Here is a 72,089-nt window from a genome sequence, read left to right on the forward strand (position 1 = left end):
GCCACAGCTGAATATATGTTCAGACTATAAGACGCACCCCCCACTTTCCTCCAAAATTTTGGAGTAAAAATTGCATCTTATAGTCCAAAAAATACGGCAGCTTGTTTCACTCAGGAAGCCTCTTCCTTGTTCTGTTCTTGTCACCAATTTTTTGGGTGGTGAGTATAGTGATAATTGTGACAATAATTATGCTAAAAATACCATTGTACTGTTATATTGTATTATTTTCATTTTCTTCTATAGCTTCTATTTAGCTGTATACAGTTGAATCTCACTGCAAAAAAAATAGAAACTGAGATGTGGCTTGTTGTATGTATTTCGGTAGTAACACAAGAAATTTGATATTTTTATTGTGGACGAGTCCTGTATACAGTTGAATCTAAGCACCAAAAAATTAGGAGTAACAGAAGAAATTTTATTTTTTTTACTATGGACGAGCCTTGAAAACAGCTGAATCTCACCGCAAAAAGAAATAGAAGCTGAGATGTGGCCTGCTGTATGTATCCTGGAAGTAACAGAAAAAAAATAGATTTTTTACTGTGGAGCCCTGGATACAGCTGAATCTGTTGCACAGCTTCTGGATACCCACAGTTGCAGTAGAAACTTCACAGAGCAGATTACATGGGATAACAAGCTTTTAGTTCTCAGAATATGAGGTAAAGGAAAAAACGCACAGTCACACAGTACTGCTCCATGAAGTAAGAACAAAACAGAAAATACAAGAGTGATTTTTTTCTTTTTACAATACAGTAAACAAGGAAACTTTACACGACATCGCCATCTACTGTCAGATCAGCATAAAGTCCTCCTTCACACAAAGAAGTCCACAACTGTTGCATATACCAACACCCTTTCTCAACAGTAAGGACTTATTCAGTCAAACCCAATTTCTTCATTAGTCTCTGATGTTTTTCAGCATTCAATGCCTTTGTGAAAATGTCTGCTGTCATATCTTCAGTTGGACAGTATTCTAATTTCAGGATTCCTTGTTCCTGATGGTCCCTCAAGAAATGATACTTCACATCAATGTGCTTGGTTCTTGGGTTAACTCTTTCCATCTGAACAAGAACAAGACATCCCTGATTGTCCTCATTTATTTTGTTGGTTCCAACTGTGCTTGTCCTAGGTCTGTTAGCAATTGTCTTAACCATGGAACTTCTTGACTCGCATGTGCTGCTGCAACATATTCTGCTTCTGTTGATGGCAGCGTTACTATTGATTGCTTTTTACTAGTCCAACTAACTGGTCCATCTGAGAGAAAGATAGCACTGGTAGATTTTCTGTCAGTTGGATCTCCAGCCCAATCTGCATCAATGTATCAAGTTAAAATGCATTTATCACTTGTAGGCAGTTTCAGTTTAACATTGCTGGTTCCTTTCAAATAACGTATTACTCTCTTCACAGCATTCCAATCCGCTTTATTTGGCTTGGACACTTTTTTACTAAGAATTCCTACTGCTGCTGCAATGTCTGGCCTTGTAACAGTCGCTAGATACAGTAATTTTCCTATCGCCATTCTGTACTCTTCATTATTTGGTAACGCATTTTTCTCACTACTCATCTTTTTAAGATAATTAGTTTCCATTGGAGACTTTGCTGGTTTTGCATCCTTCAATCCAAGTGTTTCGGTTATGTCTTGAATCATGTGATTTTGATTAAGTAGGAAACTTCCACCTTATTCTCTTTCTATCTGTATTCCTAAGTACTGTTTCACATTTCCCAAGTCTTTGATCTCGAAATGTTGATTCAAGATTTTTAATTTGTCCTCTTTATCCCTTTCTTTTTCAAAACAAACTAAAATGTCATCAACATATATGAGTACATAGATCCATCTGTCCATTAGTCTTTTTGTGTACAGGCAAGGATCAGCCTTGCTTCTTTTAAATTTTTCATTTGTGAGCACCTCCGTGATTTTATCATTCCACGCTTTAGCAGCTTGTTTTAAACCGTATATACTTTTCTGTAATTTGCAAACCATGTTTGGGTTACTTTCATCTTTGAATTCAGGAGGTTGTTCCATGTAAATATCTTCTGTTAAACTTCCATTCAAAAATGCTGTCTTTACATCCAGATGTTGCAGTTCCATTTGTTTCATTGCTGTAACTGCAAACAAAGTTTTTATTGTAGTATGTTTGACAACTGGAGCAAATGTTTCATCATAGTCTTCTCCATATTTTTGAGAATAAGCTTTAGCTACAAGTCTTGCTCGGTATCGTTCAGCTGTGCCATCTGTTCGGTACTTTACTTTAAAAACCCATCTACATCCTATAGCTTTTCTTCCTTCTGATCATTCTGTTAGTGTCCATGTTTTTGAGTCATTCATGGATTTTATTTCTATTTCTGTTGCCTCTATCCATTTATTGGCTTCGTCTTCAGGAAGTCGAGATATGTCTTCCCAAGAGGTAGGCTCATAAATTTTACTTGTACTTGCCTTGCATGAAAGGCATATTGGTGGTTTTCCTTTGTTTTCTCGTATTGAATGTCTTGGTTCTGTGTCTGTTTGTTTGTAGTTGTTTCTCTTCACTTTCAGTATTCTGTTTTTTATTAATTTCAACTTATTTTTCAACAGATATTCCTTCAGCTATATCATTGCTGTTTTTCTCATTTTTTGTTTCCAGTGAAATCATTGTGTCTTCATTTAGATCCTCAATGAATGTCACACTGTTACTCATCATAACTCTGTCTGTTTTGGGATCTAGGATTATATATTCTTTGCAATGTTTCACTATATCCAACAAATATTCCTTCCATGGACCTATTTTGAAGTTTGGAACGTTTTTCTGTTGGAATGAATACAAAAACTTTACAACCAAAAACTCTTAAATGATTTACACTTGGTTTCATACCTTGCCACACTTCATATGTTTTTTCTTTCAGTTTTCTAGAAAAAAGTCAGTTCTGTAGATATGTAGCTGTCATTGCTGTGTCACCCCAATATTTCTCTGATAGTTTGGAATCTGTCTGCATACACCTTATCATTTCAGTCAGAGTTCTGTTTTTCCTTTCTGCTACTCCATTTTGTTCAGGTGTGTAAGGAACAGTCTTTTGATGCTCTATACCATTTTTTCTTAAGTAGTTTTCTATTTGGTGTCCTGTGAATTCACCTCCATTATCAGTTCTAATGACAATTGGCTTCCTCTGAAATTTGTTATTCGACTTTGTCACGTAGTCTACTAGTTTATTGAAAACTTCGCTTTTGTTCTTGATCAAGTATGTGACTGTGTATCTTGAGTAGTCATCTATAAAAGTCACCATATATCTATTTCCTCCTGATGTAGTCACTTTCATGGGTCCACAAACGTCAGAGATCTGATAAAAAAAAGACTATCAGATTAATAGGGATGTATGATCAGCATATTTCCGGAACATATAACATCATGCGGAAATTCTGGCCCTTATTGAGAGCGGATCCCGATACCAGAGACGTGATAAGTGAACGACCTAGTATCACCTATAGACGAGGGAAGAATTTAGGTGACTATCTGACGCATAGTCACTTCCAGACTGGAAGTGCTCCTTTTTCTCTTAGCAAGACAAGCATGGGGGGTTCAAAGCCCTGTGGCACATGTAGTTTCTGTAAATACTTACCAAATATGAGAGAGTTTACAAATCCATCGGACCAGAGGGTGTACATGATTCGAGATAGTATAGATTGTAAGACCAAAGGAATAGTGTATATACAGTTATATGAAAAAGTTTGGGCGCCCCTATTAATCTTAAGCTTAATGTTTTATAAAAATTGGTGTTTTTGCAACAGCTATTTCAGTTTGAGATATGTAATAACTGTTGGACACAGTAATGTTTCTGCCTTGAAATGAGGTTTATTGTACTAACAGAAAATGTGCAATCTGCATTCAAACAAAATTTCCACTGTGAGGAAATTGTCTTGCAGAGGTGATTTTCCTTTTACAGCAGGTTGCCAAGAACGCCAGCTCCGGCCAGCAGCGAGTGCTCCAGAAAGAGATCCGGGCACTGATGCGACAGCAACAGATAGAACTCTCCGGTGGTGAGATTGGTAGCGTAAGAATGTGTGACCCTTTTCCTATTGCCATGCCCCCAAAAAGTGAAATGATGATTTGGTGCCGGGCAGCTATTGGTCTGAGAGGTAGAGATTACCAGGCAATGGTAGAACCAGTTTACTCAGACAGTAGGCCCACCATTTTGACAGCACGGGGGGTGGTCAATGTACGCCATGGGAGGGTGCCCGTTCGCATAATAAATATCGGGAAGAGGGAAGTGTACCTGCCCCGGTATGCCACGCTAGCCAAATTGTATACCATCAATCAAAATTCCATACAGTCCGTAGAACCCTTGCCTCCATCTTCCCCGGAGGAAAGTAACGGCTCTAAGGAAACAATGGAGGACTGGTGTCAGCAACTACATTTGGGTACTGACTCCACTCCCTCACACCAGAGACAGGGAGTCTATCGGGTGGTTCAAGAGTACGAGAGAGTGTTTAGTAAACACCCGTTAGACTTCGGGCGAGTCAAGGGGGTAGAACACCACATCCCCACGGGAGACCATCTTCCCATAAAAGAGAGGTATCGACCCGTACCCCCTGCACACTACCAACACGCCAAGGGGATGCTTAGGGACATGAAGGAGGCTGGGGTGATCAGGGATAGCTGTAGCCCCTGGGCAGCTCCACTAGTCTTAGTCAAAAAGAAAGACAACACCATGAGGATGTGTGTAGATTACCGGAAAATCAACCGTATCACACACAAGGATGCGTACCCCTTACCAAGGATAGAGGAGTCTTTGGCTGCTTTAAGATCTGCTAACTTCTTCTCTACCTTGGATCTCACTAGCGGGTACTGGCAGGTTCCTGTAGCAGAGGCGGACCGGGAGAAGACCGCATTCACCACCCCGATGGGACTTAGCGAGTTCACCTGCATGCCGTTCGGACTCTGTAACGCACCAGGAACCTTCAACGATTAATGGAGTGCTGTCTGGGCCACAAAAACTTTGAGACGGTCCTGTTGTACCTGGACGATGTCATCGTATATTCCAAGACTTATGAGGACCACCTGAAACACCTGGCGGAAGTGTTCGAAGCTCTGGCAAACTACGGCCTAAAGGTAAAACCCTCCAAGTGTCACCTCCTAAAACCAAAGGTGCAGTACCTGGGACACGTGGTGAGTGCTGACGGAGTGGCTCCCGACCCTGATAAGATCACCGCAATTAAGGAATGGCCAAGTCCCTCCAGTGTAAAGGAAGTGCGGCAGTTCCTCGGGTTGGTAGGCTATTACCGCAGATTCATCCCCGGTTTCACCAAAAAGGCAGCTCCTATGCAGGACCTCCTGATAGGCCAGTCCCGGAAGGCCAAGAACCAGAAGCCGCCCTTCAAATGGGAGAAGTTAGAAGAAGAGTCCTTCCGCCAGCTGAAGATGGCCCTCACGGGGGATGAAATCCTGGCGTACCCTGATTACAGCCAGCCCTTTATCCTCTACACCGACGCAAGTAACATCGGGCTAGGATCCGTACTGTCCCAGATCCAGCAGGGGAAAGAACGAGTAATCGCTTACGCCAGTCGAAAACTGCGACCCACCGAAAGAAACCCTGAGAATTACAGCTCATTTAAGCTAGAGTTCCTGGCAGTGGTGTGGGCAGTCACCGAACGCTTTAAGCACTACCTCGCTTCTTCCCGGTTCACCATGTACACGGATAACAACCCGTTGACACACCTGGACACGGCAAGACTCGGTGCCCTAGAGCAGAGATGGATGGCCCGTCTGTCCAACTACGAGTTCACAATCAAATACCGGGCAGGACGCTCCAATACCAACGCGGACGCCCTGTCCAGGATGCCAAACCTACCGGACGTAGGAGAAGATCCAGAGGGACTGGAAGAAGTCGAACTCCCCGCGTTCCACCGTCATGGGACTATCCAGTATTCCCATCGGGTAAGGAGTAAGCAAGCCGCTACGGTTAACCCCTTGCCTCACTACAACTGGGAGGAAACGCAAGACAGTGACCCTGCCGTCCGACTGGTGAAGGAGATGCTGACTCGGCCAGAGGCTCGCCTTGACCCAGACGCTCCGGAGGAAGCCAAACAACTGTGGGCTGAGAAGAGTCGACTGTTCCTTTACAAGGGGAAGTTGTGCCGCAGAATGGTTAACTCCCGGACGCATGAACTAATCTGGCAAGTAGTGGTGCCACGAAGAGACGCAGCCATGGTGATGGAGGCATACCACGACGGGGCTGGACACTTCGGATGGAAGAAGCTGGAGTTCCTGCTGCGCGGGCGGTTCCACTGGGTAGGCATGAGGGGAACCATCGAGAGGTGGTGCAGAGACTGTGGCCCGTGCAACCTAAGAAGGAAGGACCGTGCCAGCCAGAAGACCCCCCTTCAGTCCATCGTCACCAAGCAGCCGTTGGAACTGGTAGCCTTGGATCATGTAAAACTGACCCCAAGCAGAAGTGGCTACGTCTACGCGTTAACCATTGTGGATCATTACTCCCGGTTCTTGGTTGTCGTCCCCGTTAAGGACTTAACAGCTCAAACAGCAGCTAGAGCCTTCCAGCAGCACTTCTGCCGTCCACACGGGTACCCGGACCAAGTGCTGACGGACCAGGGACCTGCCTTTGAAGCGGAGGTCTTCCAGGAATTCTGCAATCTGTATGGCTGCCGGAAGATAAGGACGACACCCTATCATCCGCAAACTAATGGACTCTGTGAGAAAATGAACCAGGTGGTAATGGATCTTCTGAAAACGTTGCCCCTGGAAGAACGCAGTCTGTGGCCTGAGAAGCTGCCCGACCTGGTGGACCTGTACAACTACATCCCTGTAGGTTCCACCAACTGTACCCCGGCTTACCTAATGAGGGCAAGGCCTGGTAAGCTACCTGTTGACCTGGAGATGGGAGTCCTGACACCCGAGGACACTTCACCGGAAGCAGACTGGGACACAGAGAGGCAGCAGCAGTACCGGAAAGTACAGGAGAGCGTGGAGCGAAGTCTCTGTCTCGCTAGGGAAAGACAAGAGAAAACTTACAACCAGTATGCTCCCACTGTTCCCCTGGTACCCGGAGAGCAGGTCTTGAAGAGGAAGAGACGGCTCCACAAGTTGCACGACCAGTGGGAGAAGGACCCGTACACCGTACTGCCCTCAAGCCACGACAACCCAAAGGTCTGTACCATCAGTAAAGACGGAGGGGAAACCACAGCCATTGTATCCCGGGATCACCTGAAGAAGTGTCCCGAACAGCTACGGAACCCAGAAGGAGAGCAAGAAGACCCTCGACCCGTAGAGGAAAGGGAAGATATGGTTAGTACTGTGCTCGGAGACTTCCCTCGGTCCTGGACTCAAGTCAATGGTGCAGTTGTGGTACCCGTCCTCACGTTCCTCCAACCAGCATCCCAAGTGCCTACGGAGCAACAGGTAGAGCTGGAAGAGCAGCCGGTCCAGGAGGCAGCAGACTCCACACACGCAGAACAGGAGGATCAACCCTCTGCTCATAGTGAGCCTGCCGTACCCCTAGTGAACCAAAGAGCCCGTAGACAGCTGCCCAGTTTACCCTTGACAGCTCCTACACCCTGTAGTTCAGGGCCAGACAGTCAGCTCCGTAGGTCCACTAGGGCCACTAGAGGCCAGTTACCCGCACGTTGGAGGATTTGAAGTGTTTAAATTGTTTTATTTGTGGTCACCTGTCTGTTACTTGTAAATAATTATGTGTTTCTAGTTATTTTTAGGAGTCCTTGGTGGATTTACCGGGAATCCTTGTACAATTGGTTGGAGCGTAACCTAGGAATGGACTAAAGACTGTTAAGGACTCGGGGCAGGACAGACCCCTACCTGGTTACGTCTCCCTGTTTTGGTGAAATGGACACCTTGCTTTTCTTCAAAACTGCACCCGCTTGCGGACACGCCGTAACCATCTTTATGTGTTTTTCTTATTGTATTATTATTGTTTATACCTTGTTATGTTTTTCTAAAAAATATGTTTAGTCCCGGAGTACTAAATTTCACTAGGGGGGAATGTGACACCCCAGGGGTCTGGTTGCCACAGTGATAGAGATATTACGTCTGAGAGCAGGTGGGAGGTCTCTTGGTCAGGGATCCTATGCATGCCACACCTCCTGCCCAGTCCTGGGAGGGGAAGAACTTCCCCTATATAAACCTAGGGCTGAGGCAGGGTTAGTGTGTAGAGAAGAAGTAGAGACAGAGAAGAGAAGCAGATATAGGAAAAGAACATCAGGAGCTCTGTGGGAGCAGTGCTATAAGGAGTCAGGGGCTGGCAGCTGCAGAGCTCGCCCTGACTGAGAAGCTATCACCGGACCCGGAGTCCGAGGCTGTGGGGACTAATCTTTACCCAGCAGCAGAAACCGCCCGGCAGGGGATTTCAGGTCCTCTGGCCAAGAAACCCGAAGGCACGGTCACACGCGTGGGACCAGCACCGCCGTCGTGGAGCGGACGCCACTAGAAGGCCCCGAGTCACCGGCCATACGGGTGAGCACCACACGGTACACTCAGGGACGTGGGCTACTTATACCCGCCTCTAGCAAGGTAGCCAGAAGAGTACAGTCAGTTTGGGAGGCCTACAACTCCGCCTGGCCAGGGGAGATCCCATCTGCTCAAGGACTGACCAGGCCCCAATCGCTAGCCAGTACTCCGGGAGGGTCTATCTTTATCACCAGTAAAGACCCTGAACTACACCGCATCGTCTCTGAGTGATTCCTGCTACCCCCATCATCCACGTCGGCTGCCCTGAGGCCATACTCCTCCCGTTGGGGGTGATACTATCACACTGCACAATCCTACCACCGGCCTCAGCGGTCTGCCCTGCAGCGGCAGCTCCTTCGCTGCATTCAACGGGTGGCGTAGTCGTCCAACATCTACCGCTAATACAACGCCACTTAGTCTGACTCCCTGGGCACGGACCGGGTCACCGCCACGAGACTACAACCCTCAACAGATCCGGCTCCGGGTAAGCTCCTGCATGCGCAACGCTGTGCGACACAGGTCCAGGGGTGCGTCACATGCGCAGATAGACATCTCTAGTGCTAGCACAGGACCTGGCATACGTGTCATGCTCTGATTGGCGGTACAAGAGTACTGACGTATAAGCTTCTAGTTGGTAAACAACGCGCAGACGTGGAAACGTCATATCGATCTCGTAACCGGATTGGTCCTTTTTCTGGCACGCATGCACAGTAATAAAACTCTATTGTTTTCCATCCGCTGATAGGACTCAAGGTGAGCTATTCTGATAGGTATATTGAAAGAGGTGTGAATGTAACCTTAAGCACGCCGATACACCTCCTAAAACTTCTACCAATAAAAATGAATTATATATATGAATGATAGTTGCTATTTCCAATCGGAAAAAGGGGAGGTGTCATCAGAATAAGCTAACGTGACTGATAGGTAGCGGGAGTGATTTATCCCTACATCTCCTATTGGTATTTGGTTAGAAGGACTCATATTGGATATGAAGCTACAACAGAGTTGATAAAAGCCTCCGTGTGGCGTTTTTGGGTGCCATTAAGCCTCTGTCCCCTGATGACGCCAGTTAGGCGAAACATGTCGGGGAGGCTTTAATTTTGGATTTTATGATAAGGCATAGGCAGTGTTAACATGCGATAGGTGGTCCGCGGCCACAAATACATGATAATGAGAATTGGTTGGATTACCACATAGTGGAAAAGCAAAATTGCAGATTATAATATCCAACCCTACTCTGCTGCCTGTACTTATATAATTATTTTAATATTTACTATCCTCAGGAGTGTTATATACTATAATAAAAGTTATGTTTTAAGGGCTTTAGTTTGGGGTTTTAGTTGCCAACCAGGCAAAATGTTGATAAAGTTATTACCCCTACGCTGTCTTTAGGTTGAACAGAGTTGGTTAGTTAAGTATATATGGAGTCAATGGTTAACTCTATATAATTGTTCTATTGATATGGCTGGCTTCCTATCACATAAGTTGGATATAGATAATTGGAAGTTGGAGGCATCACAGGTTTTTTCAACTACAGAGTCCAACTTTAAATCGGGTGACATTTTTACTACCTTCAAAAATTTAACTAAAACTTTAAAACAACAAGTAAGAGCGTGGTGGGAGATAGCTAGTCTTGAAACCTATCTGCAGAAACGCATAGTGTACAGAGGCTTAAGGATTTCATTAACTCCTAATGCCCATAGGGAAGACCCGATATTTGTCAGGGGCTGGGAGGATCTTCTAACAGATAGTTCCTTGAGGTTAATGAACTACATTCTAGATTATGAGAAACAGCATCTCCGCAAAATTAATGAGCAGCTAGAAAAGGAGTTTCAGGACGTACAGCAATTTGCAGCGCAACCAGACTTTGTCAGATTAGAGTGTGATTTACAAAAAAATATTGAAACTCTAAAGAGAGAAATAAAAGAACGAAAACATCGTAAATATATCAGAGACCTTGGAGATTTCGAAACAGGGCAAATCTACAAACCAAGAGGCACTAATTTCAGACAGAATAGATCAAGAACAGCTGAATACGCAGAAACAGATTTTTCTGAATCTGACTGTTCAGTGGATAAACAGACGATTAGTGGAGGAACTAAACGAAAAAGTGGGCTAAGAAGGAATTATAGACAACGTAAACACTCCTTCCCTAAATCATGGAGTGGTCCCAAAGGCAACAATATACAGACAGGAACAAATTTATCCACTATATCAGCGCCTGTATCCTCATCTGCCTCTGTCTTGCCTCCTGTGATAAGAGTAGAGTCTCTGCAGCCAACAATTCCAGCAATGTTTGGCAATATAAACCCATCTCAAATACAGGCATCACCAATGATCAATCCAAATGTTATACTATCACGTCCTCAGGGACAGCCCAATATGGGACAACAAGGACATCCAGGACCTGTTTTGCAGGGTACAAATATGACATCAAGTTTACCAACTACATCACAGTTTGGTGTATCCACCTATTTTTTAGGGGTGAATTGGCCAGTCTAATAGGAAGGGAAGATGAAAAGAACAACTTCCAAATCTTCAATATATCATCATACTCTCTGAATGATAACCAGATTTTGCTTCTTAAAAAGGGCTTATCCTTTACGCCTACTCCCAAATATGATGCATTTATGTGGACAAAAGATCTAAATTTATTTGCTAGGAAGTTGGCACTTCATAAATATCACACCATAAAAAGTCGGGATCCCCTAATAAATTTAAGAGCAGAAAATTAAGCAATTCAAACATTAGAGACTTTGGAGAATAACAATGAGACTGGCCTTGTATCAATTGCCCCACCTTTCTCGTCCCTAAAACCTAGAAGTAAGAATACTCCTGCCTTCTCTCAATACCATAACATAGATGCGTTTGTCAATATGGCCCAGATGGAATTAAAAAAGCTGTCCAAAAGTAGATCAAATAAAAATACTAATTTAAATAAAGATGAACAAAAGGCCATTAAGGAACTGCAAACCGATAACGATGTTGTAATAAAACCCTCCGACAAGGGGAATAACATCGTTATTATGGATGTAATGGATTACAAGAGAATGGTTTTGGACTTACTGAATGATAAGAGGACGTATAAGTTGTTATCTGTGGATCCTACCTTGGATTTTGTCCAAGAACTAAAATTAATTCTAAAGGAAGCTCTGACTGATGGCCAGATCACTGATGATGAATATAAAGTTCTGTTCAATCCCACCCCTACCATAGCTACCTTCTATGCACTACCTAAGATGCATAAGAGAGTTAAACCAATACCGGGGAGACCAATTGTCTCAGGCAATAATTGCCTTACAGAGGGTATTAGTCAGTACGTCGATCAGTTACTTTTCCCCTTTGTTCAATCTCTTCCCTCTTACGTCAAAGACACTAAAGATATGGTCTCTAAGTTACGTAATGTCACTGTCTCTGCACAAACAATACTTATCTGCCTTGATGTTGAGGCTTTATATAGTAACATTTCTCATGATTTAGGTGTCACAGCGGTGTCTTATTTTTTGTCTACCAAAGCTAAGCACTTCAAATCACATAATGAATTTGTATTGTCCTTACTATTGTTCATTCCTACACATAACTACTTTACCTTTGACGGTGCCTTCTATCAGCAGGTAAGAGGCACCGCCATGGGCACGTCTTGTGCACCAAATTTTGAAAATCTCTTTTTAGGTTGGTGGGAGGACACTTTAGTCTTTAATGAAGACCTAAGCTTTTCACTAGTCACATTTTATTTTGGTGAAGGTATATCGATGGCGTGCTGATACTATGGGAGGGGGACCTCAAAATATTCGAGGACTTTGTGTCCATATTGAATCAGAATAAAATAGGTATGTTCTTCACTCATGAAGTGGGTTTGAACAGAATTAATTTCCTTGATCTGACCATCTCTATAGACACAGAGGGCAATCTCCATACAGACATATATAGGAAGCCCACGGCTACGAATAATCTTCTCCATTGGAAGAGCTGGCATCCATCCTCCCTGATGGCCAGTATTCCGGTAGGCCAGTACTTAAGACCAGACGTAACTGCTCAAATGATGAGGCCTTTTTCAATGAAAGTAGGAAACTGTTCAGGAAATTTATTTCCAGAGGATATCCAAAAAAAGTTCTGTATAGGGCCTTTAATAGGACGAAGTGGAGTGATAGGGATGCCCTATTGATGTCGGGCCCAAAGAGATCTGATAAAGAAAAGACTATCAGATTAATAGGGATGTATGATAAGCATATTTCCGGAACATATAACATCATGCGGAAATTCTGGCCCTTATTGAGAGCGGATCCCGATATCAGAGACGTGATCGAAGTCGGGAAGGGGGAAGTAAGCGCCGGTACTCACCTGCTCTCCAGCCTCCAGCGATGTCTGCGGCGGCTCCCGGATGTTGTCATGACGACCCGGTGTCGTCATGACAACATCCGGGTCACCAGGAGGCAGGACATTACTTTGGTCATGCGCAGTGCTGCTAACAGTGAAAGTTCCCTAGGTGGGACAATGTGCAAAAGTAAAAAAAAGTGTAGTAAAGTGAAAAAAAAAAAAAACAATTGTAAAAATATGAAAAAAAAAATGAAAAAAATAATCCCCAAAAAATAAAAATATATTGTACCCATAATATTTATTTATTATGAAAAAAAAAATAAACCAATAAAAGTACACATATTTGGTATTGCCGCATCCGGAACGACCTGGCCTATAAAGCTGTTACACTAGTTAACCCCTTTAGTGAACACAGTAAAAAAAATAAATAAAAAACAAAGCAAAAAACAATGCTTTATCATCATACCGCCAAACAAAAAATGGAATAACACGCGATCAAAAGACGAATGTAAATAAAAATGGTACCGCTGAAAACGCCATCTTGTCCTGCAAAAAACAAGCTGCCAAACAGCTCCATCATCTGAAAAATAAAAAAGTTATAGCTCTCAGAATAAAGCGATACAAAAAAATTAATTGTTCTAGAAAATTGTTTTTATTGTGTAAAAGTGCCAAAACATAAAAAACGGTATAAATGCGGTAACCACTGTAAACGTACTGACCCAAATAATAAAGCTGCCTTATCAATTTTGCCACGCACGGAGCGGCATAAAAAAAAAAAAAAAAATCAATTCCGAAGTTGCTGTTTTTTGTTTATTCTGCCTCCCAAAAATCGGAATAGAAAGCGATCAAAAAATGTCACATGCCCGAAAATGGTACCAATAAAAATGTCAACTGGTCCAGCAAAAAACAAGCCATCACATGACTCTGTCGGACAAAATATGGAAAAATTATAGCTCTCAAAATATGGCGATGCAAAAACTAGTCTTTGCAAAAAAAAAGCATCTTTTAGTGTGTGACAGCTTTCAGTCATAAAAACCCGATAGGAATCTGGTATCGTTGTAATCGCACAAACCCGAAGAATAAAGTCGTCTAATCACTTATACCACACGAGGAACTGTGTAAAAAAATAAACTCTGGGGTTAGGGTTGTATTAGGGTTGTGCCAGGGTTAGGGTTGTGCTAGGGTTAGGGTTGGGCTAGGGTTGTGCTAGGGTTAGGGTTGGGCTTGGGTTGGGCTAGGGTTAGGGTTGGGGTAAGGGTTGCGCTAGGGTTAGGGTTGGGCTAGGGTTGGGCTAGGGTTAGGGTTGGGGTTAGGGTTGGGCTAGGGTTAGATTTCAGAAGTGAGAGTTGGAAGCTGTTAATTGGCAGGTGGGACAGAACTTGCAATACCTTAGAATTTCCCGCTTACATCTGGGCCAATAGAACCTCCGAGTGACCCGTTCTTGGGTTTTGTCCACATGCAGATGGTCACCTAGGACATAGGAATGGGCCATGTCCAACACCCTCCATCTATGGGGCCCTGGTATTCACAACTGCTACTCTATTTCCTCTCTAACCTTAGTAATCCCCTCTTATCATAAAATAGAGAAATCTGGTGTCAGCCCCCAGTTCCACCACTATGGCATTTATAACGGTTACATTATTGAACTCCTCTTTTAGAGTTAGGTCTCTTTGTTGGACAGACTAAAAAATTTTCTCCGGTGACTCCTATCTCAAGAATGTCAGGCTCAAGGGATGCTAACTCTTCATCCTCCACGATTTCACAGAAGGGAAACCTTTCAGACTCTGGCTGTGGTGAGACTTCTTTAGGGGCAACCTTTCTCTTATCCGAGTAACTGATGACTCTACCCTTCCCCCACAAGTCCCAAAACAACACAGTCCCAGCCTATGATAATTGGGTTCAATAAATCCTGAACCACACTGACCTCATGGGACTCAGTACTTCAGGCATCTCAATGACCACCCATGCCACTGGATAGTCTTTAGCATCCCCGTGCCCACCTTCTTCCCACCGATCAGTTGGAGAGGGAGTGTGGCCTTTACGATGATCACAAAAAACCCTGAGTCTAGCAATGCAGTCATTTTCAGAACATTAATTTTTACAGGACAAGCTTGTGACCCCTCTCTAGGTGGACAGTCCGCACTGCAGGCCGGATATGCGTAGTATGAACACCGGCGTCCCATGTTACAGTCCATTTTCTGGGTGGTCAGGGGACAACAGGTGGCTATGTGACCTGGGCCGTGACATTTACAGCAAATACATCCCCTGATCAGACCTTCAGCATGATGGGACCCCCAGTATGGAGTGGGTTGCCTCCCCAATGAACCGCCGATCCCCTGATACCTTTCAACCAGTCTGATCAGGTGATCAGCGTTCTGTGGATCTCCCTGTGCAACCCAAGTCTACATCGGCCTCGGAAGGGAATGCACGAACCAGTCCATTACAATTCACTCTACCATCTGTGCTGGGGTAGATGACTCCAGCTGTAACCTATTTTGGATGAAGTGCAGCAGGTCAAACATTTGGGAGCGAGGGGGTTTGTCACAGTGATATGCCCAGCGGTGGACCCGTTGTGCCTTGACAGTTATTGTCACCACCAAGCGCTCCAATAATTTCGGTTTTCAATTTCACATACCATATATACTCGAGTATAAGCAGACCCGAATGTGAGCCGAGGCACCTAATTTTACAACAAACTGGGAAACCTTATTGACTTGAGTATAAGCCTAGGATGGGAAATGCAGCAGCTACTAGTACATTTCCCCATCCTGGCAAGCATTGCCCACTCATCACCAATCCTGGTATGCATGGCCCCTTCATCCCCAATCCTGGTATGCATGGCCCCCTCATCCCAAATTCTGGTATGCATAGACCCATCATCCCCAATCCTGGTATGCATGGCCCCCTCATCCGCAATGTTGATATGCATGGCCCCCTCATCCCCAATCCTGGTATGCATGGCCCCCTCATCACCAATCCTGGTATGCATGGCCCCCTCATCCCAAATTCTGGTATGCATAGACCCATCATCCCCAATCCTGGTATGCATGGCCCCCTCATCCGCAATGTTGATATGCATGGCCCCTCATCCCCAATCCTGGTATGCATGGCCCCCTCATCACCAATCCTGGCATGCATGGCCCCCTCAACCCCAATCCTGGTATACATGCACACATGAAAAAAATAAACAATTCTACTCACCTTCCTTCCCTCTGCTCCAGCTCTGCATCCTGTTCTGCCAGCAGCTGATCTCAGCATGCGAGCAGCGCATGATGTCACTGCCATGCGCCCTCACAGTCTGATGTCAGCTGCCAGGATATTCACTCCTCCACACACTGTCAATCGCGGCTGCTGGCTCCCTGCTGCGGCTCAGTGACCCTGTGTGCCTGCTACTAAAGAGAATGAATATTCACTTCTCTCCACTCCTATGGACGTGAACAGGAGTGAATATTTTTTACAGATGGTGTTATGTTTGCATCAAGAATTTGTTGAAATTTCATTGAATTCATTTTTCCCTGTACCCGTGAAATGTTCCCCTTGCCATTGGCTGCAACACATCCCTAAAGCATGATTGATCCACCCCCATGCTTAATGGTTGTTGATATGTCCTTCTCCTGAAATTCTGTGCCTTTTTTCTCCACACATACCTTTGACCATTGTGACCCAGGAATTCTATTTTAACCTCACCGGTCCACAGGACTTGTTTCCAAAATGCATCAGGCTTGTTTAGATGTTCATTTGCATATTTCTGATGCTGAATTTTATGGTGAGGACGCAGGAGAGGTTTTCTTCTGATGATGATTCCATGAAGGCGATATTTGTGCGTGTGTCTCTGAACAGTAGAACAATGTACCACAATTCCAGAGTCTGCTAAATCTTTCTGAAGGTCTTTTGTAGTCAAGCGGGGGTTCAGATTTGCCTCTCTACCAATCCTATGGGTAGCTCAACCTATGGCTGCTGTTTTTTTGTCACAAGGTTAGAGGAGGCTGGGTTTTTATAAAGCTAGGAAATTCGCATCACATGGCCTTTCCTAACGATGATAGTGAACAAGCCTTAACCCTAACAGGCTAATTAAGGTCTGAAACCTTGTTCAAAGTTAACTGAGCGCACAAATCTCCAAGGGTGCCCTAACATTTGCATCAGCCCATTTTTCTTTTTGTCATTTTTAGAATGTATAAAATGACAATATACTGTGGGGAAAATAAGTATTTGATACACTACTGATTTTGCAAGTTTTCCCAACTACAAAGAATAGAGAGGTCTGTAATTTTTATCGTAGGTACATTTCTACAACGAGAGACAGAGTCTAAAAAAAATCCAGAAAATTTCGTTGTATGATTTTTACATAATTAATTTGCATTTTGTTGCACAAAATAAGTATTTAATACAATAGAAAACCAGAACTTAATATTTGGTACAGAAAACTTTGTTTGTAATTACAGAGGTCAGACATTTCAGATTTCAGGCTGTCACTGGGCAACATTGAGTTTTAACTCCCTCCGAAGATTTTCTATTGAGTTCAGGTCTGGAGACTGGCTAGGCCACTCCAGGATCATGAAATGCTTCTTACGGAGCCACTCCTTAGTTTCCCTGACTGTGTGTTTTGGGTCATTGTCATACTGGAAGACCCAGCCACTATCCATCTTCAATGCTCTTACTTAGGGAAGGAGGTTGTTGGCCAAAATCTTGCAATAAATGACCCCATCCATCCTCCCTTCAATATGGTGCAGTCGCTCTGTCCCCTTTGCAGAAAAGCACCCCCAAAGTATGATGTTTCCCCCACCATGCTTCATAGTTGAGACAGTGTTCTTGGGGTTTTACTCATCCTTCTTCTTTCTCCAAACAAGTCGAGTGGACTTGATACCAAGAAGTTCTATTTTGTTTTCATCTGACCATATGACCTTCTCCCATACCTCCTCTGGGTGATCCAGATGGTCACTGGCAAACATCAAACAGGCCTGGACATGTGCTGGCATTAGCAGGGGGACCTTGCATGCTCTGCAAGATTTTCATCCATGATGGCGTAGTGTGCTACTTACTCTTCAGTTCATTGACCAGGTCCTCTTGTGTAATTCTTGGCTGATTCCTGACCTTTCTCAGATGTTGCCTTCTCAACAAGCTGCTTGCTTATTGTCCTGAAGCCCATCCCAGCCTCATGAAGGTCTACAATTTTGTCCCTGGTGTCCTTAGACAGCATTTTGGTCTTGGCCATAGTGGAGAGGTTGGAGTGTAATTGATTATGGGAAAGGTGTCTTTTATACCGATAATGAGTTCAAACAGGTGCAATTAATACAGGTAATGAGTGTAGAGTAGGAGGGCTTCTTAAAGAAAAACTAACAGGTCTGTGAGAGCCAGAATTCTTGCTGGTTGGTAGGTGATCAAATACTTATTTCAAGTAATAAAATGCAATTTAATTATTTAAAAATCATACAATGGGATTTTCTGTTTTTTATTTTTAGATTTTGTCTCTCATAGTTGAAGTGTACCTACAATAAAAATTACAGACCTCTCCATTCTTTGTATTTGTGAAAACTTTCAAAATCGGCAGTGTATCAAATACTTATTTTCCCCACTGTATACATTTTTTTTGCCTAAAATACACAGGAAATGTGTCATCTTTAACTTTATCCCTCTTAGAGGTCATTTCATCCTCTACTTGCTTAACTGTTCACAATAACAATAATTTTGAGCAGGAGTGCCCAAACGTTTACATGCCTCTGTATATACAGGCAGATACCATATATACAAGCACATACATACATATACTAAACTGCTCAGAAAAATAAAGGGAACACTTAAACAACAGAATATAACTCCAAGTAAATCAAACTTCTGTGAAATCAAACTGTCCACTTAGGAAGCAACACTGATTGACAATCAATTTCACATGCTGTTGTGCAAATGGAATAGACAATAGATGGAAACAGTAATTTTGAGCAGGAGTGCCCAAACGTTTACATGCCTCTGTATATACAGGCAGATACAATATATTCAAGCACATACATACATATACTAAACTGCTCAGAAAAATAAAGGGAACACTTAAACAACAGAATATAACTCCAAGTAAATCAAACTTCTCTGAAATCAAACTGTCCACTTAGGAAGCAACACTGATTGACAATCAATTTCACATGCTGCTGTGCAAATGGAATAGACAATAGATGGAAATTATTGGCAATTATCAAGACACTCAATAAAGGAGTGGTTCTGCAGGTGGGGACACATCTCAGTACCAATGCTTTCTGGCTGATGTTTTGGTCACTTTGTTGGTTGTGCTTTCACACTCGTGGTAGGATGAGACGGACTCTACAACCCAAAGAAGTTCCTTAGGTAGGGCAGCTCATCCAAGATGGCACATCAATGTGAGCTGTGGCAAGAAGGTTTGCTTTGTCTGTCAGCATAGTGTTCAGAGGCTGGAGGCGCTACCAGGAGACAGGCCAGTACACCAGGAGACGTGGAGGGGGCTGTAGGAGGGCAACAACCCAGCAGCAGGACCGCTACCTCTGCCTTTGTGCAAGGAGGAACTATTAAAATAATGGTTCAGCTTCAAATCATTGCCTTTAAGAAGACTTGTTTTTCAGTCAGATAATCCTTATTTAGCAATACTTTTGTTTGTTCTGTTTTCTTGTAGTGTTCTCATGACCTTTATAAGGATTGGCTCATTGGTTTATAATTATCATACTTGTCCTATGTCTGTACACAAAATAAAGTCCCAATATATCACCACCAGGAAACTCCCTAAGTTCACCATGACCTGTACTGTATTCAGTATTATCAGTGAGAAAGGATGTTGGGAGTATCATACATCATGAATATCCTGCAGATGTATTGACAAGCACCTGTTATTTAATTATTTTACGCCAAGGATAACATATTATTTACATAATCTCATACGCATGTATCAAAGCACAACCCATGTTGATTGGGGTATATAATTACATTACATCTTAAAATAAACAGAATCATTCTCTTGAGACAGTCTGTAGTGAGTGTCTTATTTGAAGTGTCATTCCTATAGGAAATCTTTATAGGTAATCTAATTCGTCTACCTGAGAAGAAGCGAGATCCCCTCCCGTCTTTAACAGCTGGAGGCCCCAGCGAGATCTCTTTCCTTTTTTTTCCTTTTAATTTCATCTGAGACTGAACAACAGCTTTACCCCTATCCCGAACAGAAACAAACCCCGGCCGGGTAAGTGAGTGGCCTTAACACTCTGAGCAAATTTCTCTCCGGGAAAGGTGGGGTCAATCTAGGTCAGTCTCCGGGGATCTTGAACGGGAAACCCTCAGGTAGCAATTTTATTATCATTATTATTATTAATTTCTTTTAATATATATATTATTACTAACAATTTCACATAACTGGAAAAATTACTAATTCAAATACTGTATTGTATTTCTGCACTTTTGCATGCATTAACTATTTCATATAATATATATATAGTGCTTCTACCTCAGCTAATCCCCAATCATTGCTGCTTCCAACTTAACTAACGTTCATACTAAGTGTAACTGTGTTAAGTTCATGCTTATTATAGCAAAAATGTACGAGATATAAGTGATTAGATGACGTGTGCTGAATGCGTGTGTAGTACTCTGGTTAGCAAATACAACAATGGAGCTGTCACGCATTTTAGGAAGCTGCGAGATTAGTGTGGGATCTGAAGGTTGGGGGCTACGGGAGGAAGATAATACATTCCTTACGTTAGTATATGTGAATATTAACAGTCATTGTTTTGTTGAACCTTATACCATTTATGAATATTGTGATATTGATTCAGCTAGAGCAATAAATAGAATCCAGGATTCACAGGATATAAAGTTATTTTGCCCTGTTGCCCTAGAAAATTTTAATAGGAATTGGAGTACGAGAAGTGCTGTGGTGGAGAATGAGGAGGTGTTAATGATTGAAGTGGTGATTAAGAGAAATGAATAATTGATAGGCTGGAAAAGCATACATGACTTGTGAAAAGTGTTTGTGCTCGGTTAAAGTAGTGAGAAAGCGAAAGCCTCATCGTAGGGATACTGCTTCGTTTCTGGAAAGAATACATTTGTACCCTGTATGTGCACACCAGTATAGGAGAAGTAACGTTACATACTGAGTTTTCCCTGCCATATTGTTCCACATCCACACACTATAGGTAAAGAGTGGCAGTATATTATAGAAAGCAGATGGTATATGCCTGTGTGACAGGATATTATTACTCATAATAATTATCTTGCCAATATTGGCACGGACTCAGGAATAGACGTAGGATATTTTTCAAGTGAGGACTCTGACCCAGATGTATGAAGAATATATAGCGATTGCTTTTGGAACGGTTTTGTTTATAATACTCTACATTTATTTGTTTAGACGAACTTGTCTCAGCATCAGAGCAGAGCAAAGAGTTGCAGTTCAGCTTAAGGCCCTCGAATCAGGGGTAACTGGCTAACGTACTTGACCAGTTGATCCAGCTGATTGAATCAGGGGTAACCAGCTAACGTATCTGACTGGTTGACCCAGCTGATTATATAGCAGGATACTGAAGATAGGGATCGCAACCCTTGACAAATCTTGTTATGGGTGCTCAAGTCTCCAGATCAAGGAATAAGGATCCGAGGTGCACCATGTGTGATCTTGTGAGAAGGGAGCACGGCAGGGCAGCTGTAAAAGATGCAACAAAGATATTGAAAAGGGCTGGTATGCCAGCCAAGGGATGCCTAGATGCTGAGAGATGGAAACGGTTCAGTCAGGAACATTCGCAATGGATTGATAAGCATGATTACGGAGCACAGGTTGCAGCCTGGTTGAGAACTAGTGAGAGACATCATCCCCTTTTAATTCCCGATGATGACGATGAAACTGATCAGGTAGTGATCAGAAGCAGATCTCATGTCATACAACCCCCGACACCTAGTCGGGAACAAGGTCCAATCCAGGCTGCGCCCTCCGCTCCTTCAGAGAATAGATTAGAGCCAAGTGATAGATCAGAGTCAAATGTAAGTGTTGAGAAAGAAAAATCACTGTCCGAGGTTTCTACCTCCCCAACAACCATACATAGTGCCAGCACTATGCCATATATGGACGAATCAATTAATCAGGTTCTCCAATCTCCTTCCCCATCACTCACGATGTATCCGATCATATCATCACAGCCACAACACTCACCTCATTACACCTATGCCCAACAACCCGTTCTGATGCCACAGCACCAGACACCCGTCCTGATGCCAAAGCAACAGGGCTATCAGTATTCTCACGTTTTGTATCCGCCACTCCCAGTCAGTCCAGGTACACCTGAGAACCCCCCCGCCTACGCTATAGGAAACCATTTTCCAGGGATCCCATCTGGGTCTACTGATAGTTTCTCCACCCCAACAAAGAGGAAACAAACAAAGTCCTCCCGAGAAAGACACCTATCAATTCTCTCCCCCGCATAGTACTACATCTACTACAGATAGTGACCGATCCCTTCACCTGCATATGACACCATCCCCATCCATGACTCCACGTGAGACAATAATTTTAAAACTAAAAGTAGGCAAGGATGGGACTTGGGGGGGTAGAGGATAAAGAGAGAGAAAGGGAAAATCTGGCTATCAGCTCAGTTGCCAGTGAGGAGGACGGTGGAGAGGAGAACGCAGGCACACACATGCAGTCCACAGCCCCTCCCCGCACTCAGCAGCTAAGAGGAACAATAGCACTACGCTCTAAAACATGGATCTGCCCAGGATGTCAGGATAGTAATACAATATTTCAGTGTGAAAACTGTAATCTCGACAAAAGAAAACCAGAGACGGCTGCGTTCCCAGTCATTACACAAACAACCAGGGGTACACAGGGGGATGCAGGACAACAGGTAAAACGGATACCACCACTTGGTATAAACCATGGTCTACGTCAGAGCAATTGTCAATGGCAAATAGTTTTCCAGACATGTATAAAAATCCGATAGGATATTATAAGGTCGGTGAAAGGGGTAGCTGAGAACTATGACGCTACGTGGAGTGATCTGGTACTGCTCTGTAGTCTCAATGGTGGAGTGCCGCTTGTGGAAAAAGTAAAACAAGTCCATGAAGGAAATGGTATACAAGCGCTACCAGATGACACTAAAACTCTAGACTCGGGGAAACAGTTTATTCTCCGGTTGAATGCAGTTACGAAAACAATGGCAGAAAGCCTTATCTCAGGGCCGCCAGAGATATTCCAAGAACACGAGGAAGCTGTAGACAAATTCCATGCTAGGTGCGTAGCTGTGTTTAAATATCATGATTATAATTTGAATAATACAAGGGAATTGGGGTTTCTGAGAATTATGTTTATCACTGGTCTCAGAGAAGACCTCAGGGCACAGGTGTTTAAGCTGCACCCAGAATGCTTATATGCCCCTTGGAGCAGTCAATATCCACATTCAGAGGATTAGAACAGGCCATAAATAAGAGAAAAAGAAAGATAAGGTCACCACAATTATGGTAAATATACACCCAGATGCCTTTCAGGACACTATTAAGGACACAGTGAAGTCAGCCACTCGAACTACTTTAGGCGGAAGAGTAGACGAAAAAAAAAAATGGACCCAGAGGATTGTAAACAAAGGGTTTCTGTTTTGGGTACGGTGAGAAGGGTCACATCTAAAGGAAACTGAACCTGTAAATGCTAAAGATAGCACATGCTATTGACTTATGTACCCATCTACTTGTCTCAGATAAATATCCTAGAAATTTAATACGTGCAGACATTCTTAATGCAATGAATGCGATCATTAAATTTGGAAAGAAAGGTGTTACCATTGCAGGTCCATTATCTGAAACAACAATATCAACAATGATGTCAATAATTCAACTTGAAAAGGAGGTGGATACAGGTCTCGATGACGACATACAGGAGATGCCTGGTAACGTACCAACCGTACTATGGGTACAAGATAAAACGGATGTTGGACTGTTAAAAATAACCCCAGTAACAATTAGGTTGAAGCCTCGTGTTGCACCGGTACGTATGAGACAATATCCCCTGAGCAAGGAGCAAACAGAAGCAATTGCACTACAGGTGAATAAATACCTAGAAAAAGGTATAATCAAGGAATGCATGGTCCATGATTTGAGAGAGATTAATAAATTAATGGTTGTAGACACGCCCATAGTACCAAATCCATATACCGTATTAAATCAAATTCCATCTAATGCAACATTTTTCACAGTGATTGACCTCAGTAATGCTTTCTTCTCAGTGCCAATAGATGATAAGAGCCAGCTGCTGTTTGCCTTCATCCATGGAGGAAAGCAGTATTGCTGGACCCGGTTGCCTCAGGGGGGAGCAACTTCTCCCTCCATCTTCTCAGAGGCAATGGCAGGAGTACTTCTCTCTTGGCATCCTGAGAATCAAGACATTCAGCTACTTCAGTATGTGGATGATCTACTGTTGTGTACCCCAAGTAAGGATGTATGTTTAAAAGAGACATTATCTTTACTAATCTTCTTGTACCACGAAGGTTGCAAGGTATCCAAGGAAAAACTGCAAATTGCAAAGGAAAGAGTAGTGTTCTTAGGACATTGTATCTCCTTCCCACTCAAACATATCACTCCAGAAAGGAAAAAAAAACAAAAAAAAAAAACAATCAGTCAGGCTGTAGAACCAACAACTTCCAGCACATTAAGAACGTTCCTGGGGCTGGTCAGCTACTGTAGAGAGTGGATTCCTTCTGCATCTGCCATTATGCAGCCCCTATTTGACGTGCTTTCTGCATGCAATAAGGGCCAGCTTTATTTGCTGACCCTAGAAGAAAAACAGGGGTTTCAAATGTTCAAGGATGCCATTCTCTCAGCACCAGCACTAGAAATCCCCAACTACGGCCTACCATTTTTCCTTTTCTGTCATAAATCAGGGGGGCATGCTAAAGGTGTGCTCACCCAAAAACATGGAGGTAGACATCGTCCTCTAGGATACTACTCTGCTCAGCTCGATATTGTTGCAAAGGGGGCAACCTCATGCATCAGAGAGGTAGCCGCCTGTGTAATGTTGAAAGAAAAGGTGGCTGATATAGTGCTAGACAATGCACTAGAAATTCAAGCTCCCCATTCAGTACAGGAGCTTCTGCTCCAGGCCAGGACAAAACACCTTTCCATGAGCAGATTGACCAAGTACGAGGTGGCATTATTGACACCCCCAAATGTAACTATCAGAAGGTGTATGACTCTTAACCCTGCCATACTAATACCTGAACCAATTGATGATGAAACATTACACTTTGAGCATAACTGCTTTGAGTTAATGGACACAGAAACTAAACCACTGGCCAATGTACAAGAAACACCAATGTCCGAGGCGGATCTAGAGCTATATGTAGATGGCTCCCGATACTACCTAGATGGGAAGCCCCATACAGGCTATGCTATAGTCAGTCAAAATGAAGTATTGAAGGGTGAAGCACTGTCCCCTAGAATGTCTGCCCAGGAAGCTGAGTTAAAAGCACTCGTTGAAGCATGTATAATTGCAGAAAACAGAATTGCGAATGTTTTTACAGACACTCGCTATGCATTTGGCATTTGCCATGATTATGGTCCCATATGGAAAAGCAGAAAGTTTATTGGTACTTCTGGTAAACCCTTAAAGAATGCAGAAGCAGTAGCACAACTCCTCAGAGCATTGGAGTTGCCAAAACAGGTTGCTATTGTAAAGGTACAAGCTCACACCAAAGAGTGCACAAAAGAGGCGGAGGGAAACAGGAGGGCGGATGCAGCTGCAAAATCTGCAGCCCTGTTACCCCTCCCAGTAGAAACATACACTGTGGAAGTGTCTGGGAGTGTGGACCTGGATCTCTTTCAGAGCCTACAGGATCAGGCCTCTGCACCAGAAAAGGAAGAATGGACTAAACGCTCAGCTAAACAGGGAAAGGATGGACTGTGGAGAGCAGATGGCAAATACTGTCTGCCAAGATCCCAGTACTCTATGATGTGCACTCTTTCTCATGGACCAACCCATCAGTCCAAGGATGCAATGGTAAGTCAGGTAAAAATCTATTGGGTAGCACCAGGATTCCACTATGCTGCTGTTAAATTCATACAGGGATGCATAATCTGTGCATGTCACAATGTGGGAAAAACAGTGAAAGTGCCACCAAAGTGCACTGTGAGACTATTATACCCGTTTCAGCGACTTCAGATAGATTTCATTCAGCTCCCGAAGGTAGGCATTTATGAGTATGTGCTTGTCTGTATCGACATATTCTCATCATGGCCAGAGGCCTGGCCAGTTGCAAAAGCTAATGCTAAAACAGTAGCCAAGAAACTACTCTCTGAAGTAGTGTAACCTACAAAAGACAAAAAATATATCTCATACCCTACCATCATTATATATAAATGTAAAGCAAAGTTGCATAATAAATATAGGGTACTTAGTGAACTATTTTTGATCAAAAAAAGTATACAAGCCGTCCCACCAGCGGCAAGGTGACCCTAAATTGGGACAGTACCTATACTGTCTATATTAAAAACCTTACTGTATATCAAAGTTGAAGTAATGCATATAAAAGGGTAGACAAATAGGACCGGGTCCCAACTCCAGACCACCTAGGCCCGTGGTAAGCTACATATATACTAATCAGCTCAACAAAGGGGATGCCACACCCTTAAATTGCACAGAATGCAAACAAGACAAAAATCCAAGCAATGTGAACTGAGGTCTAAGATGGTAGACATGCAAGAAATAGGAGCATGTTCACACTAGCAAAAAGAAGCAAAACCTACAAAAGACAAAAAATATATCTCATACCCTACCATCATTATATATAAATGTAAAGCAAAGTTGCATAATAAATATAGGGTACTTAGTGAACTATTTTTGATCAAAAAAAGTATACAAGCTGTCCCACCAGCGGCAAGGTGACCCTAAATTGGGACGGTACCTATACTGTCTATATTAAAAACCTTACTGTGTATCAAAGTTGAAGTAATGCATATAAAAGGGTAGACAAATAGGACCGGGTCCCAACTCCAGACCACCTAGGCCCGTGGTAAGCTACATATATACTAATCAGCTCAACAAAGGGGATGCCACACCCTTAAATTGCACAGAATGCAAACAAGACAAAAAACCAAGCAATGTGAACTGAGGTCTAAGATGGTAGACATGCAAGTAGTGTGCAGATATGGAGTCCCTGAGGTGATAGAAAGTGACAGAGGCAGCCATTTCACTTCTCCATTATTTAGGGAAAATACCTGATCAACAATTGAAGCTCAGCTTCGCAGCAAAACACCCTGTTTCTTATGATGTTAGTAAAGGTGGTCAGCAATGTAAACCAACTTGCCTGGAAAGACATATCCATAGAAATTCGAAAAAGGAACACCTCTTTGCCTTAAGAGATACCCACCAGTGTACAGAAAAGGGAGTTATACATGTAGATGAAGAGACAAGGGAAGGCCAATTGGGAGATGGAGCATCCGAAATGTCCATAAGTATTAACACCCAACCCCAATGTTTGGTTCTCCAATACTATAGAGCAGTTACTACCGACTTAGAGGATTCTTGGTGTTTATACCCACAAACAGTACGCTTGGTAACTATTGTTATGGCCTTCCTAAATGAGTTTCAATTTCAGTTACCAAAGGGCGTATATACAGTATGTGGAGACAAGGCCTACAGATGGATACCCAAAGGTGCAGAAGGCACCTGTACATTGGCTAGATTAGAGCCTGCCACATGGGTTTGGGAAGATGAAGACTTCCCCTATAAGAATGTGCCCAGCCATATGCTTGCAAAAAGGAGTATAACTCCCCCCCCCCCCAAGAAAACATCTCATGGGAACACCCTGGTATCTCAAGGCAGGAATGGTGTTAACTGGTCCCTTGGGGGTAACCTTTGGCACAATGAGAAATGCCTAGATGATAGAGGAGCTGGGGGACGTTTTTGATAATATAACTGATTATTTATTTGATGCAATTAATGTGGAATCCGCCTACATGAAACAACTGATAATGATCACTAATCAACACTCTATGGTGCTAGACTACCTTACTGCCTCGTAACGAGGTTTTTGCCAGGTTGTAGGTCCAGCATGTTGCCATTTTATAAATCCCACTGGTTTAATGCAAGTCACACATGATATAGAACAAGCACAACGGATCAAAAAAGGTGTGCGGAAGGCAAATGCCTTAGATAATTTACCACTACCAGAATGGCTCGCTTGGATGAATCCTTTAAACTTATTTAGGGGAGTTGGAGGGTGGATAAGTGGTGTCATACATTTCTTGATCCAGGCTGTGTTTATAATAGTGGTGGTTGCAATAATCATAAAACTTTTTGTGATGATGATAAAGAAAATTCTTGCTTCTAATTGTAAATGTTTTCCAGGTAAATCTCAACATAAAATTGATACAGACACTGAAGTGAAACAAACCCAAGTCCTTACTACAATAATAACCACAGCACAGCGAGAATGCATCTTCTGCAACAAGATGACTGCAGCAGACTTATCGGATTGTATGTTCTGCGCAAAGCCATTGGTCTGAAAAGCAAATCCTACCAGCAGAGGATGGAACCTGATAGATGCTGAACTCTCAGCTACTATTTACTCGAAGATACCGAAACATATAATCTATAGTTATTATATATATACAGCAATCTATTATATTTAAACAGACATATACAAAATATTCCCTCTATACATATAGTAACTATACTCAGAAATTAGTAGGGAAAGTAAGGGACAGTGGGTCTGATAACAAATTAATTTGAACGGATGCGCAGCAGGACTGGCATCCCACTACATACGGAGGGTTAGCACCGTGATGTCGTGAAGTAGGGTTAATTTGCAGGCCTAGAATTTAGGTAGGGACATGAGGGACAGACAGTATGACAAGATGATAAAAAGAGGGGAATTGTTAAAATAATGGTTCAGCTTCAAATCATTGCCTATAAGAAGACTTGTTTTTCAGTCAGATAATCCTTATTTAGCAATACTTTTGTTTGTTCTGTTTTCTTGTAGTGTTCTCATGACCTTTATAAGGATTGGCTCATTGGTTTATAATTATCATACTTGTCCTGTGTCTGTACACAAAATAAAGTCCCAATATATCACCACCAGGAAACTCCCTAAGTTCACCATGACCTGGACTGTATTCAGTATTATCAGTGAGAAAGGATGTTGGGAGTATCATACATCATGAATATCCTGCAGATGTATTGACAAGCACCTGTTATTTAATTATTTTACGCCAAGGATAACATATTATTTACATAATCTCATACGCATGTATCAAAGCACAACCCACGTTGATTGGGGTATATAATTACATTACATCTTAAAATAAACAGAATCATTCTCTTGAGACAGTCTGTAGTGAGTGTCTTATTTGAAGCGTCATTCCTATAGGAAATCTTTATAGGTAATCTAATTCGTCTACCTGAGAAGAAGCGAGATCCCCTCCCGTCTTTAACAGGAACAGGAGGAGCACTGCCAGAGCCCTGCAAAATGACCTCCAGCAGGCCACAAATGTGCATGTGTCTGCACAAACGATTAGAAACCGACTCCATGAGGGTGGTATGAGGGCCCGACGTCCTCAGATGGGGGTTGTGCTCACAGCCCAACACCTTGCAGGACGCTTGGCATTTGCCACAGAACACCAGGATTGGCAAAGTCGCCACTGGCGCCCTGTGCTCTTCACAGACGAAAGCAGGTTCACACTAAGCACATGTGACAGATGTGACAGAGTCTGGATACGCCATGGAGAGCGATCTGCTGCCTGCAACATCCTTCAGCATGACCGGTTTGGCAGTGGGTCAGTAATGGTGTGGGGTGGCATTTCTTTGGAGGGCCGCACAGCCCTCCATGTGCTCGCCAGAGGTAGCCTGACTGCCATTAAGTACGGAGATGAGATCCTCAGACCCCTTGTGAGACCATATGCTGGTGCGATAGGCCCTGGGTTCCTCCTAATGCAGGACAATGCCAGACCTCATGTGGCTGGAGTGTGTCAGCAGTTCCTGCAAGATGAAGGCATTGAAGCTATGGACTGGCCCGCCCGTTCCTCAGACCTGAATCCGAATGAGCACATCTGGGACATCATGTCCCGCTCCATTCACCAACGTCACGTTACACCACAGACTGGCCAGGAGTTGGCGGATGCTTTAGTCCAGGTCTGGGAGGAGATCCCACAGGAGACCATCTGCAACCTCATCAGGAGCATGCCCAAGCATTGTAGGGAGGTCATACAGGCACGTGGAGGCCACACACAATGCTGAGCCTCATTTTGACTTGTTTTAAGGACATTACATCAAAGTTGGATCAGCCTGTAGTGTGTTTTTCCACTTTAATTTTGGGGGTGACTCCAAATCCAGGCCTCCATTGGTTAATAAATTTGATTTCCATTGATGATTTTTGTGTGATTTTGTTGTCAGTACATTCAACTTTGTACAGAACAAAGTATTCAATGAGAATATTTCATTCATTCAGATCTAGGATGTGTTATTTGAGTATTCCCTTTATTTTTTTGAGCAGTGTATATATACACAGGCGCATATATTTGATCATAAACTGCAATATCTTTGTGTGATCACTAGATGGTGATGCACCCAATATTATCCTATTTATGTCTATTGATATGTATTGCAAGTGGCATTGTTTTTCCCATAACCTCTATGGCATCTTCATAGGTGATTTGATTTAAAAGGAAAATTTATTTAGAATAAAGCTTACAATTAAAAGAGTTAATGATAAGATATAAAAGGTAAATACGGGACCACTATGAATATGAGAGAGGGATCTACCCCCTATATAAATAAAAATTCTGGCTCACCACAATGATGTTTCCACATACGCTCAGACAGAATAATTAAATAATTAAAGTAAACATAACAATTATTAGTTATCAAAGATAAATCTGATGAAGGAGCTTCCAGAAGACTTCATGTTTCTGAGAGAATATTTTATCTATAGAAAAACGTTTTACAGAACATTCTAACAAAATCTGCAGGCCCAGCCTTGGTTTCTTGTAGTTGAAAAGAAACTTGATTTTATACGGCTGATATAGAACAAATAATTAATAATAATAACACATTGGGATATTCTGGATTAAAACAGCTATATTGGTAATTATCTTTATCAGTGTACAGGTAGTATACCGTGATAACTTGAGATTAACGACTCTGGTCTGGACATGTCCAGTAGCTGAAGAAAGATGCCAGTAATGGTGTCTTTCACAAGTAAATGGGGATTTATTGCATACACCATATATTTGTTAATTTTTTTATGAGAAAATTATTATTGTAAAATATCAAACCGATCCAGAGTGGATGTGATCCTTCTTCTCTATCTTGTGCTTTTTGTGCTACAGCAATGTTGATTTTAGTCAATCTGACCTAATTGAATCAAGAATTATTTGGATTTGCAAACTTTGAAAAATGTTCAAAAATTCATGAAAATTGATTGAATAATTGATTCACTCATTTTTAATGTGAATTATTTAGGAATTGATGAGGTTCATCAACAAAATTAACTGGTTTACATTTTCTGACTGAAAAATAGCTTGATCACTTTACCATTTGCACTTGGGAAAAATGCCATTTGTTGTTACTAACATTAGCACCCGAACTTGTGCCTTCCTCACATCATTGGCGTCATCCTTGGAGAAATATATTCCCTTTGTAAAAATAACTAGGAAAGTATAAAAGCTCTGTGGGAAATTAGTCCTTTTAATGCAAAATCTGTCTCCTCGATATCCTTGAAGGTAAAGTCAATTTAGATCTTTACATATATTAAATACAGATGAAGTTGCAGTTGCACATAGATCTTAAGGGTGTTTTCCCATCTTATACATTTATGGCATATTGAAAGGAAATTTGATAAATGTGTAGTAGATCTCACTAATGGGAACCATATCCACTTTGAGAACGGGGTTCCATTATTCTGTTCTGTCATTGTAGTCATAAATAAATAAATACATAGGAATTCCGACCACCTCTCCATTGACAGCAGCAACGCGTTTCACATTTACTGTAAATGTCCGACACACTATTTTATGAGAAACTGATTTAAAATAATAAAAGACAGAGATGTATTTCAATTAATTTAATTTCTAATGCACAATTATTAATAAAAGGAGGATTCTTATAGTGGTGCTGTCATTAATACAGTTCTTGTGATTGTGTTTATACCTGATGAAGGTCCTTGTCTGGGACTTAACATGTGATTTTAACATTTTTAATTATTCATTGAATAAAAAAATGATTTTTAAACAATTCACTCACAAGATCTTTGTTGATGACAGCACCACTTGGGGAACACATCTTTTTATTTCTAGTCACACAAGTTTCATACCAGTTGTGGAGCAGAACAGGGGCAGAGGACAGAGAAGTAATTAGATGCTAAGCCTACGTTCCCACAATCAGTATTTGGTGAGTTTTTGATGTTGCAGATTTTGTGCATCATTTTTCAACCTATTAGATAAATTAGATTTCTTGCAATTTTTACATGCGTTTTTATTCCATTTTTAATTCTGCAGTTTTTATTTCTTCTTGGTATGTCATGTCTTAAATGAAGCTACTTTGTTTTGATACTTACTGTACTGGTATTTGACTTTGACAAAACTTTATTGATACGTGCATGTGCGGATTGCATATACATATAGTCCGTTTTTGAAGCAGAAAAGCACTAAAAATGCATGCACATTTTTTATCTGCAGATTTTCCACATCTGGTGCAATTCTAAGGGGGAAATGCACACATAATACTCAGCGCACCCGCAAGAGAAATTGACATGTTTCAGAATTCAAACCCGCACTGCAGGTCAGATTACGTAGCATTTAAAAAAATACATAGTGACAGTGATATTTCTATAAATCTCATCCGCTTTGCTGCAACTGTAAGACGCTGCACAGCAAATATATGCAAAAACTCATTGTGGAAACTTAACCTAACATAGTTGTTATGCCTTATAACATAGCACTCAGGGTGTGCTGTGCACTTTCTTCATGTAAGGAAAATGTTATATAAAAATAGTCCTATCAATAAAACAGCTTTTGTATTCTTTTTTCTCCTTAAGACATTTAGAATAAGATACACACTACTCCACTGAATCAAAGCTACTATTGTTAGTGATTAGTGTTGAGCGAGCACTAAAATGCTCGGGTGCTCGAAGCTCGGGCCGAGCTCGCCGTGATACTCGGGTGCTCGACCCGAGCAACGAGCCCAATGTTAGTCTATGGGAGACTCGAGCATTTTTGCGGTGGCACCCCCGGCAGTCTTTTAAAAGCCTAACAAGTGCCCAAAACGATAGTGACAGTGCTCAAATGACATGGGGACAGCATGGGGATCGCCCCAGGAAGCATTTCTGAACCCGAGGTCACTGCTGTCAACAACGTGGTCAGAGGTATTAAGCCACTTTTACGGGCTCACAATAAAACGTTCAAAAACGAAAGTGAAACTTTTTTCCTGTGAAATATGTTAAGGAACATCCTTTCCAGGGAAAAGACTTGTGTATAAGTTAAAATAAATGACCAAAAACAAAAATACTCCTCCACACCTTCGGCTATGTTCACAAGTAGCATTTTTTATGCGTTTTTGCACTTTTGTATTGCTTTCAACTATGACAAATGCATTCACCGGGAAATGTCATTTTAGCATTTTACAACCTTATCTGGCCATGTGCTGTGTGACACATGCATAAAGTGCTGAAAAGACATGGGAACAGCATGGAAAAGACCCCTGGAAGCATCTATGACTCCCAAGTCACTGTCTAAAAGTGTGCCCATCATAAGTGATCCTTGCCGCATCAGAAGATGCAGACTTGCAACTATCCCCATGCAAGTTCTAGTCCCAGGGCAGTGTTCAATTGTACCTCCCCCATTCCTTGCAATACAAGCGCAAGTATGCAGCCTGCCACCCACCCACCCCCAGGCTGCAATACCATACTGCTTGCTTGCTTGAACTTGAAATTGGGCCTTTTAGGCATGTGGAGGCGGAATCTGGCCTCCACGTCATGGCTGTGTTGGCGGCCTGGAATCCATACTCAGTCCCCAGCCGCCCGGCGGCCAGGTGTCCATAATCGGTCCCCAGCCGCCCCGCGGTCGGGTGTCCACACACGGTCCCCAGCCGCCTGGGGGCAGCCGGGTGTCCATAAACGGTCCCCAGCCGCCCCTATTTCTCCTTGGAACATCCCCCCACACACTTTTCTTAGCCCGGCCTGCTTTAGGACTAGCCCACCAGAGAACCAGACTCCTCCGGTGGGCCCTGACTTCTCCATCAGTGGAGTTGAGAGTGCCAAGGTGAGGAGCATGATGATGATGACAGAAGTTTGCATCTGCTATGTTTTCTTTTAATGCAAGTGTAAGTGTGCAGCCTGCCACCCACCCACCCCCAGACTGCAATTCCATACTGCTAGCTTGCACTTGAAATGGGGCCTTTTAGTTGGAGGAGGCCGAAGCTGGCCACTACCTCATGGCTGCTTCGGCAGCGAGGTATCCATACTCAGTCCCCAGCTGCCCTTATTTGTCCTGATGTGCCTTATACATAAGATTAAGCGCGTATACCAAAACATTACCTGTTCCCTTCCCAGTGCATTTAGTGGGAAGGAGAGCCTATTCCGCTGTAGTGTGTGCATGCCAAACCCCTGTTCATGGTACATGCGAAGATGCCTCGCACCTTGCACCTGTCGTTGCAGACTTGCAACTATCCCCATTCAAGTCCTTGTCCCAGGGCAGTGTTCAATTGTACCTCTCCCATTCCTTGCAATGCAAGCGCAAGTATGCAGCCTGCCACCCACCCACCCCCAGGCTGCAATACCATACTGCTTGCTTGCTTGCACTTTAAATTGGGCCTTTTAGGCATGTGGAGGCGGAATCTGGCCACCACGCCATGGCTGTGTCGGCGGCCTGGTATCCATACTCAGTCCCCAGCCGCCTGGTGGTCGGGTGTCCCCGCTTGCTCCCCAGCCTCCAGGGGGTGGCCGGGTGTCCATACTCAGTTCCCAGCCACCCCTATTTGTCCCGGTAACCTTTCCCACACTTTTCTTAGCCTGGCCTGCTTTAGGGCAGCATTGGCCGAGCCCACCGGACTATCAGACTCCTCCGGTGGGCCCTGGCTTCTCCATCAGGGGAGTTGAGAGTGCCAAGGTGAGGAGCATGATGAGGATGATAGAAGTTAGCATCTGCTTTGTTTTGTTGTAATGCAAGCGCATGTATGTAGTAGCGGCTAGGCCTGAGGTGGTCAGCGTTTTGGCGCATATCCTACCTCCTCCGAGGATTGCTGGATGTTTTCCTGCTACTATCCAAGTTCTATGACTCCCGTTAAAACAAAGCTTCAGGTGATAAATGATGGATGAGGTAGTGGCAAAGGCGAAAGAGCAGGAGGAACAGGGACCATTCACATCAATATCAGGCCAGTCAACCAGATATGTCTTGTAGGATATGTTTCAGTAACAAAAGGAGCAGTTCGGCTACACAGTTATAGGGCATACAGTGAGTGCAATGCCTACCAAAAATTTCGAGGCACTCCAATGCCCCTTGGAAATGACATGGAGGTCAGAGGGTGTAAATTAAACCTTTTTTTCCATTTATAGCAACTGGGTCTCCTGTGCACTGTTGGCCTAAGCAGTGAATGGAAGGCTTTCCAAAAATTATGAGGAACTGCAATGCCCCTTACAAGAGCCATGTGTGGCACCCCAGGGGTCTGGTCACCACAGTAATAGAGATATTACGTCGGAGAGCAAGTGGGAGGTTTCCTGGTCAGGATCCCTTAAACATGCAACATCCTCCTGCCCCAGTCCTGGAAGGGGAGAATTCTGCCCTTATAAACTGGATCTGGGGCGGGGTTGAGTGAGTCAGAGAACAGAGAACAGTCAGAGTCAGAGTGAAAGCAAGGGAAAGTAACAGAAAGGAGCTCTGAGGGAGCTAGGAGCTAAAGACCAGGGGCTGGAAGCTGAGCAGAGCTCGCCCTGACAGAAGACAATAGGAACCGGACACAGGAGTCCGAGGCTGTGAGGACTTATATATCCAGCAGCAGAAACCAGCCGGCAGGGGATTTCAGGTCCTCTGAGCCTCCAGGCTTATATGGCCAGTCACAAGCAAGGGACCAGCACCGCCGTCGTGGAGCGGAGGCTAACAGAAGGCCCCAAGTCACCAGCCATACGGGTGAGCACTACACGGTACACTCAGCGACGTGGGCTACTTCTACCCGCTTACAGCAAGGTAGCCAGGAAGAGTGCAGACAGACGGGGAGGCCTACAACTCCACCTGGCCAGGGGAACTCCTGCTTGCTCACAGACTGACCAGGCCTCTTATGCTAGCCAGTACTCCCGGGAGGGTCTACCTTATAATCATCAGTAAAGACCCTGAACTGCACTGCAAAGACTCTGAGTCGTTCCTGCTGCGCTCGTGCACCATCACCCCATCATCCACACTCACTGCCCTGAGGCTATACTCCTCCCGTGGGGAGTTATCCCATTCTCTGCTGCGCACACAACACCAGCCTCAGAGGTCTGCCTCGCAGCGGTGGTACTCTCTGACCGCAATCCACGGGTGGCGCAGTCGGACAATTAACCTCAAAACCAAAGAAAGACTGCCACTGGTTTGACCAGCCTGAGCCACGGGACCGGGTCACCGCCACGGAGACTACAGACCCCGGAGACCCGGCACCGGGTATCCCACACACATGTACACACGGCCCAGGGGGCGCGTCACATGCAGTACAGCATATTATTGGGGAGTGGGTCTCCCATAGTATTTGCTTATGGCTTGCAAGCAAAAGCTGACAAAAATTAGGACGGAGCAACTTGCAATGCCCCTTACAAGAGCCATGCAGTACAGCATATTACAAACATAAGTCCCATTATTGGGGAGTGGGTCTACCATAGTATTTGCTTATGCTTTCCAAGCAAAAGCTGCCAAAAATTAGGACGGAGCAACTTGCAATGCCCCTTACAAGAGCCATGCAGTACAGCCTATTACAAACAAAAGTTCCATTATTGGGGAGTGGGTGTCCCATAGTATTTGCTTATGCCTTGCAAGCAAAAGCTGCCAAAAATAAGGACGGAGGAACTTGCAATGCTGGCACCCTGGTGGTATAGTGGTGGTGGAGGCTGAGGATAAGGAGAAGAAGATAAAACAGCCGAAACGAGGAAGCGTATACACATGTGTGGGTGTGAATACACCTCCCAAAATAACACAGTGGATTTGACTTTATGTTACTCTGCTGTCATTTGGTGGTGATGAGAAGTCTGGCCCAATCCAGCCCTTGTTCATTTTGATGAGGGTCAGCTTGTCAGCATTGTCAGTTGACAGGCGAGTGCGCTTATCAGTTAAAATTCCCCCAGCGGCACTAAAAACACGCTCCGATAACACGCTAGCAGGAGGGCAGGCCAGGACCTCCAAGGCGTACAGAGCGAGTTCATTCCAAGTGTCCAGCTTGGATACCCAATAATTAAAAGGCACAGAGGAATCACGGAGGACGCTGGTACGGTCGGCAAGGTACTCCCTCACCATCTTTTGAAACTTTCCACTCCTTGTGAGAGTACCCCGCGCCTCAGGGCCTGTAAGCTGGGCGGGTGTCAGAAAACTGTCCCAGAACGTTGACAGTGTTCCCCTGCCTCTGCTGGATTGGAGTTGCATCTCTCTCGCCTGTACGCCTTGGTTGGGCAACGAACTGTGACGTCTGCCGCTAGCGTGTTCAGATGGGAATTTTTTTAAGAGTTCTGCAGCAAGGGCCTTCTGGTACTGCCCCATTTTTGTAGACCTCTCCACCTCAGGAATAAGAGAGTGAAATTTCTCCTTGTAGCGGGGGTCTACAAGTGTCAACAAACAGTAATGACTGTCACCCAACATTTTGACAACGCGAGGGTCACGGTTAAGGCAGCGTAACATAAAGTCAGCCATGCATGCCAGACTGGTAACGGGCAAGATTTCCGTGTCCTCACCAAGATGACGACTGACCATGCTCTCCTCCTCCTCCTCCTCTTCCTCCTCCCCCCTGTCCTCAGGCCACCCACGCTGAACCGACGGTATGACACTTGTACAGGTACTACCGTCTACAACGCATGATAGCAGCTCCTGTTCTTCCTCCTCCTCCTCCTCCTCTCCCTCATTGTCCCCCAATGCACGTTGGGATGAGATGAGGCTGGGCTGTGTGTAATCACCCGCTACGGCTTCTTGATCCCTCTCATCATACTCTGGCTGCAATGCCTCCTCTTTAATTCTCTGCAGAGAGCGTTGCAAAAGACAGACAAGTGGGATGCTGACACTAATGATGGCGTCATCGCCACTCACCATCTTGGTGGACTCCTCAAAGTTTGTCAGGATGGTACATATGTCAGACATCCAGGTCCACTCCTGAGGTCTTATGTGTGGTGTTTGACCTGAATATCGACGGCCTTGTTGCAGCTGGTACTCCACAACTGCTCTCTTCTGCTCACAAATCCTTTGCAACATGTGGAGGGTAGAGTTACAACGTGTGGGGACATCACACACCAGTCGGTGTGCCGGAAGCTGGAAACGCTGCTGCAACACAGCAAGGGCGGCGGAAGCGGTAGCCGACTTGCGAAAATGAGCTGACAGGCGGAGTACTTTCACGAGCAGATCTGGCAACTCGGGGTACGATTTAAGAAACCGCTGAACCACGAGGTTAAGCACATGAGCCAGGCATGGTACGTGTGTGATCTCACCTCGCCTCACAGCCGCCACCAGGTCACTGCCATTGTCACACATGACCATGCCGGGATGTAGGTCCAGCGGTCTCAGCCACAGATCTGCCTGCTCTTTCACAGCTGTCCACAACTCACAAGCAGTGTGAGGTTTATCACCTAAGCTTATGAGTTTCAGCACAGCCTGTTGCCGCTTGGCGGAGGCAGTACTGCAATGCTTCCAGCTTGTAACTGATGTGGTGATATCTGAGATGGAGGCTGAACATGAGGAGGAGGAGGAGGATGACCAGGAGCTGTACACTGTTGGGGCAACTCTGACTGACATAGGGCCCGCAATCCTCGGTGTGGGGAGGATGTGTTCTGTCCCAAGGTCCAACTGGGTCCCGGCTTCCACTATGTTTACCCAGTGTGCCGTTAGAGAGATGTACCGTCCCTGGCCACAAGCACTTGTCCACGTGTCCGTTGTCAGGTGGACTCTACCTGTAACTGCGTTGTTGAGGGCACGGCAGATGCTTTGGGACACGTGCTTGTGTAGTGCGAGGATGGCACACCGGGCAAAATAGTGTCGGCTGGGGACCGAGTACCGAGGGACGGCCACCGCCATAAGATTGCGGAAGGATTCCGTCTCCAACAGCCTAAAAGGCAGCATTTCCAACGCAAGCAGTCGTGAAATGTGCAAATTTAGGACTGTGGCCTGTGGGGCGTTAGCTGCGAATTTCCGCTTTCGTTCAAAGGTCTGGAATATGGACAATTGAACGCTGCGGTGGGACGTGGACGTGGACGTTGATGCTGTTTCTTGAGAAACTGCCATAACAAGTGAAGACTGAGAGGAGGGGGCATCTTTACATGCAGTATGGACAGGGGATTGCCTTGCACACACAACAGGGGGTTCTATTGCACGCACAACAGTGGAAGAAACAGTGGTGACACCCGCTGACACTGGTCGTGGACCCTGGGTTTCGCCCCACAAAGTCGGGTGCTTTGCTGCCATGTGCCTGATCATGCTGGTGGTGGTCAGGCTGGTAGTTTTGTCACCCCTGCTGATGCTGGCATGGCGGGTGGAACATATGGCCTTTTTGGGGTTATCAGCAGAGTCTTTAAAAAAATTCCAGACTCTGGAAGACCTACCACTTGTACTGGCAACGTCCCTCGTCTTGGTGTTACGGGGAACGGTTGCCTGCCTTCTGTCTGCGGCTACCACACTGCTTCCTCCTGCCTGTTGGGGTACTCTGCCTCCCTCCCCCTGTGTGCTGCTGGACTCACTCTGTATGTCCTCCTTCCACATTGGGTCAGTTACTAGATCATCCACCACCTACTCCTCTTCCACTTGCGCACCACGATCCTCCTCCTCAATTCCTGGCAATTGTGTCTCGTCATCGTCCACCTCTTGTGACAGATTGCCAACGTCGACTTCCTGTGGCCGTGGCTGTTCAAATATTTGGGCATCGCAACATGGGATCTCCTCTTCCACCACTTCAAGCATATCAGGTGAGGGGCCCAAATATGGAAATGGACCAGTGAACAGCTCTTCAGAGTGTCCAAGTGTGGGATCACTTGCTGTCAGACGACACTCGGCATGGTGGGAGGAAGGAGCATCAGGGTGAGGAGGAGTATGCGGTCGAGACTCACGGCTACTAAGAGTTGACCGTGTGGAAGAAAGACCGGAGGTGGTGGTGCCCAGGTAACTGGAAGTATTATCTGCTATCCAATTAATAACCTGTTCACACTGATCAGTTCTCAATACTGTTGTTGTTCTGTGCTTCCCTAGTAATTCGGTCAAGAAGTGGGAGCGAGAAGATGTGGCTGTTGGTTGTAGCACATTTTCACCTTGGCCACGGCCCCGTCCTCTGCACGAACGATCACCAGAACGTCCACTTCCACGTCCCTTGCCACGCGCCTTGCCCATTGTAAATGAAGTAAAATAGCTTACACTTGCACTATCAATGGAAAAAGGGTAATAAAGAGTAGATTTGAACCGTGGAAGAGGAAAACCACAGTTATTGTTTACTGGGGTATACCACACTTTTTTAAATAGAGATATTTGCGGCTGAACAGTGAGCGACACACTCAAACTGCTTTTTTTTTAGGTACCAAAGGCCCAAAACTGGATAGTACAGCGATTTGACCCGTGGAACTGCTAAACCATACTGGAATGTCGGGTCTACACAAGACTATTTTCAACAGATATATTTTTGTGTCACAAAAGTCAGGAGACACTATGGTTTTTCTTTACGGAAAAAACTACCAAAAGCTGAATAATAGAGATTTTTACCGTGGGATGGCAAAACCACAGTTATTGTTTACTGGGGTATACCACACTTTTTTAAATAGAGATATTTGTGGCTGAACAGTGAGTGACACACTCAAACTGCTTTTTTTTTAGATACCAAAGGCCCAAAACTGGATAGTACAGTGATTTGACCCGTGGAACTGCTAAACCACACTGGAATGTCGGGCCTACACAAGACTATTTTCAACAGATATATTTTTGTGTCACAAAAGTCAGGAGACACTACAGTTTTTCTTTACCGAAAAAACTACCAAAAGCTGAATAATAGAGATTTTTTACCATGGGATGGCAAAACCACTGTTATTGTTTACTGGGGTATACCACACTTTTTTAAATAGAGATATTTGCGGCTGAACAGTGAGTGACACACTCAAACTGCTTTTTTTTAGATACCAAAGGCCCAAAACTGGATAGTACAGCGATTTGACCCGTGGAACTGCGAAACCACACTGGGATGTCAGGCCTACACAAGACTATTTTCAACAGATATATTTTTGTGTCACAACAGTCAGGAGACACTACTGTTTTTCTTTACGGAAAAAACTACCAAAAGCTGAATAATAGAGATTTTTTACCGTGGGATGGCAAAACCACAGTTATTGTTTACTGGGGTATACCACACTTTTTTAAATAGAGATATTTGCGGCTGAACAGTGAGCGACACACTCAAACTGCTTTTTTTAGATACCAAAGGCCCAATACTGGATAGTACAGCAATTTGACCCGTGGAACTGCGAAACCACACTGGGATGTCGGGCCTACACAAGACTATTTTCAACAGATATATTTTTGTGTCACAACAGTCAGGAGACACTACTGTTTTTCTTTACGGAAAATATACCAAAACCTGAATAATAGAGATTTTTTACCGTGGGATGGCAAAACCACAGTTATTGTTTACTGGGGTATACCACACTTTTTTAAATATAGATATTTGCGGCTGAATAGTGAGCGACACACTCAAACTGCATTTTTTTTAGATATCAAAGGCCCAAAACTGGATAGTACAGTGATTTGACCTGTGGAACTGCGAAACCACACTGGGATGTCGGGCCTACACAAGACTTTTTTCAACAGATATATTTTTGTGTCACAACAGTCAGGAGACACTACTGTTTTTCTTTACGGAAAATATACCAAAACCTGAATAATAGAGATTTTTTACCGTAGGATGGCAAAACCACAGTTATTGTTTACTGAGGAATACCACACTTTTTTTAAATAGAGATATTTGCAGCTGAACAGTGAGTGACACACTCAAACTGCTTTTTTTTTAGATACCAAAGGCCCAAAACTGGATAGTACAGCAATTTGACCCGTGGAACTGCGAAACCACACTGGGATGTCGGGCCTACACAAGACTATTTTCAACAGATATATTTTTGTGTCACAACAGTCAGGAGACACTACTGTTTTTCTTTACGGAAAATATACCAAAACCTGAATAATAGAGATTTTTTACCGTGGGATGGCAAAACCACAGTTATTGTTTACTGGTGTATACCACACTTTTTTAAATATAGATATTTGCGGCTGAACAGTGAGCGACACACTCAAACTGCATTTTTTTTAGATATCAAAGGCCCAAAACTGGATAGTACAGCGATTTGACCCGTGGAACTGCGAAACCACACTGGGATGTCGGGCCTACACAAGACTATTTTCAACAGATATATTTTTGTGTCACAACAGTCAGGAGACACTACTGTTTTTCTTTACGGAAAATATACCAAAACCTGAATAATAGAGATTTTTTACCGTGGGATGGCAAAACCACAGTTATTGTTTACTGAGGAATACCACACTTTTTTAAATAGATATATTTGCAGCTGAACAGTGAGTGACACACTCAAACTGCTTTTTTTTTAAGATACCAAAGGCCCAAAACTGGATAGTACAGCGATTTGGCCCATGGAACTGCGAAACCACACTGGGATGTCGGGCCTACACAAGACTATTTTCAACAGATATATTTTTGTGTCACAACAGTCTGGAGACACTACTGTTTTTCTTTACGGAAACAACTACCAAAAGCTGAATAATAGAGATTTTTTACCATGGGATGGCAATGCCACAGTTATTCTTTACTGGGGTATACCACACTTTTTTAAATAGAGATATTTGCGGCTGAACAGTGAGCGACACACTCAAACTGCTTTTTTTTTAGATACCAAAGGCCCAAAACTGGATAGTACAGCGATTTGACCCGTGGAACTGCGAAACCACACTGGGATGTCGGGCCTACACAAGACTATTTTCAACAGATATATTTTTGTGTCACAACAGTCAGGAGACACTACTGTTTTTCTTTGCGGAAAAAAACTACCAAAAGCTGAATAATAGAGATTTTTTCCGTGGGATGGCAAAACCACAGTTATTGTTTACTGGGGTATACCACACTTTTTTAAATAGAGATACTTGCGGCTTAACAGTGAGCAACTCACTCAAACTGCTTTTTTTTAGATACCAAAGGCCCAAAACTGGATAGTACAGCGATTTGACCCGTGGAACTGCGAAACCACACTGGGATGTCGGGCCTACACAAGACTATTTTCAACAGATATATTTTTGTGTCACAACAGTCAGGAGACACTACTGTTTTTCTTTACGGAAAAAACTACCAAAAGCTGAATAATAGAGATTTTTTACCGTGGGATGGCAAAACCACAGTTATTGTTTACTGAGGTATACCACACTTTTTTAAATAGAGATATTTGCGGCTGAACAGTGAGCGACACACTCAAACTGCTTTTTTTTAGATACCAAAGGCCCAAAACTGGATAGTACAGCGATTTGACCCGTGGAACTGCGAAACCACACTGGGATGTCGGGCCTACACAAGACTATTTTCAACAGATATATTTTTGTGTCACAACAGTCAGGAGACACTACTGTTTTTCTTTACGGAAAAAACTACCAAAAGCTGAATAATAGAGATTTTTTACCATGGGATGGCAATACCACAGTTATTCTTTACTGGGGTATACCACACTTTTTTAAATAGAGATATTTGCGGCTGAACAGTGAGCGACACACTCAAACTGCTTTTTTTTTAGATACCAAAGGCCCAAAACTGGATAGTACAGCGATTTGACCCGTGGAACTACGAAACCACACTGGGATGTCGGGCCTACACAAGACTATTTTCAACAGATATATTTTTGTGTCACAACAGTCAGGAGACACTACTGTTTTTCTTTGCGGAAAAAAACTACCAAAAGCTGAATAATAGAGATTTTTTCCGTGGGATGGCAAAACCACAGTTATTGTTTACTGGGGTATACCACACTTTTTTAAATAGAGATACTTGCGGCTTAACAGTGAGCGACTCACTCAAACTGCTTTTTTTTAGATACCAAAGGCCCAAAACTGGATAGTACAGCGATTTGACCCGTGGAACTGCGAAACCACACTGGGATGTCGGGCCTACACAAGACTATTTTCAACAGATATATTTTTGTGTCACAACAGTCAGGAGACACTACTGTTTTTCTTTACGGAAAAAACTACCAAAAGCTGAATAATAGAGATTTTTTACCGTGGGATGGCAAAACCACAGTTATTGTTTACTGAGGTATACCACACTTTATTAAATAGAGATATTTGCGGCTGAACAGTGAGCGACACACTCAAACTGCTTTTTTTTAGATACCAAAGGCCCAAAACTGGATAGTACAGCGATTTGACCCATGGAACTGCGAAACCACACTGGGATGTCGGGCCTACACAAGACTATTTTCAACAGATATATTTTTGTGTCACAACAGTCAGGAGACACTACTGTTTTTCTTTACGGAAAAAACTACCAAAAGCTGAATAATAGAGATTTTTTACCGTGGGATGGCAAAACCACAGTTATTGTTTACTGGGGTATACCACACTTTTTTAAATAGAGATATTTGCAGCTGAACAGTGAGCGACACACTCAAACTGCTTTTTTTTTAGATACCAAAGGCCCAAAACTGGATAGTACAGAGATTTGACCCATGGAACTGCGAAACCACACTGGGATGTCGGGCCTACACAAGACTATTTTCAACAGATATATTTTTGTGTCACAACAGTCAGGAGACACTACTGTTTTTCTTTATGGAAAAAACTACCAAAAGCTGAATAATAGAGATTTTTTACCGTGGGATGGCAAAACCACAGTTATTGTTTACTGGGGTATACCACACTTTTTTAAATAGAGATATTTGCAGCTGAACAGTGAGCGACACACTCAAACTGCTTTTTTTTTTAGATACCAAAGGCCCAAAACTGGATAGTACAGAGATTTGACCCATGGAACTGCGAAACCACTTTGGGATGTCGGGCCTACACAAGACTATTTTCAACAGATATATTTTTGTGTCACAACAGTCAGGAGACACTACTGTTTTTCTTTACGGAAAATATACCAAAAGCTGAATAATAGAGATTTTTTACCGTGGGATGGCAAAACCACAGTTATTGTTTACTGGGGTATACCAGACTTTTTTAAATATATAGATTTGCGGCTGAACAGTGAGCGACACACTCAAACTGTTTTTTTTTTAGATACAAATGGCCCAAAATGGATAATACAGAGGTTTGAACCGTGGAAGTGCAAAACAACAATTCTGTTTCTCTAGCCTACACCAGACTATTTTCAACAGTTATATTTGTGTCTGAAAAAACAGAGACACGCTTTTTTTTGGGGTGGGGGAGACACACCAAAAGGTTAATAAGACGGGTATTTGTACAGTGTGAAGGAGGAAAAAAAAAGGAGGATTTAGATGAGAAAAAAAGGATTTTTCCCGGCCCCTGACACCTGGTGCTAAGTCCAGCAATTTCAGCAACAGGAGCACACAAGACTGTAATGCAGCGTTTGCTGGTATAACCACTGCGTCTCCTATACAGCCTGCCTGCCTGGTATCTGGGATGGATATTAGCCCTGAAAAGGACTGTTTGTTTGTTCTGGCAGCCTTTACAGACCCTACACTAACTATTTCGCAGTTTATATCGCTCCCTAAATCAGCAGCACTGTCCCTACACTGTCTAATCTGGAGCGACTGTGTCCAAGATGGCGGCGCCCGGTTTTAAATACTCGAGGTGACGCTGTGCGGCCAGCCAATCACTGTAATGCCCACAACCAACATGGCTGCAGCATTACAGTGACTGGCTGGCAATCCCTGCATGTTCATTGGCTTTGTAAAGAGCGGCAAACATGCAGGGCGGAGACCCGAGCTCCCGCCCGAGTAACCCGGAAATGCTCGGTGCTCGCCGAACATCCCGAGTAGCGTGATGATCGGGCGAGTACCGAGCAGTATTGAGCATGTTCGCTCAACACTATTAGTGATGTATATTTATTACATTGCATAACAATGACATTGCAACACCAAGAAAAAACAGTTGTGCATAATGGAACTCACAGGATTGATATACAAGTTAATGATATTCAAGAGTTGAAAAAGAAGAAACAACAGTTTCAAAACATTTTGATTTATTCAGTATTGCATAGGAACATCACTTTCAGAAATACATGCACTTAAATGCCATGGTGTGCTAACAATGAGGTTACTAATGGTTGTCTGAGGAATGTTCTGCCAAGCTGAATGAACTTGTGCACGCAAATCATCAAGATCCGCTGCTGGCAGCTCTTTTTCCAAATCCTGTCTAATGACATCGCAGTTGTGTATGATGGGAGACAAGTCCAGAGACGCCATGGTAGCACAACTGACAATGACGAATGGTCATAATAGCAAGAGCTACATGCGACTTGGCATTGTGTTGAAAAATGGCTCCTGGGACTCTTTGGAGAAATGGCCATATCTCTGTTTCCATGACCAATTCATTGTACAAAATGAACTGTTAGTGTACCTGAAATGAAAACTAAAGGGGTCCAACCAGCAACCACCCTAATTCTGGGAGTCGGACCGGTGGTGATGTTCCCTCATGAAGTCATTTTCATGGTGTTGTCTACCACTCTTTGGCTATCACTGTGCGCAAAACAAAAGTGGGACTTAATGCTGAAAAAAATAAAACCTCCATTCTATCCTTTCTGTTGTACTGTGCAGCATGATAGCCTTTGAGAGAAGAGGCTTGAGAGCAATGGAACACCTGTAGCTGGCCATCTGGCTCATAGCCCAAATGCTTTCTGATGGTTTTTGTAGACACTGGCTTGGTATGTGACATTTCACTTGCAGTTCAGAATGGATGATGTCATTATTCTAATCTATTGATCAGTCTATGAAGAGGTTCACTTTGTGCACCCTTTTCTGTCATTTCAGTTCATTTTTATTCACCCAACGACTGGAAGAAGCAATGTTGAACAGTGCTGATATCTTGGTCTAGGTGCCAAGGTCTCTCAGTTTCAGAATTCTGCCCCTTTTAGTATGCAACAAGTGACAATAACTGGCACGACAATGAACTGGAGCATCCCACAATCATAACCCAAAAAGTTTCGAACTGATTTCTGAGTTTTTATGTGGCTAAAAGCAATTTGCTTTCAATCTGGAGTTAATACTCCTTCCACATGCCACAGATTGGAGCTGAGTGCTGGAAACATTCAGATGACCTATCTCATCAATAACTTATATACTTGATAAAACCCTTTATACTTTATTTTATCCTCTAAATGCAGTTTTTCCTTTATTGGTACTATTTCTTTAGATGAGGTTATAAAACAATTTCATAGTAGTGAACGTTCTTATTTTCATGTACATACTCTACTGTATGACTGTGTCAAGCATGAAATATTACCTCTCTGCTGTAGACTCTGCTGTTATATCATGTATTGTTTATTTTTCCGATTTTCAGGCCCTTAATCATGGTGCTAAGTGCAATTTAAGCATGTACAGTATACTCTTAGGGTGTATATCTTGTGGTCAACTGTAATGCAGTGCTGTTCACGTTTTAAGTTTCTGCGTATTTCTCATGAATGTCTCTCCACAGTTCACCTTTATTGGAAAGACTGTAGATTTTCTACTTTCTGTAATGCTCAATACAATTATAAGCCAGTATAATTATGGAGGAACACCAAGGGAACAACATCTCAGCATTCATCTTAGTTGGCTTCCCGACAAGTCCAGAGCTCCAATCTGTTCTCTTCACTGTCTTCCTTATATTATATATTTTAACGGTAGCAGAAAATGTGGTTATAATTGTCACCATCACAATGAATATTACACTGCACAAACCCATGTACTATCTTTTATGCAGCCTATCTGTGTTGGAAATCTGGTATGTCACAGTCACTATACCGAATCTCTTGAATAATATAATCACGCAAAACAAAAAGGTCAACTTCTTTGCCTGCATGGCTCAGTTGTACATTTTTATATCCCTTGCCTGCACTGAATGCTTCCTTTTAGCTGTCATGGCTTTTGACAGATATGTGGCAATATGTATCCCTTTGCGTTATACAGTCATTATGAGTAATACTTTTTGCTTCCATTTGGCAGTCGGCTCCTGGGTGCTTGGCTTTGCTATAGCTATGCTGAAAGTTATCTTTATATTTAGATTGTCCTATTGTGGTCCCAATGTTATTAACCATTTTTTCTGTGATATTTCTCCAGTGCTGAACTTGGCATGTACAGATGTTTCTCTTGCTGAATTGGTGGATTTCATTCTAGGCATGATAGTTAGTCTTGTCCCTCTTGCCGTCATCATCTTCACCTATCTGTGTATTATACAGTCAATTCTGAAAATTCCAAATTCTCTTGGGCAGAGGAAGGCCTTCTCCACATGTACTTCTCATCTTATGGTAGTTGCCATATTTTTTTCCACAACATTTTTTATCTATACAAGGCCTAAAAAGACTAGTCCATTTGATAGATATAAATATGTGTCTATTTTTTACTCAATTTTGACTCCACTTTTGAATCCAATAATTTACTGCCTTAGGAACACTGAGGTAAAAAAATGTATAATAAAAACTCTTAGACTATAGTATTAGGAAAAATAAAATCTTATTAGCTGCTGAAAACATTATTTTTTTTTTTAAGTTTAATTCTTCTTGTAGGTCCACACAGTTTTCAGCATTATATTGGAGAACATTTGATAAAGTCCTCTTAAAGAGGAATGGGGGAACTTTGGCAGAGCTAGCCGAAACTAACTTGAAAACGGCAAAAGTCTGAATTTTTTTGGCCAACTTTGGGCTGCGCCAAAATTTAGAGACATTAGAAGGTGTTGGCAAAAACACCTTGATGAATGTCTTCGTACAAACAATAATGGAAAGAAATATGAATAACATGTTGTGTTCCACTTCAATCATTTTTATTGTACAAGATCATGGTTATTCTATCATGCTCATGTTGTCTCTGTTATAATTAGCGTCAATAAAATCTATATTATACTTGCAGTTCAATGTAGAAATTAATTAGAATGTTCTAAGAATTTTTTTTATCCCTCTCACATACCTTGATGAAGTTTATCATGAAACTTTTTTAGAGGGTTTACGGCAGTTGTCATGATTTCACATTTCATGGAAACGTGTAGGAAAAACAAGGAAAGGCTTTTTTTTTTAACAAACGGAGAGCACTACAAGTGATTTTTCAGCAAAACAGAAATAAAGAAGAGTTTTCTATACAGTGCAAACGTAATGAACAATTTAATAATACAAATGACACTTACTTGTATGTTCTACGCTATATAGTATTTTTATTGCAAAAAAGAAAGCTTTTACATACATTTAAAAAATCAGAATTCATTATTTGGTGGCAGTTTTTTTTTAACAAAATACTACCTTCGTAAGTAATTAACCCATTAAGGCTAGTACTGTATCTGATAAAACTACTTTCTGCAGCAGTAGCTCTGGTCTATTGTAACTAGCTGCTATCAGAGGAGAGAAATGATTTAGAAAAAAATCAAAAACATGTAGGGGCCAATTCATTAGAACTGGTGTTGCACATGCCAGTCATATTGAAGTTATTGCTGGACTATCGTGCACCAAATTCATTAAAAGGCACATGCCACTTACTGAATTTAGCATATCTTCTCAGTGGTCTGCGACTTGGTGCGCTTTGCCAGAAATGTTACTTTGGCATAAAAAATGTTTCTATCGCTGGTCGCTCAGAGGCATCACGTGACCTGTCACTGATGTCACGTCAAGTGAGATGTGACATCAGTGACGTGCTCTCCGTGGTGGATGCTGGGCTGTGGGCGGGGTTACCCCGTGCGTCACACCCAGCATCCACCTCACCTCAGTGAATGAAGAGAGGGAAAGCACGCGGTGAATGACGGGTGTGACGTGCTGGGTAACCCCACCCACAGCCCAGCATCCACCGTGGAACGCAGAAGTGAGTACCCCCTGCTGCAGCCGGAACTTGACGTAACATCAGCAGATGTCAGAGCCGGCTGCAGCCGGGGCCACGTGATGCCTGTGAGTGACCAGTGATAGCGCCGCTCACAGGCAGAAAGGGCACCACAAGGCATTTAGAGCAACAGGTATGGGCCCTGGGGGAATACATTGGGGGACCATATAAAGTAGTGGACAACCCCTTTAAGCATTGTATTCCTTCAGTTTTAGGTGCCAGCCTCATCAGGGACCATGTGTTCGAGTGTAGAAGAAGAACACAATAGACACTAAACAGAAGGCCACCTTCTTGGTGCAGACTTCCATGACTGCGTCGATTAACGCAAACATATTTTACTGCTATAAATCTCTCAAGTATACAGTACATTTATCATGAATGGACACAGACTGAAGAAGGCCCTGTGCAAGAACAATATATGGGTCCTTTGCAGTCTAATAGCTCATCCTAATACACAATTTAACCTGGTTTGGAGGTGGTAGTGGGCCCCCTGACCTTTTTGCACAGATTGCACCAATGGTAAGTCCGTCCCTGATATTTCTGGAATCCAAGTCTCTCTTTCAACTATATCAAACATTGGAGATTGAGATGTACATTTCTTAAATTTAAGGTCCAGTTAAGATGCATGATTATTAGCATTCCTAAGAACGCTTGTTTCACGATAATGATCCTGCCCAAATCACCTGTCAAGTGAGCAAAATGTTTGTAGAATGATCTTTGTTCCTGGAAGAGCATTATCCTGTGTAAACAGCACATGCGCTATTGAGACCAATATCAGCCTATGCACACTGAATAATCTACTACTAGTGTTGAGCGAACATGCTCGACACTGATCGGTACTCGCCCGAGCATCACGCTACTCGGGATGTTCGGCGAGCACCGAGCATTTCCGGGTTACTCGGGCGGGAGCTCGGGTCTCTGCCCTGCATGTTTGGCGCTCTTTACAGAGCCAATGAACATGCAGGGATTGCCAGCCAGTCACTGTAATGCAGCAGCCATGTTGGTTGTGGGCATTACAGTGATTGGCTGGCCGCACAGCGTCACCTCGAGTATTTAAAACGGGACGCCGCCATCTTGGACACAGTCGCTCCAGATTAGACAGTGTAGGGACAGCGCTGCTGATTTAGGGAGAGATATAAACTGCGAAATAGTTAGTGTAGGGTCTGTAAAGACTGCCAGAACAAACAAACAGTCCTTTTCAGGACTAATATCCATCCCAGATACCAGGCAGGCCGGCTGTATAGGAGACACAGTGGTTATACCAGCAAACGCTGCATTACAGTCCTGTGTGCTCCTGTTGCTGAAATTGCTGGACTTAGCACCAGGTGTCGGGGGCCAGGAAAAATCCTTTTTTTTTCATCCAAATCCTCCTTTTTTTTACCTCCTTCACACTGTACAAATACCCGTCTTATTAACCTTTTGGTGTGTCCCCCCCCCCCAAAAAAAAAGCGTGTCTCTGATCTTTCAGACACAAATATAACTGTTAAAAATAGTCTGGTGTAGGCTAGAGAAACAGAAGTGTTGTTTTGCACTTCCATGGTTCAAACCTCTGTATTATCCATTTTGGGCCATTTGTATCTAAAAAAAAAAAACAGTTTGAGTGTGTAGCTCACTGTTCAGCTGCAAATATCTCTATTTAAAAAAGTGTAGTATACCCCAGTAAACAATAACTGTGGTTTTGCCATCCCACGGTAAAAAATCTCTATTATTCAGGTTTTGGTAGTTTTTTCATAAAGAAAAACAGTAGTGTCTCCTGACTGTTGTGACACAAAAATATATCTGTTGAAAATAGTCTTGTGTAGGCCCGACATCCCAGTGTGGTTTCGCAGTTCCACGGGTCAAATCGCTGTACTATCCAGTTTTGGGCCTTTGGTATCTAAAAAAAAGCAGTTTCAGTGTGTCGCTCACTATTCAGCCGCAAATATCTCTATTTAAAAAAGTGTGGTATACCCAAGTAAACAATAACTGTGGTTTTGCCATCCCACGGTATAAAAAACCTATTATTCAGCTTTTGGTAGTTTTTTCCGTAAGGAAAAACAGTAGTGTCTCCTGACTGATGTGACACAAAAATATATCTGTTGAAAATAGTCTTGTGTAGGCCCGACATTCCAGTGTGGTTTCGCAGTTCCACGGGTCAAATCGCTGTACTATCCAGTTTTGGGCCTTTGGTATCTAAAAAAAAAGCAGTTTGAGTGTGTCGCTCACTGTTCAGCCGCAAATATCTCTATTTAAAAAAGTGTGGTATACCCCAGTAAACAATAACTGTGGTTTTGCCATCCCACGGTAAAAAATCTCTATTATTCAGGTTTTGGTAGTTTTTTTCGTAAAGAAAAACAGTAGTGTCTCCTGACTGTTGTGACACAAAAATATATCTGTTGAAAATAGTCTTGTGTAGGCCCGACATCCCAGTGTGGTTTCGCAGTTCCACGGGTCAAATCGCTGTACTATCCAGGTTTGGGCCTTTGGTATCTAAAAAAAAGCAGTTTGAGTGTGTCGCTCACTGTTCAGCCGCAAATATCTCTATTTAAAAAAGTGTAGTATACCCCAGTAAACAATAACTGTGGTTTTGCCATCCCACGGTAAAAAATCTCTATTATTCAGGTTTTGGTAGTTTTTTCATAAAGAAAAACAGTAGTGTCTCCTGACTGTTGTGACACAAAAATATATCTGTTGAAAATAGTCTTGTGTAGGCCCGACATCCCAGTGTGGTTTCGCAGTTCCACGGGTCAAATCGCTGTACTATCCAGTTTTGGGCCTTTGGTATCTAAAAAAAAGCAGTTTGAGTGTGTCGCTCACTATTCAGCCGCAAATATCTCTATTTAAAAAAGTGTGGTATACCCAAGTAAACAATAACTGTGGTTTTGCCATCCCACGGTATAAAAAACCCATTATTCAGCTTTTGGTAGTTTTTTCCGTAAGGAAAAACAGTAGTGTCTCCTGACTGATGTGACACAAAAATATATCTGTTGAAAATAGTCTTGTGTAGGCCCGACATTCCAGTGTGGTTTCGCAGTTCCACGGGTCAAATCGCTGTACTATCCAGTTTTGGGCCTTTGGTATCTAAAAAAAAAGCAGTTTGAGTGTGTCGCTCACTGTTCAGCCGCAAATATCTCTATTTAAAAAAGTGTGGTATACCCCAGTAAACAATAACTGTGGTTTTGCCATCCCACGGTAAAAAATCTCTATTATTCAGGTTTTGGTAGTTTTTTTCGTAAAGAAAAACAGTAGTGTCTCCTGACTGTTGTGACACAAAAATATATCTGTTGAAAAGAGTCTTGTGTAGGCCCGACATCCCAGTGTGGTTTCGCAGTTCCACGGGTCAAATCGCTGTACTATCCAGGTTTGGGCCTTTGGTATCTAAAAAAAAGCAGTTTGAGTGTGTCGCTCACTGTTCAGCCGCAAATATCTCTATTTAAAAAAGTGTGGTATACCCCAGTAAACAATAACTGTGGTTTTGCCATCCCACGGTAAAAAATCTCTATTATTCAGGTTTTGGTAGTTTTTTCCGTAAAGAAAAACAGTAGTGTCTCCTGACTGTTGTGACACAAAAATATATCTGTTGAAAATAGTCTTGTGTAGGCCCGACATCCCAGTGTGGTTTCGCAGTTCCACGGGTCAAATCGCTGTACTATCCAGTTTTGGGCCTTTGGTATCTTAAAAAAAAGCAGTTTGAGTGTGTCGCTCACTGTTCAGCCGCAAATATCTCTATTTAAAAAAGTGTGGTATACCCCAGTAAACAATAACTGTGCTTTTGCCATCCCACGGTAAAAAATCTCTATTATTCAGGTTTTGGTAGTTTTTTCCGTAAAGAAAAACAGTAGTGTCTCTTGACTGTTGTGACACAAAAATATATCTGTTGAAAATAGTCTTGTGTAGGCCCGACATCCCAGTGTGGTTTCGCAGTTCCACGGGTCAAATCGCTGTACTATCCAGTTTTGGGCCTTTGGTATCTAAAAAAAAAGCAGTTTGAGTGTGTCGCTCACTGTTCAGCCGCAAATATCTCTATTTACAAAAGTGTGGTATACCCCAGTAAAGAATAACTGTGGTTTTGCCATCCCACGGTAAAAAATCTCTATTATTCAGGTTTTGGTAGTTTTTTCCGTAAAGAAAAACAGTAGTGTCTCCTGACTGTTGTGACACAAAAATATATCTGTTGAAAATAGTCTTGTGTAGGCCCGACATCCCAGTGTGGTTTCGCAGTTCCACGGGTCAAATCGCTGTACTATCTGTACTATCCAGTTTTGGGCCTTTGGTATCTAAAAAAAAAGCAGTTTGAGTGTGTCGCTCACTGTTCAGCCGCAAATATCTCTATTTAAAAAAGTGTGGTATACCCCAGTAAACAATAACTGTGGTTTTGCTATCCCACGGTAAAAAATCTCTATTATTCAGCTTTTGGTAGTTTTTTCCGTAAAGAAAAACAGTAGTGTCTCCTGACTGTTGTGACACAAAAATATATCTGTTGAAAATAGTCTTGTGTAGGCCCGACATCCCAGTGTGGTTTCGCAGTTCCACGGGTCAAATCGCTGTACTATCTGTACTATCCAGTTTTGGGCCTTTGGTATCTAAAAAAAAAGCAGTTTGAGTGTGTCGCTCACTGTTCAGCCGCAAATATCTCTATTTAAAAAAGTGTGGTATACCCCAGTAAACAATAACTGTGGTTTTGCTATCCCACGGTAAAAAATCTCTATTATTCAGCTTTTGGTAGTTTTTTCCGTAAAGAAAAACAGTAGTGTCTCCTGACTGTTGTGACACAAAAATATATCTGTTGAAAATAGTCTTGTGTAGGCCCGACATCCCAGTGTGGTTTCGCAGTTCCACGGGTCAAATCGCTGTACTATCCAGTTTTGGGCCTTTGGTATCTAAAAAAAAAGCAGTTTGAGTGTGTCGCTCACTGTTCAGCCGCAAATATCTCTATTATAAAAAGTGTGGTATACCCCAGTAAACAATAACTGTGGTTTTGCCATCCCAAGGTAAAAAATCTCTGTTATTCAGCTTTTGGTATTTTTTTCCGTAAAGAAAAACAGTAGTGTCTCCTGACTGTTGTGACACAAAAATATATCTGTTGAAAATAGTCTTGTGTAGGCCCGACATCCCAGTGTAGTTTCGCAGTTCCACGGGTCAAATCGCTGTACTATCCAGTTTTGGGCCTTTGGTATCTAAAAAAAAAGCAGTTTGAGTGTGTCGCTCACTGTTCAGCCGCAAATATCTCTATTATAAAAAGTGTGGTATACCCCAGTAAACAATAACTGTGGTTTTGCCATCCCACGGTAAAAAATCTCTATTATTCAGCTTTTGCTAGTTTTTTCCGTAAAGAAAAACAGTAGTGTCTCCTGACTGTTGTGACACAAAAATATATCTGTTGAAAAGAGTCTTGTGTAGGCCCGACATCCCAGTGTGGTTTCGCAGTTCCACGGGTCAAATCGCTGTACTCTCCAGTTTTGGGCCTTTGGTATATAAAAAAAAAGCAGTTTGAGTGTGTCGCTCACTGTTCAGCCGCAAATATCTCTATTTACAAAAGTGTGGTATACCCCAGTAAAGAATAACTGTGGTTTTGCCATCCCACGGTAAAAAATCTCTATTATTCAGCTTTTGGTAGTTTTTTCCGTTAAGAAAAACAGTAGTGTCTCCTGACTGTTGTGACACAAAAATATATCTGTTGAAAATAGTCTTGTGTAGGCCCAACATCCCAGTGTGGTTTCGCAGTTCCACGGGTTAAATCGCTGTACTATCTGTACTATCCAGTTTTGGGCCTTTGGTATCTAAAAAAAAAGCAGTTTGAGTGTGTCGCTCACTGTTCAGCCGCAAATATCTCTATTTAAAAAAGTGTGGTATACCCCAGTAAACAATAACTGTGGTTTTGCTATCCCACGGTAAAAAATCTCTATTATTCAGCTTTTGGTAGTTTTTTCCGTAAAGAAAAACAGTAGTGTCTCCTGACTGTTGTGACACAAAAATATATCTGTTGAAAATAGTCTTGTGTAGGCCCGACATCCGAGTGTGGTTTCGCAGTTCCACGGGTCAAATCGCTGTACTATTCAGTTTTGGGCCTTTGGTATCTAAAAAAAAAGCAGTTTGAGTGTGTCGCTCACTGTTCAGCCGCAAATATCTCTATTTAAAAACATGTGGTATACCCCAGTAAACAATAACTGTGGTTTTGACATCCCACGGTAAAAAATCTCTATTATTCAGCTTTTGGTAGTTTTTTCCGTAAAGAAAAGAAGTAGTGTCTCCTGACTGTTGTGACACAAAAATATATCTGTTGAAAATAGTCTTGTGTAGGCCCGACATCCCAGTGTGGTTTTGCAGTTCCACGGGTCAAATCGCTGTACTATCCAGTTTTGGGCCTTTGGTATCTAAAAAAAAAGCAGTTTGAGTGTGTCGCTCACTGTTCAGCCGCAAATATCTCTATTTAAAAAAGTGTGGTATACCCCAGTAAACAATAACTGTGGTTTTGCCATCCCACGGTAAAAAATCTCTATTATTCAGCTTTTGGTAGTTTTTTCCGTAAAGAAAAACAGTAGTGTCTCCTGACTGTTGTGACACAAAAATATATCTGTTGAAAATATTCTTGTGTAGGCCCGACATCCCAGTGTAGTTTCACAGTTCCACGGGTCAAATCGCTGTACTATCCAGTTTTGGGCCTTTGGTATCTAAAAAAAAAGCAGTTTGAGTGTGTCGCTCACTGTTCAGCCGCAAATATCTCTATTTTAAAAAGTGTGGTATACCCCAGTAAACAATAACTGTGGTTTTGCCATCCCACGGTAAAAAATCTCTATTATTCAGCTTTTGGTAGTTTTTTCCGTAAAGAAAAACAGTAGTGTCTCCTGACTGTTGTGACACAAAAATATATCTGTTGAAAAGAGTCTTGTGTAGGCCCGACATCCCAGTGTGGTTTCGCAGTTCCACGGGTCAAATCGCTGTACTATCCAGGTTTGGGCCTTTGGTATCTAAAAAAAAAGCAGTTTGAGTGTGTCGCTCACTGTTCAGCCGCAAATATCTCTATTTACAAAAGTGTGGTATACCCCAGTAAAGAATAACTGTGGTTTTGCCATCCCACGGTAAAAAATCTCTATTATTCAGGTTTTGGTAGTTTTTTCCGTAAAGAAAAACAGTAGTGTCTCCTGACTGTTGTGACACAAAAATATATCTGTTGAAAATAGTCTTGTGTAGGCCCGACATCCCAGTGTGGTTTCGCAGTTCCACGAGTCAAATCGCTGTACTATCTGTACTATCCAGTTTTGGGCCTTTGGTATGTAAAAAAAAAGCAGTTTGAGTGGGTCGCTCACTGTTCAGCAGCAAATATCTCTATTTAAAAAAGTGTGGTATACCCCAGTAAACAATAACTGTGGTTTTGCTATCCCACGGTAAAAAATCTCTATTATTCAGCTTTTGGTAGTTTTTTCCGTAAAGAAAAACAGTAGTGTCTCCTGACTGTTGTGACACAAAAATATATCTGTTGAAAATAGTCTTGTGTAGGCCCGACATCCCAGTGTGGTTTCGCAGTTCCACGGGTCAAATCGCTGTACTATCCAGTTTTGGGCCTTTGGTATCTAAAAAAAAAGCAGTTTGAGTGTGTCGCTCACTGTTCAGCCGCAAATATCTCTTTTTAAAAAAGTGTGGTATACCCCAGTAAACAATAACTGTGGTTTTGCCATCCCAAGGTAAAAAATCTCTGTTATTCAGCTTTTGGTATTTTTTTCCGTAAAGAAAAACAGTAGTGTCTCCTGACTGTTGTGACACAAAAATATATCTGTTGAAAATAGTCTTGTGTAGGCCCGACATCCCAGTGTGGTTTCGCAGTTCCACGGGTCAAATCGCTGTACTATCCAGTTTTGGGCCTTTGGTATCTAAAAAAAAAGCAGTTTGAGTGTGTCGCTCACTGTTCAGCTGCAAATATCTCTATTATAAAAAGTGTGGTATACCCCAGTAAACAATAACTGTGGTTTTGCCATCCCACGGTAAAAAATCTCTATTATTCAGCTTTTGCTAGTTTTTTCCGTAAAGAAAAACAGTAGTGTCTCCTGACTGTTGTGACACAAAAATATATCTGTTGAAAAGAGTCTTGTGTAGGCCCGACATCCCAGTGTGGTTTCGCAGTTCCACGGGTCAAATCGCTGTACTATCCAGTTTTGGGCCTTTGGTATCTAAAAAAAAAAGCAGTTTGAGTGTGTCGCTCACTGTTCAGCCGCAAATATCTCTATTTAAAAAAGTGTGGTATACCCCAGTAAAAAATAACTGTGGTTTTGCCATCCCACGGTAAAAAATCTCTATATTCAGGTTTTGGTAGTTTTTTCCGTAAAGAAAAACAGTAGTGTCTCCTGACTGTTGTGACACAAAAATATATCTGTTGAAAATAGTCTTGTGTAGGCCCGACATCCCAGTGTGGTTTCGCAGTTCCACGGGTCAAATCGCTGTACTATCCAGTTTTGGGCCTTTGGTATCTAAAAAAAAAGCAGTTTGAGTGTGTCGCTCACTGTTCAGCCGCAAATATCTCTATTTAAAAAAGTGTGGTATACCCCAGTAAACAATAACTGTGGTTTTGCTATCCCACGGTAAAAAATCTCTATTATTCAGCTTTTGGTAGTTTTTTCCGTAAAGAAAAACAGTAGTGTCTCCTGACTGTTGTGACACAAAAATATATCTGTTGAAAATAGTCTTGTGTAGGCCCGACATCCCAGTGTGGTTTCGCAGTTCCACGGGTCAAATCGCTGTACTATCCAGTTTTGGGCCTTTGGTATCTAAAAAAAAAGCAGTTTGAGTGTGTCGCTCACTGTTCAGCCGCAAATATCTCTATTATAAAAAGTGTGGTATACCCCAGTAAACAATAACTGTGGTTTTGCCATCCCAAGGTAAAAAATCTCTGTTATTCAGCTTTTGGTATTTTTTTCCGTAAAGAAAAACAGTAGTGTCTCCTGACTGTTGTGACACAAAAATATATCTGTTGAAAATAGTCTTGTGTAGGCCCGACATCCCAGTGTAGTTTCGCAGTTCCACGGGTCAAATCGCTGTACTATCCAGTTTTGGGCCTTTGGTATCTAAAAAAAAAGCAGTTTGAGTGTGTCGCTCACTGTTCAGCTGCAAATATCTCTATTATAAAAAGTGTGGTATACCCCAGTAAACAATAACTGTGGTTTTGCCATCCCACGGTAAAAAATCTCTATTATTCAGCTTTTGCTAGTTTTTTCCGTAAAGAAAAACAGTAGTGTCTCCTGACTGTTGTGACACAAAAATATATCTGTTGAAAAGAGTCTTGTGTAGGCCCGACATCCCAGTGTGGTTTCGCAGTTCCACGGGTCAAATCGCTGTACTATCCAGTTTTGGGCCTTTGGTATATAAAAAAAAAGCAGTTTGAGTGTGTCGCTCACTGTTCAGCCGCAAATATCTCTATTTACAAAAGTGTGGTATACCCCAGTAAAGAATAACTGTGGTTTTGCCATCCCACGGTAAAAAATCTCTATTATTCAGCTTTTGGTAGTTTTTTCCGTTAAGAAAAACAGTAGTGTCTCCTGACTGTTGTGACACAAAAATATATCTGTTGAAAATAGTCTTGTGTAGGCCCAACATCCCAGTGTGGTTTCGCAGTTCCACGGGTTAAATCGCTGTACTATCTGTACTATCCAGTTTTGGGCCTTTGGTATCTAAAAAAAAAGCAGTTTGAGTGTGTCGCTCACTGTTCAGCCGCAAATATCTCTATTTAAAAAAGTGTGGTATACCCCAGTAAACAATAACTGTGGTTTTGCTATCCCACGGTAAAAAATCTCTATTATTCAGCTTTTGGTAGTTTTTTCCGTAAAGAAAAACAGTAGTGTCTCCTGACTGTTGTGACACAAAAATATATCTGTTGAAAATAGTCTTGTGTAGGCCCGACATCCGAGTGTGGTTTCGCAGTTCCACGGGTCAAATCGCTGTACTATTCAGTTTTGGGCCTTTGGTATCTAAAAAAAAAGCAGTTTGAGTGTGTCGCTCACTGTTCAGCCGCAAATATCTCTATTTAAAAACGTGTGGTATACCCCAGTAAACAATAACTGTGGTTTTGACATCCCACGGTAAAAAATCTCTATTATTCAGCTTTTGGTAGTTTTTTCCGTAAAGAAAAGAAGTAGTGTCTCCTGACTGTTGTGACACAAAAATATATCTGTTGAAAATAGTCTTGTGTAGGCCCGACATCCCAGTGTGGTTTTGCAGTTCCACGGGTCAAATCGCTGTACTATCCAGTTTTGGGCCTTTGGTATCTAAAAAAAAAGCAGTTTGAGTGTGTCGCTCACTGTTCAGCCGCAAATATCTCTATTTAAAAAAGTGTGGTATACCCCAGTAAACAATAACTGTGGTTTTGCCATCCCACGGTAAAAAATCTCTATTATTCAGCTTTTGGTAGTTTTTTCCGTAAAGAAAAACAGTAGTGTCTCCTGACTGTTGTGACACAAAAATATATCTGTTGAAAATATTCTTGTGTAGGCCCGACATCCCAGTGTAGTTTCGCAGTTCCACGGGTCAAATCGCTGTACTATCCAGTTTTGGGCCTTTGGTATCTAAAAAAAAAGCAGTTTGAGTGTGTCGCTCACTGTTCAGCCGCAAATATCTCTATTTTAAAAAGTGTGGTATACCCCAGTAAACAATAACTGTGGTTTTGCCATCCCACGGTAAAAAATCTCTATTATTCAGCTTTTGGTAGTTTTTTCCGTAAAGAAAAACAGTAGTGTCTCCTGACTGTTGTGACACAAAAATATATCTGTTGAAAAGAGTCTTGTGTAGGCCCGACATCCCAGTGTGGTTTCGCAGTTCCACGGGTCAAATCGCTGTACTATCCAGGTTTGGGCCTTTGGTATCTAAAAAAAAAGCAGTTTGAGTGTGTCGCTCACTGTTCAGCCGCAAATATCTCTATTTACAAAAGTGTGGTATACCCCAGTAAAGAATAACTGTGGTTTTGCCATCCCACGGTAAAAAATCTCTATTATTCAGGTTTTGGTAGTTTTTTCCGTAAAGAAAAACAGTAGTGTCTCCTGACTGTTGTGACACAAAAATATATCTGTTGAAAATAGTCTTGTGTAGGCCCGACATCCCAGTGTGGTTTCGCAGTTCCACGGGTCAAATCGCTGTACTATCCAGTTTTGGGCCTTTGGTATCTAAAAAAAAAGCAGTTTGAGTGTGTCGCTCACTGTTCAGCCGCAAATATCTCTTTTTAAAAAAGTGTGGTATACCCCAGTAAACAATAACTGTGGTTTTCCCATCCCAAGGTAAAAAATCTCTGTTATTCAGCTTTTGGTATTTTTTTCCGTAAAGAAAAACAGTAGTGTCTCCTGACTGTTGTGACACAAAAATATATCTGTTGAAAATAGTCTTGTGTAGGCCCGACATCCCAGTGTGGTTTCGCAGTTCCACGGGTCAAATCGCTGTACTATCCAGTTTTGGGCCTTTGGTATCTAAAAAAAAAGCAGTTTGAGTGTGTCGCTCACTGTTCAGCTGCAAATATCTCTATTATAAAAAGTGTGGTATACCCCAGTAAACAATAACTGTGGTTTTGCCATCCCACGGTAAAAAATCTCTATTATTCAGCTTTTGCTAGTTTTTTCCGTAAAGAAAAACAGTAGTGTCTCCTGACTGTTGTGACACAAAAATATATCTGTTGAAAAGAGTCTTGTGTAGGCCCGACATCCCAGTGTGGTTTCGCAGTTCCACGGGTCAAATCGCTGTACTATCCAGTTTTGGGCCTTTGGTATCTAAAAAAAAAAGCAGTTTGAGTGTGTCGCTCACTGTTCAGCCGCAAATATCTCTATTTAAAAAAGTGTGGTATACCCCAGTAAAAAATAACTGTGGTTTTGCCATCCCACGGTAAAAAATCTCTATATTCAGGTTTTGGTAGTTTTTTCCGTAAAGAAAAACAGTAGTGTCTCCTGACTGTTGTGACACAAAAATATATCTGTTGAAAATAGTCTTGTGTAGGCCCGACATCCCAGTGTGGTTTCGCAGTTCCACGGGTCAAATCGCTGTACTATCCAGTTTTGGGCCTTTGGTATCTAAAAAAAAAGCAGTTTGAGTGTGTCGCTCACTGTTCAGCCGCAAATATCTCTATTTAAAAAAGTGTGGTATACCCCAGTAAACAATAACTGTGATTTTGCTATCCCACGGTAAAAAATCTCTATTATTCAGCTTTTGGTAGTTTTTTCCGTAAAGAAAAACAGTAGTGTCTCCTGACTGTTGTGACACAAAAATATATCTGTTGAAAATAGTCTTGTGTAGGCCCGACATCCCAGTGTGGTTTCGCAGTTCCACGGGTCAAATCGCTGTACTATTCAGTTTTGGGCCTTTGGTATCTAAAAAAAAAGCAGTTTGAGTGTGTCGCTCACTGTTCAGCCGCAAATATCTCTATTTAAAAATGTGTGGTATACCCCAGTAAACAATAACTGTGGTTTTGACATCCCACGGTAAAAAATCTCTATTATTCAGCTTTTGGTAGTTTTTTCCGTAAAGAAAAGCAGTAGTGTCTCCTGACTGTTGTGACACAAAAATATATCTGTTGAAAATAGACTTGTGTAGGCCCGACATCCCAGTGTGGTTTCGCAGTTCCACGGGTCAAATCGCTGTACTATCCAGGTTTGGGCCTTTGGTATCTAAAAAAAAAGCAGTTTGAGTGTGTCGCTCACTGTTCAGCCGCAAATATCTCTATTTAAAAAAGTGTGGTATACCCCAGTAAACAATAACTGTGGTTTTGCCATCCCACGGTAAAAAATCTCTATTATTCAGGTTTTGGTAGTTTTTTCCGTAAAGAAAAACAGTAGTGTCTCCTGACTGTTGTGACACAAAAATATATCTGTTGAAAATAGTCTTGTGTAGGCCCGACATCCCAGTGTGGTTTCGCAGTTCCACGGGTCAAATCGCTGTACTATCCAGTTTTGGGCCTTTGGTATCTTAAAAAAAAGCAGTTTGAGTGTGTCGCTCACTGTTCAGCCGCAAATATCTCTATTTAAAAAAGTGTGGTATACCCCAGTAAACGATAACTGTGCTTTTGCCATCCCACGGTAAAAAATCTCTATTATTCAGGTTTTGGTAGTTTTTTCCGTAAAGAAAAACAGTAGTGTCTCTTGACTGTTGTGACACAAAAATATATCTGTTGAAAATAGTCTTGTGTAGGCCCGACATCCCAGTGTGGTTTCGCAGTTCCACGGGTCAAATCGCTGTACTATCCAGTTTTGGGCCTTTGGTATCTAAAAAAAAAGCAGTTTGAGTGTGTCGCTCACTGTTCAGCCGCAAATATCTCTATTTAAAAAAGTGTGGTATACCCCAGTAAACAATAACTGTGGTTTTGCCATCCTACGTTAAAAAATCTCTATTATTCAGGTTTTGGTAGTTTTTTCCCTAAAGATAAACAGTAGTGTCTCCTGACTGTTGTGACACAAAAATATATCTGTTGAAAATAGTCTTGTGTAGGCCCAACATCCCAGTGTGGTTTCGCAGTTCCACGGGTCAAATCGCTGTACTATCCAGTTTTGGGCCTTTGGTATCTAAAAAAAAAGCAGTTTGAGTGTGTCGCTCACTGTTCAGCCGCAAATATCTCTATTTACAAAAGTGTGGTATACCCCAGTAAAGAATAACTGTGGTTTTGCCATCCCACGGTAAAAAATCTCTATTATTCAGGTTTTGGTATTTTTTTCCGTAAAGAAAAACAGTAGTGTCTCCTCACTGTTGTGACACAAAAATATATCTGTTGAAAATAGTCTTGTGTAGGCCCGACATCCCAGTGTGGTTTCGCAGTTCCACGAGTCAAATCGCTGTACTATCTGTACTATCCAGTTTTGGGCCTTTGGTATCTAAAAAAAAAGCAGTTTGAGTGGGTCGCTCACTGTTCAGCAGCAAATATCTCTATTTAAAAAAGTGTGGTATACCCCAGTAAACAATAACTGTGGTTTTGCTATCCCACGGTAAAAAATCTCTATTATTCAGCTTTTGGTAGTTTTTTCCGTAAAGAAAAACAGTAGTGTCTCCTGACTGTTGTGACACAAAAATATATCTGTTGAAAATAGTCTTGTGTATGCCCGACATCCCAGTGTGGTTTCGCAGTTCCACGGGTCAAATCGCTGTACTATCCAGTTTTGGGCCTTTGGTATCTAAAAAAAAAGCAGTTTGAGTGTGTCGCTCACTGTTCAGCCGCAAATATCTCTTTTTAAAAAAGTGTGGTATACCCCAGTAAACAATAACTGTGGTTTTGCCATCCCAAGGTAAAAAATCTCTGTTATTCAGCTTTTGGTATTTTTTTCCGTAAAGAAAAACAGTAGTGTCTCCTGACTGTTGTGACACAAAAATATATCTGTTGAAAATAGTCTTGTGTAGGCCCGACATCCCAGTGTAGTTTCGCAGTTCCACGGGTCAAATCGCTGTACTATCCAGTTTTGGGCCTTTGGTATCTAAAAAAAAAGCAGTTTGAGTGTGTCGCTCACTGTTCAGCCACAAATATCTCTATTATAAAAAGTGTGGTATACCCCAGTAAACAATAACTGTGGTTTTGCCATCCCACGGTAAAAAATCTCTATTATTCAGCTTTTGCTAGTTTTTTCCGTAAAGAAAAACAGTAGTGTCTCCTGACTGTTGTGACACAAAAATATATCTGTTGAAAAGAGTCTTGTGTAGGCCCGACATCCCAGTGTGGTTTCGCAGTTCCACGGGTCAAATCGCTGTACTATCCAGTTTTGGGCCTTTGGTATCTAAAAAAAAAAGCAGTTTGAGTGTGTCGCTCACTGTTCAGCCGCAAATATCTCTATTTAAAAAAGTGTGGTATACCCCAGTAAAAAATAACTGTGGTTTTGCCATCCCACGGTAAAAAATCTCTATATTCAGGTTTAGGTAGTTTTTTCCGTAAAGAAAAACAGTAGTGTCTCCTGACTGTTGTGACACAAAAATATATCTGTTGAAAATAGTCTTGTGTAGGCCCGACATCCCAGTGTGGTTTCGCAGTTCCACGGGTCAAATCGCTGTACTATCCAGTTTTGGGCCTTTGGTATCTAAAAAAAAAGCAGTTTGAGTGTGTCGCTCACTGTTCAGCCGCAAATATCTCTATTTAAAAAAGTGTGGTATACCCCAGTAAACAATAACTGTGGTTTTGCTATCCCACGGTAAAAAATCTCTATTATTCAGCTTTTGGTAGTTTTTTCCGTAAAGAAAAACAGTAGTGTCTCCTGACTGTTGTGACACAAAAATATATCTGTTGAAAATAGTCTTGCGTAGGTCCGACATCCCAGTGTGGTTTCGCAGTTCCACGGGTCAAATCGCTGTACTATTCAGTTTTGGGCCTTTGGTATCTAAAAAAAAAGCAGTTTGAGTGTGTCGCTCACTGTTCAGCCGCAAATATCTCTATTTAAAAACGTGTGGTATACCCCAGTAAACAATAACTGTGGTTTTGACATCCCACGGTAAAAAATCTCTATTATTCAGCTTTTGGTAGTTTTTTCCGTAAAGAAAAGCAGTAGTGTCTCCTGACTGTTGTGACACAAAAATATATCTGTTGAAAATAGTCTTGTGTAGGCCCGACATCCCAGTGTGGTTTTGCAGTTCCACGGGTCAAATCGCTGTACTATCCAGTTTTGGGCCTTTGGTATCTAAAAAAAAAGCAGTTTGAGTGTGTCGCTCACTGTTCAGCCGCAAATATCTCTATTTAAAAAAGTGTGGTATACCCCAGTAAACAATAACTGTGGTTTTGCTATCCCACGGTAAAAAATCTCTATTATTCAGCTTTTGGTAGTTTTTTCCGTAAAGAAAAACAGTAGTGTCTCCTGACTGTTGTGACACAAAAATATATCTGTTGAAAATAGTCTTGTGTAGGCCCGACATCCCAGTGTGGTTTAGCAGTTCCACGGGTCAAATCGCTGTACTATCCAGTTTTGGGCCTTTGGTATCTAAAAAAAAAGCAGTTTGAGTGTGTCGCTCACTGTTCAGCCGCAAATATCTCTTTTTAAAAAAGTGTGGTATACCCCAGTAAACAATAGCTGTGGTTTTGCCATCCCAAGGTAAAAAATCTCTGTTATTCAGCTTTTGGTATTTTTTTCCGTAAAGAAAAACAGTAGTGTCTCCTGACTGTTGTGACACAAAAATATATCTGTTGAAAATAGTCTTGTGTAGGCCCGACATCCCAGTGTAGTTTCGCAGTTCCACGGGTCAAATCGCTGTACTATCCAGTTTTGGGCCTTTGGTATCTAAAAAAAAAGCAGTTTGAGTGTGTCGCTCACTGTTCAGCCGCAAATATCTCTATTATAAAAAGTGTGGTATACCCAAGTAAACAATAACTGTGGTTTTGCCATCCCACGGTAAAAAATCTCTATTATTCAGCTTTTGCTAGTTTTTTCCGTAAAGAAAAACAGTAGTGTCTCCTGACTGTTGTGACACAAAAATATATCTGTTGAAAAGAGTCTTGTGTAGGCCCGACATCCCAGTGTGGTTTCGCAGTTCCACGGGTCAAATCGCTGTACTATCCAGTTTTGGGCCTTTGGTATCTAAAAAAAAAAGCAGTTTGAGTGTGTCGCTCACTGTTCAGCCACAAATATCTCTATTATAAAAAGTGTGGTATACCCCAGTAAACAATAACTGTGGTTTTGCCATCCCACGGTAAAAAATCTCTATTATTCAGCTTTTGCTAGTTTTTTCCGTAAAGAAAAACAGTAGTGTCTCCTGACTGTTGTGACACAAAAATATATCTGTTGAAAAGAGTCTTGTGTAGGCCCGACATCCCAGTGTGGTTTCGCAGTTCCACGGGTCAAATCGCTGTACTATCCAGTTTTGGGCCTTTGGTATCTAAAAAAAAAAGCAGTTTGAGTGTGTCGCTCACTGTTCAGCCGCAAATATCTCTATTTAAAAAAGTGTGGTATACCCCAGTAAAAAATAACTGTGGTTTTGCCATCCCACGGTAAAAAATCTCTATATTCAGGTTTTGGTAGTTTTTTCCGTAAAGAAAAACAGTAGTGTCTCCTGACTGTGTGACACAAAAATATATCTGTTGAAAATAGTCTTGTGTAGGCCCGACATCCCAGTGTGGTTTCGCAGTTCCACGGGTCAAATCGCTGTACTATCCAGTTTTGGGCCTTTGGTATCTAAAAAAAAAGCAGTTTGAGTGTGTCGCTCACTGTTCAGCCGCAAATATCTCTATTTAAAAAAGTGTGGTATACCCCAGTAAACAATAACTGTGGTTTTGCTATCCCACGGTAAAAAATCTCTATTATTCAGCTTTTGGTAGTTTTTTCCGTAAAGAAAAACAGTAGTGTCTCCTGACTGTTGTGACACAAAAATATATCTGTTGAAAATAGTCTTGCGTAGGCCCGACATCCCAGTGTGGTTTCGCAGTTCCACGGGTCAAATCGCTGTACTATTCAGTTTTGGGCCTTTGGTATCTAAAAAAAAAGCAGTTTGAGTGTGTCGCTCACTGTTCAGCCGCAAATATCTCTATTTAAAAACGTGTGGTATACCCCAGTAAACAATAACTGTGGTTTTGCCATCCCAAGGTAAAAAATCTCTGTTATTCAGCTTTTGGTATTTTTTTCCGTAAAGAAAAACAGTAGTGTCTCCTGACTGTTGTGACACAAAAATATATCTGTTGAAAATAGTCTTGTGTAGGCCCGACATCCCAGTGTAGTTTCGCAGTTCCACGGGTCAAATCGCTGTACTATCCAGTTTTGGGCCTTTGGTATCTAAAAAAAAAGCAGTTTGAGTGTGTCGCTCACTGTTCAGCCACAAATATCTCTATTATAAAAAGTGTGGTATACCCCAGTAAACAATAACTGTGGTTTTGCCATCCCACGGTAAAAAATCTCTATTATTCAGCTTTTGCTAGTTTTTTCCGTAAAGAAAAACAGTAGTGTCTCCTGACTGTTGTGACACAAAAATATATCTGTTGAAAAGAGTCTTGTGTAGGCCCGACATCCCAGTGTGGTTTCGCAGTTCCACGGGTCAAATCGCTGTACTATCCAGTTTTGGGCCTTTGGTATCTAAAAAAAAAAGCAGTTTGAGTGTGTCGCTCACTGTTCAGCCGCAAATATCTCTATTTAAAAAAGTGTGGTATACCCCAGTAAAAAATAACTGTGGTTTTGCCATCCCACGGTAAAAAATCTCTATATTCAGGTTTTGGTAGTTTTTTCCGTAAAGAAAAACAGTAGTGTCTCCTGACTGTTGTGACACAAAAATATATCTGTTGAAAATAGTCTTGTGTAGGCCCGACATCCCAGTGTGGTTTCGCAGTTCCACGGGTCAAATCGCTGTACTATCCAGTTTTGGGCCTTTGGTATCTAAAAAAAAGCAGTTTGAGTGTGTCGCTCACTGTTCAGCCGCAAATATCTCTATTTAAAAAAGTGTGGTATACCCCAGTAAACAATAACTGTGGTTTTGCTATCCCACGGTAAAAAATCTCTATTATTCAGCTTTTGGTAGTTTTTTCCGTAAAGAAAAACAGTAGTGTCTCCTGACTGTTGTGACACAAAAATATATCTGTTGAAAATAGTCTTGCGTAGGCCCGACATCCCAGTGTGGTTTCGCAGTTCCACGGGTCAAATCGCTGTACTATTCAGTTTTGGGCCTTTGGTATCTAAAAAAAAACAGTTTGAGTGTGTCGCTCACTGTTCAGCCGCAAATATCTCTATTTAAAAACGTGTGGTATACCCCAGTAAACAATAACTGTGGTTTTGACATCCCACGGTAAAAAATCTCTATTATTCAGCTTTTGGTAGTTTTTTCCGTAAAGAAAAGCAGTAGTGTCTCCTGACTGTTGTGACACAAAAATATATCTGTTGAAAATAGTCTTGTGTAGGCCCGACATCCCAGTGTAGTTTCGCAGTTCCCTGGGTCAAATCGCTGTACTATCCAGTTTTGGGCCTTTGGTATCTAAAAAAAAAGCAGTTTGAGTGTGTCGCTCACTGTTCAGCCGCAAATATCTCTATTATAAAAAGTGTGGTATACCCAAGTAAACAATAACTGTGGTTTTGCCATCCCACGGTAAAAAATCTCTATTATTCAGCTTTTGCTAGTTTTTTCCGTAAAGAAAAACAGTAGTGTCTCCTGACTGTTGTGACACAAAAATATATCTGTTGAAAAGAGTCTTGTGTAGGCCCGACATCCCAGTGTGGTTTCGCAGTTCCACGCGTCAAATCGCTGTACTATCCAGTTTTGGGCCTTTGGTATCTAAAAAAAAAGCAGTTTGAGTGTGTCGCTCACTGTTCAGCCGCAAATATCTCTATTTAAAAAAGTGTGGTATACCCCAGTAAACAATAACTGTGGTTTTGCCATCCCACGGTAAAAAATCTCTATTATTCAGGTTTTGGTAGTTTTTTTCGTAAAGAAAAACAGTAGTGTCTCCTGACTGTTGTGACACAAAAATATATCTGTTGAAAAGAGTCTTGTGTAGGCCCGACATCCCAGTGTGGTTTCGCAGTTCCACGGGTCAAATCGCTGTACTATCCAGGTTTGGGCCTTTGGTATCTAAAAAAAAGCAGTTTGAGTGTGTCGCTCACTGTTCAGCCGCAAATATCTCTATTTAAAAAAGTGTGGTATACCCCAGTAAACAATAACTGTGGTTTTGCCATCCCACGGTAAAAAATCTCTATTATTCAGGTTTTGGTAGTTTTTTCCGTAAAGAAAAACAGTAGTGTCTCCTGACTGTTGTGACACAAAAATATATCTGTTGAAAATAGTCTTGTGTAGGCCCGACATCCCAGTGTGGTTTCGCAGTTCCACGGGTCAAATCGCTGTACTATCCAGTTTTGGGCCTTTGGTATCTTAAAAAAAAGCAGTTTGAGTGTGTCGCTCACTGTTCAGCCGCAAATATCTCTATTTAAAAAAGTGTGGTATACCCCAGTAAACAATAACTGTGCTTTTGCCATCCCACGGTAAAAAATCTCTATTATTCAGGTTTTGGTAGTTTTTTCCGTAAAGAAAAACAGTAGTGTCTCTTGACTGTTGTGACACAAAAATATATCTGTTGAAAATAGTCTTGTGTAGGCCCGACATCCCAGTGTGGTTTCGCAGTTCCACGGGTCAAATCGCTGTACTATCCAGTTTTGGGCCTTTGGTATCTAAAAAAAAAGCAGTTTGAGTGTGTCGCTCACTGTTCAGCCGCAAATATCTCTATTTACAAAAGTGTGGTATACCCCAGTAAAGAATAACTGTGGTTTTGCCATCCCACGGTAAAAAATCTCTATTATTCAGGTTTTGGTAGTTTTTTCCGTAAAGAAAAACAGTAGTGTCTCCTGACTGTTGTGACACAAAAATATATCTGTTGAAAATAGTCTTGTGTAGGCCCGACATCCCAGTGTGGTTTCGCAGTTCCACGGGTCAAATCGCTGTACTATCTGTACTATCCAGTTTTGGGCCTTTGGTATCTAAAAAAAAAGCAGTTTGAGTGTGTCGCTCACTGTTCAGCCGCAAATATCTCTATTTAAAAAAGTGTGGTATACCCCAGTAAACAATAACTGTGGTTTTGCTATCCCACGGTAAAAAATCTCTATTATTCAGCTTTTGGTAGTTTTTTCCGTAAAGAAAAACAGTAGTGTCTCCTGACTGTTGTGACACAAAAATATATCTGTTGAAAATAGTCTTGTGTAGGCCCGACATCCCAGTGTGGTTTCGCAGTTCCACGGGTCAAATCGCTGTACTATCTGTACTATCCAGTTTTGGGCCTTTGGTATCTAAAAAAAAAGCAGTTTGAGTGTGTCGCTCACTGTTCAGCCGCAAATATCTCTATTTAAAAAAGTGTGGTATACCCCAGTAAACAATAACTGTGGTTTTGCTATCCCACGGTAAAAAATCTCTATTATTCAGCTTTTGGTAGTTTTTTCCGTAAAGAAAAACAGTAGTGTCTCCTGACTGTTGTGACACAAAAATATATCTGTTGAAAATAGTCTTGTGTAGGCCCGACATCCCAGTGTGGTTTCGCAGTTCCACGGGTCAAATCGCTGTACTATCCAGTTTTGGGCCTTTGGTATCTAAAAAAAAAGCAGTTTGAGTGTGTCGCTCACTGTTCAGCCGCAAATATCTCTATTATAAAAAGTGTGGTATACCCCAGTAAACAATAACTGTGGTTTTGCCATCCCAAGGTAAAAAATCTCTGTTATTCAGCTTTTGGTATTTTTTTCCGTAAAGAAAAACAGTAGTGTCTCCTGACTGTTGTGACACAAAAATATATCTGTTGAAAATAGTCTTGTGTAGGCCCGACATCCCAGTGTAGTTTCGCAGTTCCACGGGTCAAATCGCTGTACTATCCAGTTTTGGGCCTTTGGTATCTAAAAAAAAAGCAGTTTGAGTGTGTCGCTCACTGTTCAGCCGCAAATATCTCTATTATAAAAAGTGTGGTATACCCCAGTAAACAATAACTGTGGTTTTGCCATCCCACGGTAAAAAATCTCTATTATTCAGCTTTTGCTAGTTTTTTCCGTAAAGAAAAACAGTAGTGTCTCCTGACTGTTGTGACACAAAAATATATCTGTTGAAAAGAGTCTTGTGTAGGCCCGACATCCCAGTGTGGTTTCGCAGTTCCACGGGTCAAATCGCTGTACTCTCCAGTTTTGGGCCTTTGGTATATAAAAAAAAAGCAGTTTGAGTGTGTCGCTCACTGTTCAGCCGCAAATATCTCTATTTACAAAAGTGTGGTATACCCCAGTAAAGAATAACTGTGGTTTTGCCATCCCACGGTAAAAAATCTCTATTATTCAGCTTTTGGTAGTTTTTTCCGTTAAGAAAAACAGTAGTGTCTCCTGACTGTTGTGACACAAAAATATATCTGTTGAAAATAGTCTTGTGTAGGCCCAACATCCCAGTGTGGTTTCGCAGTTCCACGGGTTAAATCGCTGTACTATCTGTACTATCCAGTTTTGGGCCTTTGGTATCTAAAAAAAAAGCAGTTTGAGTGTGTCGCTCACTGTTCAGCCGCAAATATCTCTATTTAAAAAAGTGTGGTATACCCCAGTAAACAATAACTGTGGTTTTGCTATCCCACGGTAAAAAATCTCTATTATTCAGCTTTTGGTAGTTTTTTCCGTAAAGAAAAACAGTAGTGTCTCCTGACTGTTGTGACACAAAAATATATCTGTTGAAAATAGTCTTGTGTAGGCCCGACATCCGAGTGTGGTTTCGCAGTTCCACGGGTCAAATCGCTGTACTATTCAGTTTTGGGCCTTTGGTATCTAAAAAAAAAGCA

General features: G+C 42.2%; 1 protein-coding gene across 1 annotated transcript; it reads left to right on the plus strand.

Annotated features, from left to right (window-relative positions):
- Positions 1 to 44,641: 44,641 nt before the first annotated feature.
- Positions 44,642 to 48,567, plus strand: LOC141166728 (olfactory receptor 6B1-like). The gene is made up of 2 exons (XM_073653696.1): positions 44,642 to 44,665; positions 47,665 to 48,567. The coding sequence occupies exons 1-2, from the start codon at positions 44,642 to 44,644 to the stop codon at positions 48,565 to 48,567; spliced, it is 927 nt and encodes a 308-aa protein (XP_073509797.1).
- Positions 48,568 to 72,089: the final 23,522 nt, after the last annotated feature.

The sequence above is a fragment of the Phyllobates terribilis genome, unplaced genomic scaffold (genome assembly GCF_046119375.1).
Source record: "Phyllobates terribilis strain yellow unplaced genomic scaffold, ASM4611937v1 Scaffold_1__5_contigs__length_1240528914, whole genome shotgun sequence".
NCBI lineage: Eukaryota > Metazoa > Chordata > Amphibia > Anura > Dendrobatidae > Phyllobates > Phyllobates terribilis.

Excerpts from the sequence above, each read along its gene's own strand:
- LOC141166728 (XM_073653696.1), top strand. The coding sequence starts at position 44,642 with ATGGAACTGCGAAACCACACTGGG. Across the intron at positions 44,666-47,664 it reads AACTGCGAAACCACACTGGG|AACATCTCAGCATTCATCTT; the intron begins ATGTCGGGCCTA and ends CACCAAGGGAAC.